Source organism: Zosterops lateralis (assembly GCF_965231275.1).
Source record: "Zosterops lateralis genome assembly, chromosome: 2".
NCBI classification, from domain to species: domain Eukaryota; kingdom Metazoa; phylum Chordata; class Aves; order Passeriformes; family Zosteropidae; genus Zosterops; species Zosterops lateralis.
In genome coordinates, this window is record NC_139763.1 from 948656 (window position 1) to 1018361 (window position 69706).

The 69706-nt window shown below is 49.7% G+C and overlaps 3 protein-coding genes across 4 annotated transcripts; 1 reads left to right on the forward strand and 2 right to left on the reverse strand.

The window, feature by feature from the left end:
* Positions 1 to 366: 366 nt before the first annotated feature.
* On the forward strand, positions 367 to 20185 carry IFNGR2 (interferon gamma receptor 2; the record flags this gene model as incomplete). The annotated part of the gene is made up of 7 exons (XM_083854458.1): positions 367 to 472; positions 8738 to 8864; positions 10364 to 10539; positions 12990 to 13138; positions 14720 to 14873; positions 15633 to 15787; positions 19846 to 20185. The coding sequence occupies 7 exons, from the start codon at positions 367 to 369 to the stop codon at positions 19969 to 19971; spliced, it is 993 nt and encodes a 330-aa protein (XP_083710584.1). The 3' UTR covers positions 19972 to 20185.
* Positions 20186 to 22491: 2306 nt separating this feature from the next.
* TMEM50B (transmembrane protein 50B) lies at positions 22492 to 34238 on the reverse strand. The gene is made up of 7 exons (XM_083854538.1): positions 34184 to 34238; positions 29365 to 29622; positions 28550 to 28662; positions 27929 to 27996; positions 27164 to 27256; positions 25422 to 25479; positions 22492 to 24082 (listed from the first exon to the last, which is right to left on the reverse strand). The coding sequence occupies exons 2-7, from the start codon at positions 29461 to 29463 to the stop codon at positions 24037 to 24039; spliced, it is 477 nt and encodes a 158-aa protein (XP_083710664.1). The 5' UTR covers positions 29464 to 29622; positions 34184 to 34238; the 3' UTR covers positions 22492 to 24036.
* A 2840-nt stretch (positions 34239 to 37078) lies between these two features.
* DNAJC28 (DnaJ heat shock protein family (Hsp40) member C28) lies at positions 37079 to 41243 on the reverse strand. Of its 2 annotated transcripts, none has more exons than XM_083854537.1 (3): positions 40912 to 41243; positions 39078 to 39235; positions 37079 to 38420 (listed from the first exon to the last, which is right to left on the reverse strand). In XM_083854537.1, exon 3 carries the CDS (start codon positions 38370 to 38372, stop codon positions 37275 to 37277), a length of 1098 nt encoding a protein of 365 aa, XP_083710663.1. In that variant the 5' UTR covers positions 38373 to 38420; positions 39078 to 39235; positions 40912 to 41243; the 3' UTR covers positions 37079 to 37274. The 2 variants fall into 2 exon arrangements, with proteins under 2 accessions (XP_083710663.1, XP_083710662.1); XM_083854536.1 differs by having other exon boundaries at positions 39078 to 39229; positions 40912 to 41242.
* Positions 41244 to 69706: the final 28463 nt, after the last annotated feature.

Genomic DNA, 69706 nt, shown 5'->3' on the forward strand with positions numbered 1-69706 from the left:
GGGGCGGTGACAGTGACAGGGGCGGTGACCGGGGCGGTGACAGTGACAGGGGCGGAGTGTCCCCGGGGGCGGTGACAGTGACAGGGGCGGTGACCGGGGCGGTGACAGTGACAGGGGCGGAGTGTCCCCGGGGGCGGTGACAGTGACAGGGGCGGTGACCGGGGCGGTGACAGTGACAGGGGCGGAGTGTCCCCGGGGGCGGTGACAGTGACAGGGGCGGAGTGGCCCCGGGGGCGGTGACAGTGACAGGGGCGGAGTGGCCCCGGGGGCGGAGAGCGGCGCTGCCCGTGCGGGTCGGAGCCCTGCGGCCGCCCCAGCCCAGCCCGGCCCGGCCTCGCTCGGGGGGAGCCGCGGCCGAGCGGGGCCATGGGGGGCCGGGCCCCGGGGCCGCTCCCGGTGCTCCCGGTGCTGCTCCTGCCCCTCCTGCTCCTCCTGCTGCTCCCGCCCGGCCCCGTGAGCGCCGCCGACACTGGTGGGTGCGGGGCTGGGCCTGCGGGCCCTGCGGGTTTGCGGGGTTTGGGGGAATGCGGGGTTTGGGGGAATGCGGGGTTTGGAGGAATGCGGGGTTTGGGGGAATGCGGGGTTTGGAGGAATGCGGGGTTTGGGGGGATGCGGGGTTTGGGGGGTTTGGGGGCTTTGGGGGCTTGGGGGGGTTTGGGGGGGTTTGGGGGAATGCGGGGCTTAGGGGCTTGGGGGGAATGCGGGGTTTGGGGGGTTTGGGGGGTTTGGGGGCTTTGGGGGCTTGGGGGGGTTTGGGGGAATGCGGGGTTTAGGGGCTTGGGGGGAATGTGGGGTTTGGGGGGATGCGGGGTTTGGGTGTTTCTGGGGTTTTGGGAGAATGGGGTTTGAGTGTTTGTAGGGTTTGGGGGGATGCAGGCTCTGGTTTGGGTATTTGGGGGATTTGGGTGTTTGGGGGTTTGGGTGTTTGTGGGGTTTGGGGGGATGTGGGGTCGGGGGTTTGTGAGGTTTGGGGGAATGCGGGGTTTGGGGAGTTTGGGGGAATGAGAGGTTTGGGGGTTTGGGTGTTTGCAGGATTTGAGTGTTTGTGGGGTTTGGGTATTTGTGGGGTTTGGGGGGATGCGGGGTTTGAGTGTCTGTAGGGTTTGGGGGGATGCAGGCTCTGGATGTTTGCCGGGTTTGGGTATTTGTGGGGTTTGGCGGAATGTGGGGTTTGGGGGAATGCAGGGTCTGAATGTTTGTGGGGTTTGGGGGGATGTGGGGTCGGGGCTTTGGGGGAATGCGAGGTCTGGGGGTTTGGGGGGTTTAGGGTGGGGGGTTTGGGTATTTGTGGGGTTTGGGGAGATGCGGGGTTTGGCTGTTTGTGGGGTTTGGGAGAATGACAGGTTTGGGGGAATGTGGGGTTTGGAAGAATGAGAGATTTGGGCGTTTGTGGGGTTTGGGGGAATGCAGGGTCTGGATGTTTATGGGGTTTGGGTGATTGTGGGGTTTGGGGGAATGCAGGGTCTGGATGTTTGCGGTGTTTGGGGGAATGAGAGGTTTGGGTGTTTGTGGGGTCTGGCTGTTTGGAGGCTTTGGATGTTTGTGGGCTTTGGGTATTTGTGGGGTTTGGGGGGATGTAGGCTTTGGGTATTTGTGGGGTTTGGGGGGATGTGGGCTTTGGGTATTTGTGGGGTTTGGGTATTTGTGGGCTTTGGGGGAATGCGGGATTTGGGGCGATACGGAGTTTGGCTGTTTGCAGGGTCTGGGTGTTTGTGGGGTCTGGATGTTTGCAGGGTTTGGCTGTTTGTGGGGTTTGGCTGTTTGTGGGGTTTGGGTATATGAAGGGTTTGAGTGTTTGTGGCGTTTAGGGGGATGTGGAATTTGGAGGATGTGGGGTCTGGGTGTTTTTAGGCTCTGAGCATTTGCAGGGCTCGGTGTTTGCGGGCTTTGTGTGTTTCCAAGCTCTGTGTGGTTTTAGGTTCTGGGTGTTTCTAGACTCTGTATTTTTAGGCTCTGCTGGCCCTGGGCACGGTGTTTTTAGGCTCTGTATTTCCAGGCTTTGGGTGTTCCCAGGCACTGTGGTGTGTTTGCAGACTCTCTGTGTGTTTCCAGGCCCTGCTGGCCCTGGGCACGGTGTTTTTAGGCTCTGTGTTCCCAGGCCCTGTGTATTCCCAGGCTCTGTATTTCCAGGCTCTATATGTTTTTAGGCTCTATGTTCCCAGGCTTTGGGTTTTCCCAGGCTCTCCATGTGTTTTTAGGCTCTCTGTGTGTTTTTAGGCCCTGCTGGCCCTGGGCACGGTGTTTTTAGGCTCTGTGTGTGTTTTTAGGCTCTGTGTTTCGAGGATCTGGGTATTTTTAGGCTCTGTGTTTTTAGGCTCTGTATTTTTTGGGCTCTCGGTGTTTCTAGGCTCTATATATTTTTAGACTCTGTATTTTTAGGCTCTGTGTGTCTCTAGGCTCTGTGTTCCCAGGCCCTGTGTGTTCCCAGGCTCTCAGTTTTTCCAGGCTCTATATGTTTTTAGGCTCTGTGTTCCCAGACTCTGGGTGTTTTTAGGCTCTCTGGGTGTTTTTAGGCTCTATGTTCCCAGACTCTGGGTGTTTTTAGGCTCTCTGTGTGTTTTTAGGCTCTATGTTCCCAGACTCTGGGTGTTTTTAGGCTCTCTGTGTGTTTTTAGGCTCTATGTTCCCAGACTCTGGGTGTTTTTAGGCTCTCTGTGTGTTTTTAGGCTCTATGTTCCCAGACTCTGGGTGTTTTTAGGCTCTCTGGGTGTTTTTAGGCTCTATGTTCCCAGACTCTGGGTGTTTTTAGGCTCTCTGGGTGTTTTTAGGCTCTGTGTTCCCAGACTCTGGGTGTTTTTAGGCTCTCTGTGTGTTTTTAGGCTCTATGTTCCCAGACTCTGGGTGTTTTTAGGCTCTCTGGGTGTTTTTAGGCTCTGTGTTCCCAGACTCTGGGTGTTTTTAGGCTCTCTGGGTGTCTCCAGGCTCTGCTGGCCCCAGGCAGGGTCTTGGTGGCCACACGGTCCTGGTGTCTCCTGTACCTTTCCCCACTGGAGTTGTAGGTCCACAACCCCTGGGGATCCGTTCCTGGGGATGCTGAAAACCCCAAAATCCCCTCAGTGGGCTGGGCTGGGGTGGAACTGGGTCAGGCTGCAGGGATCCAGCCCTGCTGTGCCTGAGATTCGTTCATTAAATGTGTGGATGGAGCCACTTTGGGGTTTAGGTTTGGTGGAAATGTTTTGCTGTTCTGCTCTCCAGGCTGGGTCTGGCTGGAGCTCAGTGATCCCAGTGTAAAACCCCTCTGGAGCCAGGCTGGGAGAGCTGGAGAGGAGAAACTCCAGGGAGAGCTCAGAGCCCCTGGCAGGGCCTAAAAAATTATGGAGACAGACTTTTTATATGAGCAGAAAGTGATAGCACAGGGAGCAGTGGCATTAAACTGCAGGAGGGCAGGATTAAATGGAATTTTGGGCAGGAATTGTTCCCTGGAAGAGAATTCCCAGATTTGCTGTGGCTGCCCCTGGATCCCTGGCAGTGCCCAAGGCCAGGCTGGACATTGGGGACAGTGGGAGGTGTCCCTGCCATGGCAGGGGTGGGATGGGATGAGATTTAAGATCCCTCCCAACAGAAACCACTCCACAATTAAATGAGCAGAACAACCCTCGAGATCTCCATGAGTTCAGCATTTCCTATTTCCTATTTCCCATGTCCCATGTCCCATTTCCCATTTCCCTGGGACAGGGTTGACCCACCTGGCACTGCTGAGCCCTGTGGGACTCTCTGGTTATTCCAGACCAGCATTTTTGGACTGAGGCAAAGCAAGGCAGGGCCTCCTGCAGCCAGCACTGCCCACATTCCTCACATCAACATCAGTGGGACTTCCCAGGGAGTTCTTGGAATCCCAGAAAGGACTGGATTGGATTGGGAAGGACAAAGATGGTCTCATTGCACCCCCTGTCCTGGATAGGAACCTTTCCCTATCCCAGGTTACACTGCAACAGCAAAAATCCACACAAAATCCCCCCAAACCACAGATTCCTGTTTTACCAATGTAGCAAAAAGGCTTTTTTTGGGGCTGCTGGAGGGGAAAAGGATCAGGAATCCCTGGGGAGCAGCAGGAGCTGGGGCACAGATGGGTCACCCCAGCCAAGCTGCTTTCACTGGCTGTGATTGTGGCTTCACACTCTGCTGTGTGAAAACTCTGACTTGTGCTGTGAGACATCAGGAAGTCCCTGCACTGCAGGGAAAAAAAAAACAATCTGAGCCTTCTGAGGCTGCTGCTCTGAAAGAACCAGCCTGGTGGAAAGGTGGAAAGGAAGAAACCAGCCTGGATTCCTGGTGGAAAATCCCTCCCAGGTGGAAAAGAAGGATGGGACATCTCTGTTTTTCCCTGCTGAGGGAGTTTGGGGTTTTTTGTGGGTGCTCAGGCCTGTGGGTGCTGTGTTTGAAATGTTTATTTTGCTATTTTAGGTCGTGCAGACTCAAGATCAGTAGGAAGTCGAGTGTGTGGTTTCAGCATTGCAGTCACTGCCCCATGAGAGAGGGATGGGACAGAAATTCAGATTTCTCTCAGCTCCTGGGCCTCGTGGCAGCCTCGTGGCAGCCTGAGCTGCAGACAGAGCACTGCTGAGCCTGCAGAGACTCTGAGAAACTCTGCACTGTTTTTGGAAGGGGAAATGACTCATTTCTGAATGCAAGATAAACACTGTGCAGTCATGGGGATCCCAAACTGGGCTGGAGGGAACTTAAATCTCACCCAGGGGCACCTCACAGTGTCCCCAATGTCCAACCTGGCCTTGGGCACTGCCAGGGATCCAGGGGCAGCCCCAGAACAATTCCCAGGGAACAATTCCTGCCCCAAATCCCACCTAACCCTGCCCTTCATTACTCTTTATTCACATTTTAGGTGTCGTGGGAGCTGCTCTGATGTTTCATCCTCAGAACAATTCCCAGGGAACAATTCCTGCCCCAAATCCCACCTAACCCTGCCTTTCACTGCTCTTTATTCACATTTTAAGTGTAGTGGGAGCTGCTCCTCTGGTGTTTCATCCTCAGGGAACAATTCCTGCCCCAAATCCCACATAACCCTGCCCTTCATTGCTCTTTATTCACATTTAAGGTGTAATGGGAGCTGCTCATCCTCAAAACAATTCCCAGGGAACAATTCCTGCCCATAAATCCCACCTAACCCTGCCTTTCATTACTCTTTATTCACATTTTAGGTGTAGTGGGAGCTGCTCATCTGGTGTTTTATCCTCAGAACAATTCCCAGGGAACAATTCCTGCCCCAAATCCCACCTAACCCTGCCTTTCATTGCTCTTTATTCACATTTTAGGTGTAGTGGGAGCTTCACCTCTGATGTTTCATCCTCCAAACCTCCTGGGATGGTGTAAAAAAGGAGAGTGTGAGGTCTGAGGGCACAGATGGTGTGAGATACCTCACCACATGTCACACCAGCAGTGAGAGTGCAAGAAAGGAATCCCTGGGGCTGGAGAGTGGAAACTTCTCACCCATTAAGAGAAAAAAAGCTCCTTCAGAACACCAGGGAGGTGAATGGTTTAGGGAGCTGTGAGTGAAGGAATTTGCAAAGCTGAACAAGCCACTTGTGGTTTAAGGCAGTGTGTGTATCCTGAGATCACTGCTCAAAATCTGAGCTTAATAATTAAATAATTAATAATTAATATCAGGCCTGATTAAAGCTTTGAGAGAAACACAGAGTGGCTGGGGTTTGGGAGGGATATTTAAGGTCACACTGTTCCACTCCCTGCCATGGACAGGGACATCTCCCACTGTCCCAGGTTGCTCCAGCCTGGTCTTGGGGACGTCCAGGGATGTTGCTTTTCATGGAAAGCTGGAATTCCACTCATTATTTGGGATTTTTGGACTTTTTGGACTCTTCCAGCCCTGGTGACTGTGGGATTTTTGGACTTTCATGGGTGGGTTTATAGTTTTGTGCTTGGTACTTTCAGCTTTATGTTCTTTATGGGATGGATAAAAAACAGGAGTTGGAATTCATGGACACAGAGAATCCCACACTGGGGGGGATTAGAAGGGACATTAAATCCCACCTTGTTCCACCCCTGCCATGGCAGGGACACCTCCCACTGTCCCAGGCTGCTCCAGCCTGGCCTTGGAAACTTCCAGGGATGAGGCAGCCACAGCTTTTTATGGAAAGCTGGAATTCCACTCATTATTTGGGGCTTTGGACCTTTTGGACTCTTCCAGCCCTGATGGTTCTGGGATTTTGGGGACCTTCATTTATGGCTGACTGGGTGGGATTTATGGTTTTGTGCTTGGTACTTTCAGCTTTATGTTCTTTATGGGATAAATAAAAAACAGGAGTTGGAAATCATGGACACTGAGAGTCCCACACTGGTTGGGGTTAGAAGGGACATTAAATCCCCTCCTGCCATGACAGGGACACCTCCCACTGTCCCCAGTGTCCAACCTGGCCTTGGACATTTCCAGGGATGAGGCAGCCACAGCTTTTCATGGAAAGCTGGAATTCCACTCATTATTTGGTATTTTGGACTTAGGGTTTAGTGCAACATGATGTAGAAATAAAAATAAAAATTTAAAAAAAAATTAAAAAAATAGACGTAGAAATCAAAAAACCTCAAACTTGATTAAGAAAAAAAAAAAAAAAAAGAAAAACAAATTTTTCAACATGACCCCAAATTCCCAGAGAAGCCTCAAGTCTTGATCTTCTGATCTCGCTGATGTAAAAATTAACAAACTGTGTCTCTGTTCTTCAGCATAAAGTATTACCTGTTGTGCTGTGGAGTGTTTTTGTCACTGTCCTTTGCCAGGCCAGGCTGGAAGGTGTCCCATGTCCCTGCCCATGGCAGGAGGTGGCACTGGGTGCTCTGTAAAGTCCCTTCCAACCCACACCATCCCCTCATTCTCCTGGTGAGAGAGAATCAGCCCAGAAAAGCACAGGGAGTGCAGAAGGAAATCTGTATCAGTGTGATTTTAGTTTTATCAGTTTTATGTATGCATTTGTTACTTGTTTTGTATTATTTTTTATAAGTTGTAATGGTTTGCCCCATTTTTTCCACCCTCATTGGTTTCACCCCAACCCCAGTTATGTGTCAGTCAGAAGTTTTCCAGCCCCTGGGCCTTGTCTGGCACTTTGGGGTCTCTCCCAAAAGTCTGGAAAGTTCCAGGAAAAACCCCAAATGACTGGACAAGACTTTGGCTGTCTCCCCACCCGAGTTATTGATTTGTTAGTTTGTGTGTCATTTATCCAGAGAGCCCCTGATTTGTCCCCAGTTAAACCCATCCCTGAGTTCCTCCCCTCAATAAAAGGTGTTACTTTGGGGGATTTCCTGCCTTTTTTCCCCACTGCTCCTGCTGAGGGGTGTCTGCTGGGGCAGATAAATAAATAAATGATGAATAAAGCCAGAGTTAACCCAGAACAGCCTCCTCTTTTCTCCTGCTGTCGTTGCTTCACCCCTTTGGGCAAGACAAGAACTCCCAGGGGTCAGTGAGGTTCATCCTGGTACCAAACCCTTCACTGTGGAGTGTCAGGGCTGGCTGAGACAGAGACAAATCTTTCAGAAAATCTTTCTCCCTGCTGGGACAGTGAGTCTGGCAGTCCCTGGAGGCTCCAGGATGTGTCTGCAGAGGTCCCTGAGCTGCCCTGGAGCCTGGGCTTTGTCCTGCAGGGGTTTTGGTTCTGCTGTTTGTTCCTCCTGTCTCCCTCCCCTCTCCTCCAGCCTTTCTTCCTCTCCACCAGCCCCGTTTCCTTCCTGGCTCTTGGGCTGTGCCTTGGCTGCTCTCCCTCCCTGCCCTGCCTGGGGCTGCCCCTTCTGGGCCCTGCTCAGGCTCCAGCAGCTTCTTCCTCTTCCTCCTGCCCAGGCTGTCCTTTCCCTGTTCTTTTTTTCCTGTCTTTTTCCTCTCCTTTTTTTTTTCTCTTCTTTTTTTTCCCTCTCCTTTTTTTCCCCTTCCTTTTTTTCCCCTTCCTTTTTTTCCCTCTCCTTTTTTTCCCTCTCCTTCTTTTTTCCTCTCATTTTCTTCCTGTCCTTTTCTTCCTGTCCTTTTCTTCCTGTCCTTTTCTTCCTGTCCTTTTCTTCCTGTCCTTTTTTTCCCTGTCCTTTTTTCCTGTCCTTTTTTCTCCTGTCCTTTTTTCCTGTCCTGTTTGTTCTCCTGTCCTTTTTTTCCCTGTCCTTTTTTTCCCTGTCCTTTTTTTCCCCTGTCCTTTTTTTCCCCTGTCTTTTTTTTCCCCTGTCCTTTTCTTCCTGTCCTTTTTTTCCCTGTCCTTTTCCTATCCTTTCCCTGTCCTTTTTTTTCCCCGTCCTTTTTTCCCCTGTCCTTTTTTCATGTCCTTTTTCTTCTGTCCTTTTTTTCTGCCTTTTTTTTCCCCTGCCCTTTTTTTCCTGCCCTTTTTTTCTTCCCCTTTTTTCCTCCCCTTTTTTCCTCCCCTTTCTTCCTCTCCTTTTTTTTTCCTCTCCTTTTTTTTTCCTCTCCTTTTCTTCCTCTCCTTTTCTTCCTCTCCTTTTTTCTCTGTCTTTTTTTTCTGCCTTTTTTCCTGCCTTTTTTTTTCCCTGTCCTTTTCTTCCTGTCCTTTTCTTCCTGTCCTTTTCTTCCCTGTCCTTTTCTTCCCTGTCCTTTTCTTGTCCTTTTCCTGTCCTTTTTTTCTATCCTTTCTCTGTCCTTTTCCTGTCCTTTTTTCCCTGCAGATGGTTTTACCTGCAAAGCAGTGAAAATTTAATATATAGTGATGGAATTTTGGAGGCTGAAATTTGGTTACGGTGCACTTGAACGTTTCAATAATTTTTTTTATCCCTCTTTTTCCTTTAGAAATTTCTTCCCTTTTACCAGCACCAACAAATGTGGAGATTTACTCCTACAACTTCCAGAGTTTGCTGAGATGGTCTCCTGTCCCAGTGGAGAATGGGACTGTGTTATACACAGCCCAGTACAGAACGTGAGTAAACAGCTCCAAAACCAGCTCATTTTATTCTGATCCAGTAAAACAACTGGTTTTAAAGACCCCAGAAAGCCTGAAAATGAACAAGCACAGAATGAAAGGATGTTTTTTATCACAGATGTTTTTATGTATCTCCAAGAGCAGTTTGTGGTGAGTGGCAGGTCCTTGGCCCAGGCTGTGTCCTCTGAGCTGAGGAGAGAATGAAGCCCCTGAGGACAAACAGAAATATTTCCCAGTTCTCTGAGCAATTTTAACCTTTCCTGATCCTCTCTGGCCAATTTAAATTTACCCAGATCCTGAAGGAACTGGAGGAGCTGGGAGGGCCCTGGGGTTGAACTGTAGAACAAAGATTTTTCAATTAGAAAATTGTAAAGCAGATGTGGTTTATTTCCAGCTGGGACACACGGGGGGATATCTCCTCCAAAGTGTGTGTACCTGGTCAGGACAAGGTCCAGGTTTAAATCCACACTGATCTCCCCAACCCCACACTTCCCAGGTTTAAATCCACATTGATCCCACAAATCCACATTGATCCCACAACCCCACACCTCCCAAATTTAAATAGACCTTGATCCCACAAACCCACACCTCCCATGTTTAAATCCACATTTATCTCACAAATACACATTGATCTCACAAACTCACACCTGCCAGATTTAAGTACACCTTGATCCCACAAACCCAGGTGTAAATCCACACTGATCCCACAAACCCAGGTGTAAATCCACATTGATTCCATAAACCCACACCTGCCAGGTTTAAATCCATATTGATCCCACTAATACACATTGATCCCACAAACCCACACCTCCCAAATTTAAATACACCTTGATCCCACAAACCCAGGTTTAAATACACATTGATCCCACAAACCCAGGTTTAAATCCACCTTGATCCCAAAAACCCACACCTCCTCACCCAACCATTCCCTGCCTTCTTTATATTCTTTATATTCTTTATATTCTTTATATTCTTTCTTTATATTCTTTCTTTATATTCTTTCTTTATATTCTTTATATTCTGATGAGCTGCTCCCCTCCTGCTGCTCATGAATTGAGCTCTTGGGAGGAAAGCTGATGTCTTCCTCAGGTTGATCTTCCCTTCTGGGCAGGCACAGGGGAGGTTTGGTTATTTTCCAAGTCACTTTGCTCTTGCCAAAGATGAGGAGCTTGATTTAAACCACAAAGTTCTGCTTTATGGATTTTTAACAAATATCTTGGTCCTGCTTTGCTGAGTTTTAACATTATACATCTGACCTATAGGACTTCTAGTTAGTGATTACCTGACAGCAAAGCTTAATAGCTACTCTTTTATGTGTTCCCAGCACAAGCTGGTTTTTTACTTTCATAAAATCACCAAAATTTGCTTCTAAATCCTGTATTTTTATATCCATAAACATCCCCCATACCAGGGTGTGAAGCCTGGACAGTGTGACATGTGAGCTGGATGGGAGGGGGGAATTTCAATGATTAATTTGTGTTTTTTGTGCTCTGCAGAGGCTTCTACAATGAGTGGAGTGGGATGGGCTGTGCCCAGACCCCCCAGACCCAGTGTGGGCTCCCCCCTGAGATGAGCAGGCGGCGCTGGACGATCCTGCTGCGCCTCAGGGCAGAGCTGGGGCCCCTCTCCTCGCCCTGGGTGCACACCCCTCCCTTTGTGGTGGACAGAAACAGTGAGTGGGGGCTCTCCTGGGGGAAAAATTTCCTTTTTTAGGTTCTGCTTTGGGAGAGGGTTCAGCTGTTGTGTTGTCTTGGTTTGGAAATAAAGGTCTGTGCCAGGGAGTTGGAATTTGTGGAAACAGAGAATCCCACAGGTCTGTGCCAGGGAATTCATGGACATAGAGAATCCCACACTGGTTGGGATTAGAAGGGACATTAAATCCCACCTTGTTCCAGCCCTGCCATGGGCAGGGACACCTCCCACTGTCCCAGGCTGCTCCAACCTGGCCTTGGAAACTTCCAGGGATGAGGCAGCCACAGATTTTCATGGAAAGCTGGAATTCCACTCATTATTTGGGATTTTGGACTTTTTGAATTCTTCCAGCCCTGGTGATTCTGGGATTTTGAGACCTTTATGAGTGGGGTTTATGGTTTTGAGCTTGGTACTTTCAGCTTTATGTTCTTTATGGGATAAATAAAAAACAAGGAGTTGGAATTAATGAGAATCCCACACTGGGGGGGATTAGAAGGGACATTAAATCCCATCCAGTGTCACCCCTGCCATGGCAGGGACACCTCCCACTGTCCCCAATGTCCAACCTGGCCTTGGGCACTGCCAGGGATCCAGGGGCAGCCACAGCAAATCTGGTGCTGCTGTTCTAAAAGCTGCTCTTTGCCTTGCTGTGCTTGATTTTAGGATTAGAAAAAAAAAAAAAAGTCAATGTTCAGAATAAAAAGTCCCTTTGAAATGGGAACTAAGCAGAGGAAGGGATTTGTGGACTCTTCAGTTCCTGATCCCCCAGACCTGCTGAGGGCCAGTCATGGTCCAGGCTCCAGAGTCTGATACATCCCCTGGTTCTAAATGTGGATTTTCTGTGGCAGCAGAGGGAGGAAATGCCTGAATCCTGCACTGAACACTGACTTACCCACATCCTGTGGTGCAGGACCTCAGTGGGATCCTCAGGAGGCTGGGACAGCACTGAGCTGGTGGGAATACGGGACAAAGCAGAGGAGGAACATTCTGGGATTGTTCTTGTGTCATTGCCCTGGAGATCAGTTCCCAAAAACCAACTCCTCCTGGAGCAGTCCCTGGATTGGAGGCACAGAGAGGAATTGGGGCATGCAGGGAGTGATTCCTGCTGTTCATGACAGCAGGAATGTTCATTTCTGACAGCACTCCTTTGGTATTTTTCATGATTTACACCTCAGAGCTCTTCACAAAAGGAGATCACCCTGCTCATCCTAATGGACACATGGAGACATCAGAGCAAGGAGGGGAAAACTCATTGTCCCTCTTCCCAAACAGGGTTTTGGGGAACATGGAAGGTGTGACAGGCTGATCAAAGGAAAAGAAAAGATGATGATTTTATGGCTATAACTGTAGATAAAATGAGACACTTCTGAGCATTAACTATTTGGTTAAGATTTACTAATTTAATATTTAAATTTAAATATTTAATAATTTCCAGGGAAAGTTAAGCAAATATTGTAACTGCAAAAAGGAGATGAGGAAATGTTTTCCCTTTCTTGAGCAAAAGTTGTGAATGTTTGAGGTGTTTGCTGAGATTGTCCAGGGCAGGGAATGGAGCTGGGGAAGGGTCTGGAGCCCCAGGAGGGGCTGAGGGAGCTGGGGAAGGGTCTGGAGCCCCAGGAGGGGCTGAGGGAGCTGGGGAAGGGTCTGGAGCCCCAGGAGGGGCTGAGGGAGCTGGGGAAGGGGCTGAGCCTGGAGAAAAGGAGGCTCAGGGGGGACCTTGTGGCTCTGCACAAGTCCCTGCCAGGAGGGGACAGCCGGGGGGGTCGGGCTCTGCTCCCAGGGAACAGGGACAGGAGGAGAGGGAACGGCCTCAGGCTGGGCCAGGGGAGGCTCAGCTTGGCCAGCAGCAGGAATTTCCCCATGGAAAGGGGGCTCAGGCCTTGGCAGGGGCTGCCCAGGGAGCTTTGGAGTGCCCATCCCTGGAGGTGTCACCTGGAGGTGGCACTCAGAGCTCTGCCCTGGGGACAAGGTGGGCACAGGGCTGGGGACAATTCCCAGGGAATCATTTGAAAGGATAAGAAATGTGAAAACCATCCTGACTCAAATCTCACCCATTTCTTCCCAAATCCTCACCATTCCCTGGTTTTGTGACAACCCCTGGATTGGGTTCTTCCCCTGACAAGCAAAGAGGGAATAGATGAAATTTCATCTTAGAAAGGGAAAAAGTCTTTTTAAAACCATCAATGAAAGATGGGATGGAATAAAATGGAGAAGTTGTGTCCAAATGAGCAGCTGAGCTGATAAGGGCTGGGTGGGATCCAGAGAGCTGATAAGGGACTGCAGCAGCACCAGCTCTGTGGGGGTCTCTGCCCTGGGGACAAGGTGGGATGTTCTGGGGGGGCTTTTCCAGCCTCAGGGATTTTGGGGATTATTTGGGCTGGATCCAGCTGTTCATCCCAGGGTTTCTCTGCTCTCTCTGTTTGTTTCCAGCCACTCTGGGCCCCCCCAAGGTGAACAGTGTCAGTGTCAGCCCTGACTCTCTGCTCATCAGCCTCAGCCCCCCCTTCACCCCCGAGCCTGGGGACCCCCTGCAGTACCTCGTGTCCTACTGGGAGAACTCCAGCAGTCCCACAGTCAAAGTAAGAATTCTCTCTGCTTTGTTCCCTGTCCTGGGGGCTGAGGGTTGGGAGGGAGTGGGGCAGGAATTGTGTGTTTTCTGTGCCCTGCAAGGGACCCCACAGGGATTGCTGCACTGCCAAACTTGGGGACTTTCCTCTGCATGGAAAGGGATTAAATTAAATCCCTCTGCACATCTGGGGAGAGAATTGGTGCCAAAAGGTGACTCTGGATTCCTGAGTTTTCTCAAGCTATTTCAAGAAATCTGGAATCTCCCTGCTTAGAATCGGTGCCAAAGGTGACTTTTGATTTTATCAAGCTTTCTCAGGGAATTTGGAGAGCTCTGGAATGTCCCTGTCCCTTGGCTGTGCTGGGAGCTGCAGGAGCAGCAGTTGGGGCTGGATGTCCCTGACCCCAGGGCAGGGAGAGGAGGAGTTGGCAGGAACACACTGGGATGAGCTGTTCATGCTGAGCATGGGGAATAAATGAGCCAGACTGTATTTCTTCTTCAGACTCAGATGTTTATTAATTCTTATCCACATTACAGTCTCACAGACTGTGAGTGCTACAGCACTTTAAGCCAATAAAGTAAGAATGAAGTCATATCTGTCTCTCTCCAAGGCCTTTTAAGGATAAATTTTCCAATTATGAAATGACACCTGAATTATTGTGACTTTTACCCCAATAACCAACCCCCCCTGGCCCGCAATGGGGACTTTTCTATCCAATCACAAAACACCCCCCAGACCATGAAGGAGGAGAAGGTGAAAAAGAAGGACTCAGGCCCTGCCCTAAATCCTCCATCCTGCTTTAGATCTCTATTCCTGTATTCTAAACCCTTCAGCTCTGAGTTTTGCCCCCTGTGATATCACACACTTCTATCCCAACTCCACAGGCACAATCCCAGGGCTGTCACTCAATTTTGGGAGCCTTTTCCAGGGCCTCAGGTCAGTGCAGGGTTTGCTGGGGGTCAGAGCCTGGCAGCACAGACAGTCTGCAATTCTCAGGGTTCCAACAGCTCAGAGCTTTTGGGATCATCCTGTTCCCCTGCCTGGGGCCTGGGAATTTTGCTTGGACAGGCCAGAGGTGCAGGGGAGGATTTAAGTCAGTCTTAAAAAGAAAAAAAAAAACACCAAAAAAACAACAAACCACAAATTAAAGAAAAGAGGAAGAAGCTCCTAAATGACGTCAATCTCCTGTCAGACGTTTAAAAAACAGAAGTGAAAAGTGTAATTTATTTAAAAGCTCCTTTTGCTTCAAAGTCCTCAGTGAATTGCCTCCACTTCCTTCCTGCCTTGCACCAAGGTGTGTTTTTCTCACACAAACACCTTCAGCTGAGAGCCAGGAAAGGAGTCACTGTGGTTGCATTTTTTACCTCTCCTTCCCTGGGTTTTACTCCCTGTAAGAAGCTGCAGCAAAACTCCCAGAAAAAACCTGAAGTATTTAATTGCTTCCGTTATTTGAGAAAGCTGAGTGAGGAAAAATAAAATGTGGGTTTCTTCAAGGAGAAACTTAAATGGGGAAGGGATATTTGTGATGAAAACCAGTCTGGTTTTTACCTTTAATACCTTTTTTTTTTTCTGTTGTGTGTGTCTTTTCAACAGAAGCTAAACCAAAGCAAGACACTATTCCAAATTGAAAATCTGAAGGAATCAACACTTTATTGCTTCAGTGTCCAAGTGCAGTTGAAAATCTACTCAGGTCACTTGTTGCAAGGAGAGCAAAGTGCTCCAGAGTGTCACAGGACTGCCCTCAGTGGTATGGGATGGGAATGGGAGTTTTGGGGGAGTGGGATGGGCTGGGACACCCCTCCTGGAGCACCTGGGCTGGTCCCAGTTTGTCAGGGATGCTGAGAGCACCGTGGGGAGTTCACACTGGGAATCAGTTGTAAAAAATCAGGAGTTTTCAGAGGTTTAGGCTCTGTGTGGTTCCTCCTCCTCCTCCTTCTCCTTCTTCTCCTTCTCCTCTTTCTCCTCCTTTTTCTCCTCCTTTTTCTCCTCCTTTTTCTCCTCCTTTTTCTCCTCCATCTCCTCCTTCTCCTCCTCCTTCTCCTTCTCCTTCTCCTCCTTCTCCTCCTCCTCCTTTTCCATCCTGCTGTAAAATGGGACCATGGAGCTGATCCCAAGGGTCAAACCCCTCTGGAGCCCCTCTGGGAGAGCTGGGGGTGCTCCCCTGGAGAGGAGAAGCTCCAGGGAGAGCTCAGAGCACCTCAAGGGGCTCCAGGAGAGCTGCAGAGGGACTGGGGACAAGGGATGGAGGGACAGGACACAGGGAATGGCTTCAGAGTAGGATGTGATGGGATCTGGGACAGGAATTGTTCCCTGGGATGGAATTCCCAGATTTGCTGTGGCTGCCCCTGGATCCCTGGCAGTGCCCAAGGCCAGGCTGGACATTGGGGACAGTGGGAGGTGTCCCTGTCCCACTGGATGGGATTTAATGTCCCTCCCACCCCAAACCATCCCATAAATACGAAGCTGCCACATAAATTTAGATTTTTTTCCCTTTTTTTTTTCTCAGAATGGACCCGAGCTGGGTACATCATCCTCCTGTGTGCCTTGGCCTTGCTCTGTGTCAATCTGGTGGCTTTTTCTTTGCTGCTCCTGTGGAAACACCACCAAAAAATCAAACACTGGGCTCAGCCAGATCTGAAAATCCCAAACCACTTCAAGGAGGTACGTGGGGACCTTTGGGGTTTTTCTCCTGTGGAAGAGAAACTCTGGGGAAACACATCACCAAAACCTCCTGGAGCTGAACAGGAATAAACAAGTGATGTCTCAAAATGTGATTTTTTTTTTTTTCTGCTTCTCATCTCCCACCTCTTTCCTGTTTTGCTGAGCTCAGGGGCCTTTCCTGTGCCCTGGAAAACCCAAACCTGCCTCAGCCTGGCCCTTGTTCCTCTTTCTTTGCTCCTCTCAAAATCTGGGGACAAAGAGATTTTGTGGAACAAGAATTGGAGCCAGGAATAGGATCTGCAAAAGCAGATTATTTTTAATTTATTAAAAAAATAAACCTGATTATTTTTAATTTATTAAAAAAAAACCTGATTATTTTTAATTTATATTAAAAAAACCCTGATTATTTTTAATTTATTAAAAAAACCTGATTATTTTTAATTTATTTTAAAAAAAACCCTGATTATTTTTAATTTATTAAAAAAATAAACAAACCTGATTATTTTTAATTTATTAAAAATTATTATTTTTAATTTATTAAAGAAAAACTGATTATTTTTAATTTATTTTAAAAAACCTGATTATTTTTAATTTAAAAAATGTTTATTTTTAATTTATTAAAAAAAACCCTGATTATTTTTAATTTATTTTAAAAAAACCCTGATTATTTTTAATTTATTAAAAAAAACCTGATTATTTTTAATTTATTTAAAAAATCCTGATTATTTTTAATTTATTAAAAAAAACTGATTATTTTTAATTTATATTAAAAAAACCCTGATTATTTTTAATTTATTAAAAAAACCCCAAACCTGATTATTTTTAATTTATTTTAAAAAAACTGATTATTTTTAATTTATTAAAAAAAAACCTGATTATTTTTAATTTATTTAAAAAACCTGATTATTTTTCATTTATTAAAAAAAAAACCTGATTATTTTTAATTTATTTTTAAAAAATAAACCTGATTATTTTTAATTTATAAAAAAACTGATTATTTTTAATTTATTAAAAAAATTAACCTGATTAATTTATTTTAAAAAATACCTGATTATTTTTAATTTATTAAAAAAAAACTGATTATTTTTAATTTATTAAAAAAAACCCTGATTATTTTTAATTTATTTAAAAAAACTGATTATTTTTAATTTATTAAAAAAATAAACCTGATTAATTTATTTAAAAAAATACCTGATTATTTTTAATTTATTAAAAAAAACCCTGATTATTTTTAATTTATTTCCAAGCTGTGATGGTTTGTTTTGACGCCTCAAGGGGATGGTTTTTGGGCATTTCCTCTTTTTTTTTGTAATTTTTTTAGCAAGACTGTGATGAAAAACTCTATTAATTTAAAAAATTAATAGAATTAATATTAATTTCCTGGAATTATATTAAATAGGAAAATATCCTTGTACAGGGTATTGAAATAGTAAAAAAAATCCTTGTGCAGGGTATTAAAATAATGAAAAAAAAATCCTTGTACAATGGTTAAAATAGTAAAAAAAATTCTCTATAACTTTGTTAAATGGGAAAATAGCCTTAATTAAAATAATTATATTTATTATTTATATTTATTATTATTAAAATAAGAACATTTTAATTATTAATATTAAAGAGTAAATATATTTATTGTTTATATTTATTATTATTTAAATAATAGTAAAAAATCCTTGTACAAGGTATTAAAATAGTAAAAAAAAATCCTTGTACAAGGAATTAAAATAATGAAAAAAAATCCTTGTACAATGATTAAAATACTGAAAAAATATCTGTAATTATATTAAATAGGAAAATATCTTTGTACAGAGTATTAAAATAGTAAAAAAAATCCTTGTGCAGGGTATTAAAATAATGAAAAAATTCCTTTTACAATGATTAAAATAGTGAAAAAATATCTGTAATTATATTAAATAGGAAAATATCTTTGTACAGAATATTAAAATAGTAAAAAAATCCTTGTGCAGGGTAATAAAATAGTAAAAAAAATCTCTGTAATTATGTTAAATGGGAAAATATCCTTAATTAAAATAATCATATTTATTATTTATATTTTATTATTAAAATAATGATATTTAAATTATTAATATTAAATAATAATTATATTTATTATTCGTATATACAATTATTAAAATAGTAAAAAAATCCCTATACAGGGTATTAAAATAATGGAGAAAAATCCTTGTGCAATGGTTAAAATAGTAAAAATAATCTCTGTAATTAAATAGGAAAATATCCTTGTGCAGGATATTAAAATAGTTAAAAAATCTGTGTATAGGAGATAATAATAATAATAATAATAATTTTAAAAATCCTTGTATGAAAATAATTAAAACATCTTTGTTCAGAGTATTATTATAGTAAAAAAAAAGCTTGTGCAAGGTATTAATAATAAAATAATCCTTGTAGAGGGTATTAAATAATAATAATAATAATTATTATTATTATTACTATTATTATTACTATTATTATTATTATTATTATTATTATTATTATTATTATTATTATTATTATTATAAACCCTTGCAGAGGGTAATAAAATAATAAGAAAATCCTTTTAAAGGCTATTAAAATAGTTAAAAAATAATTGTTCTGGGTTTTAAAATAGTTTTAAAAATAATTGTGCAGGGTCTTAATAATAAAAATAATTGTGGTGATTTCTAAAAGGATCAGCCTGGGATGGGGCAGAGCAGGGACAGGAAAAGAGAGGAAGTGGCAGAGGGTTTAAAATGTGAATTTTGATTTATTGCCATCCTTTATTTGATTTATTACCACTCTTTGATTTTTTTACCATATTTTATTTAATTTATTGCCATCTTTTATTTGATTTTTTTTACCATCCTTTGATTTTTTTACCATCCTTTATTTGATTTATTCCCATCCTTTATTTAACTTATTACCATCCTTTAACTTACTACCATCCTTCATTTGATTTTTTTACCATCCTTTATTTGATTTTTTAACTATCCTTTATTTGATTTATTCCCATCCTTTATTTGATTTTTTAATCATCCTTTATTTATTACCATCCCTTGATTTTACCATCCTTTGATTTATTACCATCCTTTATTTGATACTTTTACCATCATTTATTTGATTTTTTTACCATCCTTTATTTGATTTATTCCCATCCTTTACTTATTACCATCCCTTGATTTTTTTTACCATCCTTTATTTGATTCATTACCATCCTTTGATTTTTTTACCCTCCTTTATTTGATTTTTTTACCCTCCTTTATTTGATTTTTTTAACCATCCTTTATTTGACTTATTCCCATCCTTTGATTTTTTTTTACCATCCTTTATTTGATTTTTTTTTACCATCTTTTATTTGATTTTTTACCATCCTTTGATTCATTCCCATCCTTTATTTGGCTTTTTACCATCCTTTATTTGATTTATTCCCATCCTTTATTTGATTTTTTTAACCATATTTTATTTGATTTTTTACCATCCTTTATTTGCTTTATTACCATCCTTTATTTGATTTTTAACCATCCTTTATTTGATTTATTCCCATCCTTTATTTATTACCATCCCTTGATTTTTTTTACCATCCTTTATTTGATTTTTCTACCATCCTTTATTTGATTTTTTACCATCCTTTATGTGACCTATTACCATCCTTTGATTTTTTACCATCCTTTATGTGATTTTTTACCATATTTTGTTTGATTTTTTACCATTCTTTATTTGATTTTTAACCATCCTTTATTTGATTTATTCCCATCTTTTATTTATTACCATTCCTTGATTTTTTTTTTACCATCTTTTACTTGATTTTTTATTATCCTTTATTTGATATTTTTACCATCCTTTATTTGATATTTTTTACCACCCTTTATTTGCTGCACCTGCTTTCCCTCACTCGAAGGAATATTAAAGAGATAATTTATTTCTTTTCCCCCACAATAACAACAACAACAATTTTTTTAACATCCTCCTCGTTCAGTGCAGCTTCAAGGAAACCCAGGATGGAACATCCAGTCCTGCTCTGGACTCTGGGCTGGAGAAACTTGTTGGTTTTGGGATTTTTAAACTATTTTGTGTTTTATTTGCAGTTCCTGAGAGACCCTCGCCTGGAGGAGCCGTTCTGCCCTGCGGAGGAGGAGCCCCAGGCTCTGCTGGTGGGGGAAAGAATTTCCCTGGAGGGTGAAGAACCTGCAGCCAACCCCTGCAGGGACTGAGGGGCCAGCCAGGGAGGGTCAGCCCTGCCCAGAGTGCCCAGGCCTGCAGGAAAATCCTCAATGTGGATTTGGGATGTGCCCCAGGGCAGGAAAATCCTAAACACGGAGCCTGGAGTGTGCCCCAGGGCAGGAAAACCCTAAACATGGATCTGAGATGTGCCCCAGGGCAGGAAAACTCTAAACACTGAGCCTGGGATCACAGGGAAATCCTAAACATGGATCTGGGATGTGCCAAATCCTAAACACGGAGCCCTGGGGTCACAGGAAAATCCTGAATGTGGATTTGGGATGTGCCCCAGGGCAGGAAAACCCTAAACACTGAGCCTGGGATCACAGGGAAATCCTAAACATGGATCTGGGATGTGCCAAATCCTAAACACGGAGCCCTGGGGTCACAGGAAAATCCTGAATATGGATTTGGGATGTGCCCCAGGGCAAGAAAATCCTAAACACAGAGCCTGGGGTCACAGGAAAATCCCAAACATGGATCTGGGATGTGCCCCAGGGCAAGAAAATCCTGAACTTCGAGCCCTGGGATCACAGGAAAATCCTAAACACAGAGCCTGGGGTCACAGGAAAATCCTAAACACCTAAACACAGAGCATGGGATGTGCCCCAGGGCAGGACAATCCCGAATTTGGAGCCCTGGGGTCACAGGGCAATCCTAAATATGGATCTGGGATGTGCCCCAGGGCAGAAAAATCCTAAACACGGAGCCTGGGATGTGCCCCAGGGCAGGAAAATTTCGAATTTGGAGCCCTGGAGTTACAGGGAAATCCTAAACATGGAGCCTGGAGTCAGAGGAAAATCCTGAACATGGATCTGGGATGTGCCCCAGGGCAGGAAAATCCCGAATTTAGAGCCCTGGGGTCACAGCACAATCCTGACCATGGATTTGGGATGTCAGGACAATCCTGACCGTGGATTTGGGATGTCAGGACAATCCTGACCATGGATTTGGGATGTCAGCACAATCCTGGACATGGATTTGGGATGTCAGGACAATCCTGACCATGGATTTGGGATGTCAGCACAATCCTGGACATGGATTTGGGATGTCAGGACAATCCTGACCATGGATTTGGGATGTCAGCACAATCCTGGACATGGATTTGGGATGTTAGCACAATCCTGGACATGGATTTGGGATGTCAGCACAATCCTGGACATGGATTTGGGATCTCAAGACAATCCTGGACATGGATTTGGGATCTCAAGACAATCCTGGACATGGATTTGGGATCTCAAGACAATCCTGACCATGGATTTGGGATCTCAGCACCATCCTGACCATGGATTTGGGATCTCAGCACAGCCCTGATGCTCCAGGGGCCTCTGCCCAGCTCCTCCTGCTCCTTGCTCTGCCAAAAACACAGTGAAGAGGGAACATGGAAAGGAAAGGAACACTAAATTGCCTGAAGACTGGTGGATTCAAATTCCCAGCCCAGCCTGGAGGAATAACTGCACTTTATTGATGACCTGGCATTTTTCAGAGTGTGGATTCCATTTATCCTGGTTTTATTTCTGTCTCTGGCAATAAATACTCCCATTACACCCACCTCACTCTGCCTTCCTGAAGCATTTTAAGTGCAGGACAAACTGAAAAGGAATTTGTGAGTATTTTCTTCGGGATGAAGCTGTGCCAAGAACCCTTCCCAAGAGAGGCTCTGCCTCCTCCCACCCTCCTGGAAGCATTAATTTGCTCCTGCAGCCAGCCCAGGGCCCTGCAAACCACAAAGGAATTTTGCTCTGAGTTTTTACAACGTTTATCAGTCACTGTCAGACACTAAAAGCTCTTGTTGACCACCAGCAGAAGAGAATTTGACTGAGAGTTCTGAATTTAGTGCCTTAAAGCAGAAAGAACCCAAATTAACCCCCCCCCCGTGGAGTCTGGAGTGTCCAATAAAGCACAAAGAACAAGAGAACCTCTTCTGTACTAAAAAAAATGGGGTTATTTGATTTTTTTTTCTGGGTTTGATACAAATTGTCTAAAAAAAACCAATAAGGAATGTGGGGTTTTTCTGAGCTGAGGTGTCTCAGCCTTTCCAGGAACAGCCCAGGCCAGCAGCTGCCAAAAGCTTCATCAGGTTCCTCCTAGACCAGATTTAATCCCTTGGGATTAGTGAGGCTGCTGACACAGGGAGCTTCAGGAAAGTCTGACTCATGTGGGAATTGTCATCTCAGCACCAGCTTTGCTTTAGTCACCACACTCTGAGGTTGGGCTGGGCACAGAGGGGGAACCACAGCTCACAAAACAACCAAATTGTTTGTTTGGAGCAACCCAACTCACCCAGAGGACAGAAATAAGGTTAAACCCCCCTGGGAACATGTGCCTGTATTCCTGAATAAACCCTGCACTGGACTTGTGTTGTTAAAATATTTTTACACAATTAAAAAGGATTTACTGGGAACAACTCCAGCGTTGTTGTCACTGAGTCCTCCCTGTCCCTGTCCCCTCCTTGTCCCCTTGGCTTCTGCTGGAGCTGCCAGAGGTGTAAAAGTGCCATTCCCTGTGTCCTGTCCCTCCATCCCTTGTCCCCAGTCCCTCTGCAGCTCTCCTGGAGCCCCTTTAGGTGCTCTGAGCTCTCCCTGGAGTTTTTCCTCTCCAGGTGAGCACCCCCAGCTCTCCCAGCCTGGTTTGCATGTTCAAGTTCCAAGTCCAGGTACAAGATCCTGGCACTGGGGTTAATTCCAGTCCTTCCTGAGCTCCCAAAGAATCCAAGAAACATTCCCAAGCTCCTGGGCAAGAAACCTGACAGGCCTGAAGGCAAAGCCTGGCTTTGTGTGGTTCAAGCCTTGTGTAAAGGTGAGTTCCTGTGTGAATTCACTACTTTGAGCACCTAAATTCACTTTTAGTGCAGCTTTCTGGAATTCCAGGCAGTCGAGCTCCTGTGGGATGGGGTTACTCCAGCCAGGGCAGCTCCAGAACTGGCAGCAGTTCCCACCTGGAGCTGGTGACAATCAGTTTCCAGTCCCCAGCACAGCATTTCTCAGCTCTCTGACACCACTGAGGCAGCAGCTTTGATGTGGGGAGGTTGTAAAAGCCTTGGGAGGCAGGGGAGAGGCAAATGCTGTAAAAAAACCCCAGAAAACTGGTGAGAAGGACTCACCCCCAGCAAATGGATCTGCAGGAGCACTCCAGGGATATCAAAACATCCTCAGCCTCACTTTCTGTTTCACTCCACTCAAATGAAACTGGATTTCAGTAAGTCATTAATGGAAACAGCCATAAAATGTAAGAGAGAAATAAATACATTTTAGTGCAGTAGCAGCCATAAAACGGGGTGTGAGTCACTCCTAGAATTTACTGAAGCTTGGAATCACTGCCAGGTTGGACTGTGAGCAATAAATCCAGTTCCTTTTGAGCAGAGGAAAATTCCTTTGTCAGCAAAAGGCTTCCCCTGCAGACAATGACATTGCTCTGACTCACTGATTCTTTATATCAAGCACAACTGGTATCAGTTTGTTGGAGTTGTTTTTTTTTTTTATTCTAATATCAGGAAATACAGTAAATACCAACTGGTATCTCTTACACTGAGCAGCATGAAATTAATTCCAAGGACTTTGTGGTGCCAGCAAATTGTCCTTTTGTGCCAGAGCCATCACAAGTCAGGAATAGTTTTGCTTTGCCATGCACAACCTGCTGAGTGTAGGGACTTGCTTAAAAACCCAGAACTTTTTACCAAAAGAAGAAGAAGAAAAAAAAGCTACTTTATATTTACCTGAACAATAATATAAAATTCTTAAAATCAGCTCTTTTCCCAGCAGGGATGGGCTCTGTCCTGTCCTGCTCACTAATTGTTCACTGAAACTCGGACACAGGTGGAGCTTTGGAAGTGATGGAAAGCCATGGATGTGGAGATTCCTGGTTTCATTCCCTTTGAAATGCTAAATTACAGTCCTATGTACATATTCACAAGTGTCCTGGGAATAGAGGAGCTTCAGACAGAGCCTGGAATTGTCTCAGTCCCACCAGTTTGGGAAGCAAGCCAAGGACAAAGGACTGTGAATTATCTACAGACAAGAACCACGGGGCAGCTGTGGAGAGCAGGGCCAGCACAGAGCTCAGCCCCACAGCTCTTCTGTTCTCCCAAACTTGTAGATCAGAGTGCTGAGGGGGAAAGAAAAAAATATAAGAAATAAAAATCAGGTCACACATTAAGGTAATTCTAACAGCATCATTAAATCTTATCCTTAAATCTCATCTCATCAAATCAACAGCCCAGCCCTGGACTTTTAGACAGATCAGGATTTGGGTTTGGTGTTTGTATTTGGTTATATTTGCATGGCTGGAACTGTGGGAAGCTCAAACAGAAAACCACCAAGTTTCACAGCTCTTCTGGAGGAAAAATCTGGGATTTATGAAATTCAAGGAGTCCAGAGCAGCAAGTCTCACTCTGGAACCAGGGATTCAGCTCAACATGACAGGATGTGCTGGGATAAAACCCAAACAATTCCATTTTTATGAACAAATCAGAAAGAATATTAAGGCTGTAGAATCAGATGCAGATTACAATTTGATTTCCAAAATTCCACATGTTGTGGCTGCCCCTGGATCCCTGGCAGTGTCCCAGGCCAGGCTGGACATTGGGAGGTGTCCCTGGATGGGATTTAAGGTCTCTTCCAACCCAAACCGTCCTGGGATTTTAAATAAAGACTAAAAATTTCAGGCACAAATTTCCCTTTTCAATCCCAGAGGGGATTTAGGAGCTGCTGTTCTGCAGGAATGTCCCTCATTTCCCAGATCCAGATCACTGCAAAGCACCTGGTGAGGGGCTGGAAGGAAAAGGATCAGCCGGGAATTGAAAGGAGAAAGGAGGTGAGAGGAAACTCTCAGTGCCTGATCTTGGAACTGACACTGCTGAACACTTTCAGTGCCTTTTATTAATAAAATCCATGGATTGCAAAATGCATTCCACACCTAAAGGGAGTTATTAGAGACTCCAAATGGATTTTCAACTGTTACACGATGGATTTAATAATATTATTTGAAATGAATCCAGTGTGCTGGTACAGAACACAGCAGCAGGCTCTTACAAAAAGGACTTATCACTCTTTCTGAGTGCAGTGAAATGAAATCCAGGGAATATCAAGGAGCAGAAAATTGAGCCATTGGTGTGAAACACTCTGGGAAAGGGGGATTGAATCCCCCAGCTGGGAGAGAAGCCAAGGAATTGCAGGACAGAGGTGAATAATTGTCATTTTCCCTCCTCCAGAACACTCTGTGCATCCCTGGGCACCCACATTCCAGAGTTCTGCATCCTGGGGGAGCAGAGAGCTGGACAAACAGGAGTGTGAGGGAGCAAAGAGCCTGGACAGGGGCAAATCAAACCTCATTTCTAAACTCTGCAGCAAAGGGAGCAGAAAACAGAGCTGCTTTTCCAGGAGGATCAAGGTATTGAGGCAGGAAAGTCCCTTTGGAAAGAGGGGAATTTGCCCAGGTGACTTACCTGAAAAATATTAATGCATTCTGGAAAAACACTGCTAATCCAGGGTACACATTAGTGTCTGCAGAGGAGGAACAGAGAAAACACTCAGTTCTTTAATTCTGACAGGTGGGTTTAACAGAACATTCCAGTTACTGGGAGCTGGATTTACCAGGATATTCCAGTTTAATAAATAAGTAATAAAATATTTATTTAACAAGATATTCCAGTTACTGGGAGTTGGATTTACCATGATATTCCAGTTACTTAGAGCTGGATTTAACAGGGTATTCCAGTTTAATAAATAAGTAATAAAATATTTATTTAACAAGATATTCCAGTTACTGGGAGCTGGATTTAGCAGGATATTCCAGCTACTGGGAAGGGGTTTAACAGGACATTCCAGTTACTGGGAGGGGATTTGACAGGATATTCCAGCTACTGGAAGGTGGATTTAACAGGATATTCCAGATTAATAAATAAATAAATAATAACATATTTATTTAACAGAATATTCCAGTTACTGGGAGCTGGATTTACCAGGATATTCCAGTTTAATAAATAAGTAATAAAATATTTATTTAACAAGATATTCCAGTTACTGGGAGTTGGATTTACCATGATATTCCAGTTACTGAGAGCTGGGTTTAACAGAATATTCCAGTTATTGGGAGCTGGATTTAATGGGATATTCCAGTTACTGGGAGCTGGATTTAACAGGGTATTCCAGTTTAATAAATAAGTAATAAAATATTTATTTAACAAGATATTCCAGTTACTGGGAGCTGGATTTACCAGGATATTCCAGTTTAATAAATAAGTAATAAAATATTTATTTAACAAGATATTCCAGTTACTGGGAGCTGGATTTAACAGGGTATTCCAGCTACTGGAAGGGATTTAACAGGATATTCCAGCTACTGGAAGGTGGATTTAACAGGATATTCCAGTCGAATAAATAAATAATAAAATATTTATTTAACAAGATATTCCAGTTACTGGGAGCTGGATTTAACAGGATATTCCAGTTTAATAAATAAATAATAAATATTTATTTAACAAGATATTCCAGTTACTGGGAGCTGGGTTTAACACAATATTCCAGCTACTGGGAGCTGGATTTCACTGGATATTCCAGTTACTGGGAGCTGGATTTACCATGTATATTCCAGGCACTGGAAGGTGGATTTAACAGGATATTCCAGTTTAATAAATAAGTAATAAAATATTTATTTAGAGGATATTTCAGTTACTGGGAGTTGGATTTACCAGGATAGTCCAGTTTAATAAAGAAATAAAATAAATAATAACATATTTATTTACAAGGATATTCCAGTTACTGGAAGCTGGATCTAACAGGATATATTCCAGTTTAATAAAGAAATAATATAATATTTATTTAACAAGATATTCCAGTTACTGGGACCTCGGTTGACCATGTATATTCCAGCTACTGGAAGGTGGATTTAACAAGATATTCCAGTTTAATTAATAAATAAATAATAACATATTTATTTACCAGGATATTCCAGTTACTGGGAGCTGGATTTAACAGGATATTCCAATTTAATAAATAAATAATAAAATATTTATTTACCAGGATATTCCAGTTACTGGGAGCTGGATTTCACAGGATATTCCAGTACCAATCTCAGTCTAAAACCTGAATGCCGTGGCTTGGATTATCCAGACACCACAGGCTTCCATCCCTGTGGATTCCCTGGCCAGAAAAGCACTTTCCTAGAGGAGGAAATGTCCAAACTCACTCTGTGTAACATATGCTCCAAAGAGAATCCACATGGAAGCAATGAGGGATCCAAACATCAACATGAAGCCGATGAAGAGCCAGATCCGAGCCCCTGCAGGGGAGAGAGAAATGCGGATTTTTTTTTATCCAGAGGGTCAGGAAATCCAGCTGCTCCTCTGGGAGGATGGAATACACCATCTCACTAAAGGCACAAAAGGTTAAACACAAGGATCAAGGACAAAATCCACCTGCTCAGTTCTTATTGGGAAAGAAAAAAGACTCCAGGTTCTCTGGAGGTGGGTCATGAATGACACACACAAAAAAAGCACCACAGGCCACTTGAAATAGCATCAAATCCCTCCAGATTTACAAATCCCAGAGAAAACGCTGCTGAAATCCACGTGGGAAATAGAATTATGAATGGAAGCAGAGAGGACAGCAGGTCCAGGGACACCCACAGCAGGGACACAGAGGAAATGGAAATGTTTGTGCCACATCCCTGGGGAATGTTGAATGTCCAGAGCCACCCCCAGGCAGGAACTGAATTCTCCCAGCAACTATCCAGGGTTTGCAGGGAAAGTTTAGACAGCCAGAAATTGAATTTCGCCAAGTTCCCTTTTAAACAAAGCCAGCACTTATCTCCGAGGGTTAACTCAGTAAAGAAATTAATTCACAGAAATTCTCTCCTACTCCTTATCTTCTGATTGTTTCTTTCACCACCACTTGGAAAAAAAACCCAGCAAGTAAATGCTTCATCTGAGCAGGATTTGTAGAGTTAATTTACCTGTTCTTCCTAAGCATCCATCACTGTAGCTGTCTCCTCTCACCTGTGCATTTGATACAGCATTTATCCTGGGGACAAAAAAACCAAGATTTATTTCAGATTACAGAAATTCAGTGGAGAGTTACAAGTTAAACCCCAGGGGTTTTTTGTTGGGTTTTTTTTAAGATGTGACAAATTCTGGGAAAATTCCCTGGCAATCTGTACAGTCACAAATCCCAAATCATGCTTTTTTTCTTGCCAATATTGGATGATTCAATAAGAGTTGTTACTTTTATTTTTATCTCCATGACAAAAGCCAGGTTATTATTACCCATCCTGTTTGAGGAAGTTTTGGGCAAGGAAGAGCTCTAAAAATTTTAAAAACAGAGGGAAATGCAGTCAAATTGTTTAATATTGAGGTAAATATTGGATTCTCCATCCCTGGCAGTGCCCAAGGCCAGGCCTGGAGCAGCCTGGGGCAGTGGAAGGTGTCCCTGCCATGACTCTGGATGGGATTTAAGGTCCCTCCCAACCCAACCCAACCCACTCCCTGATTGTGTGATTTATCCATGCTGGATGCCCTGTCAGCAGAGTCTGGATGAGTTTGGTGTGTGCTGAGGGCCCCCAGTGCCCAGCACTCACATGAAGAAGGCCAGGGTGGAGAAGACCCCACAGGTGTGGAAGGCGTGGTTCAGCTGCTCCGGCTTGGGGTAAACCACGGCGGCGTCGATCATGATCCACCAGCCTGTGAAAAACTGGGCACAGGCACAGGGGGTGAGGCTGGGGAACACAGCACAGCCAGGGGAAACCAGGACACTGCTCTGGGCAACACTGACTCCTAACTGGCTCCTAACAAACATCAATTCTTCTGGGAAAGTGGTTTAAGTGTGTCCCGTGGGCTGCGCAAATCTCGGCGTTCCCGTTCTCAGAGGAGTGTTTGGGAATCAGCCACACCTTCTGTTCAAATTAAGGAGTGGGGTGTGGATATATTTATGGCCAGAGAAGCTGTGGCTGCCCCTGGATCCCTGGCAGTGCCCACTGGGGCTTGGAGCAGCCTGGGACAGTGGGAGGTGTCCCTGTCACAGCACTGGGTGGGATTTAAGGTCCCTTCCAACCCAAACCCTTCTGGGGTTCTATGAAATTCCCTGTGTGATTTCTGTGAGTTTCCCTGTTCCTTGTTCCCCTTCAGAACAAAGAATCCAGACTCTGAACACACATGAGAGGGAGATGATGCAGAACAGAGCAGTTCTAACAGCTCCAACCCCTACAGGAAACCCACAAGGAATTTCTTTTCAAGAAGAGAAATGATTCAGCAATGTCACAGGATTGGTGACAATGCTGCTGACAACCCCACCACAGTGACCGCTAGAAGGAAGAGGCTGGATTTGGGGGAGTTAAGAGGAAGAAGTGACAGAACCTGAGGAACAAGGGTGTCTGTCTGTGCCCAGGTCACTCACCAGCACCCCGGCCACGATGGAGGCGATGGCGTTGCGGCGCTCGCTCCAGTCGATGCACTCGCACTCCGGCCAGCGGAAATTGTCCAGGAAGCCCGCCATGGCCACAGCTCACACTGCCCTGGACACAGGTCACTGCTCAGGACACGGCTCACAGTGCCCAGGACACAGCTGAGGGAACAGTTCTCAGTGCCCTGGGCACGGCTCAAGCTGCCCCACACTCCCTCCTGGGCTCTTCCATCAGCAGCCGCTCCTGAGTGCCTGAAACACAGCCAAGGGTGAGGTCAGGATTGGTGCCTTAAGGTTTAGATTTCATATTTTCTATCATTTCTATATTTACTAAATTCTGGTACAGAATTCTGAGCTTCATATGAAGTGTTAGCCAGTTCTCCTCACAGCTCAGTCAGACACAACAATCTTTTTCCAGTCCCAGAACCAAGGGCACCATTGCAGCTTCAGGTGTAAATAAAAAAGTGCAAACAGCAAATTGAGGGGAGCAAACTGAGAGGATGGAACTTCATAACCTGAAACTATAATTAGACAATTAACCCCAATGTGTAAATGGACCAAAACTTATAAAAATGGGAAAACTCATGCCCATTTTGGGTGTAGCCAAAGCCAGGCTCTTGCTCTGCCCAAGGTGCATCCTTTGAAGGCCTTTAATAAATCCCCATTTTATTCCTTTAACTCCGTCCAGCCTGTTCCAGGGAGCCTCTCGAGGCACCAGGATCAATCAGGAACATCTCAAGATGTGGGACTGTAACTCTTGTGAGTCACAGTCTGAGGGTTTTTACCGAATTCAGGTTTTTATAGAGAACCTTCCAGTGGAATTTGCACTGCCCATGGCAGGAGAGGGAACAAAGTTGTTATAAAACCCTCCCAATCCAAACCATTCCATGATAAACTCTATTGATGCTGTATTGAGCTGAACCTCTCTTACACAGAACCACAAAAGAAAATCACTCACAACCCAACAGCTGATGGCAGAACTCAATCTTTAATTCATGTCAAGGAGTCTCAATTAAATACTAATATTTCCAGTCTCCAATCTAACAGATAATATGATTTAGTGCCTTTTTTAACACAGAGCAAAAGAGCCCAACTCAGCTGATTCCAAGGGTAAAGAAGGTCTCACTGCACAGACAGAAGGAACTTCAAATATGGGAAGAGGAAAGCAAAGTTAATTAAGTGACTCGCAACTGCTCTTAGCACCATTCTAATTCAGTTTAGTATTGTCAACTTCTGCATTTCCCAACCTGCCATAATTCATTTCCAGCCATTTGTAAAGACTAACAAAAATGTCCTTCATAACTGTGTGACAGCACAGACTGATGGAGAACAGTTTCAGGTTGATAACAGCAGTGAGAAGTGGAATAAAAATCGATCAATAAACAGTTTGTGCTACAAACACAGGTCACCTCCTGGGAACAAGATCCAAAAGTCTGTCCTCCAGAATCCAGTCCCAGAAAGCCACACTTGTGATGCCACTTCAAACATTAAAATCAATCACTCAATTCCAAAGCTATTTTAATTTTACAGCATCTGGGCTCAGCCATCTGGTGATTCTCCTCAATGACACCTTTCCCTGGCAAATGGACAGATGCCACAGCTCTCACAGGGAAGTGCAGTGCTCTGCTCCTACACAATTCCAGGATCATCAGGGTGGGAAAAGCTCTTTAAGCTCATCCAGTCCCACCCAGCAGTGCCCCTAAACTGTGTCCCCAAGGGCCACATCCACCTCCTGAGCACTCCCTGGAACAGGAGCTCCACCAAAGCTCTGGGCAACTCATCCCCAGGCCTGAGCCCCCTTTCCATGGGGAAATTCCTGCTGCTGGCCAAGCTGAGCCTCCCCTGGCCCAGCCTGAGGCCGTTCCCTCTCCTCCTGTCCCTGTTCCCTGGGAGCAGAGCCCGACCCCCCCGGCTGTCCCCTCCTGGCAGGGACTTGTGCAGAGCCACAAGGTCCCCCCTGAGCCTCCTTTTCTCCAGGCTCAGCCCCTTCCCAGCTCCCTCAGCCCCTCCTGGGGCTCCAGACCCTTCCCAGCTCCCTCAGCCCCTCCTGGGGCTCCAGACCCTTCCCCAGCTCCCTGGGCTGAATTACAACTGCTCCTAAAGCCCTTCCTCCTTTTCCACTCATAAATGGCTCCAGCCGGAGTTTCTTTGTTCCTCTTCAGACCAGAGTTGTGCCTGTCCCTCTCCTGCAGCAATTCCTGCTTTCCTCTCCCAGTTCCTCAGCCACCCACAGTGGAACCTGCTCTCCCCACTATGGAGAGTGGGAGTGGCTGGAGGCAAAAAGGGAATCATGGAATGGTTTGGGTTGGGTGGGACTTTAAATCCCACCCAGTGCCACCCCAGCCATGGCAGGGACACCTCCCACTGTCCCCAATGTCCAACCTGGCCTTGGGCACTGCCAGGGATCCAGGGGCAGCCACAGCAAATCTGGGCACCCTGAACACAGTGCAGGGACAACCCAAAAGAGATGGGCCACTCCTCACAAGGTGTTCAAGAAATCCAGCTGAAAAATCCAGGGTTTAATATGCCAAAGAAAAGGAATGTATTGATAGAGGGGAGGGAAGAGACTCTCCCAAGGGACCTCAGCAGAACATCCCTGTGGGAACAAAGGACCATGAGGTGACAATGGGCACAGGCACCCAAGAGAGCCAGAGGAGTCTTGGGGCTGGGGAACAAGAAATAGGAAAGGATTGGGGTCAGGAAAGGGTTTAGGATTGTGCCCCTGTGCCCCCCCAGGTGAGGCCCCACCTGCAGAGCTGCCCCAGCCCTGGGGCCCAGCACAGGGAGGACGTGGAGCTCAAGGAGAGAGCCCAGAGGAGGCTCCAGGATGAGCAGAGGGATGGAGCAGCTCTGCTGGGAGGAAAGGCTGGCACAGCTGGGATTGTTCAGCCTGGACAGGAGAAGCTTTGGGCTGAGCTCAGGGTGGCCTTGCAGGGCCTGAAGGAGCCCCAGGAAACCTGGAGAGAGACAATTCCCAAGGGCCAAAGGGACAGGACACAGGGAATGGCTTCACACTGAGAAATGACAAGTTTAGGTGGGATGTTGGGAAAAAATCCTTCCCTGGGCTGGAATTCCCAGATTTGCTGTGGCTGCCCCTGGATCCCTGGCAGTGCCCAAGGCCAGGTTGGACATTGGGGACAGTGGGAGGTGTCCCTGCCATGGCAGGGCTGGCATTGGGTGGGATTTAAGGTCCCTCCCAACCCAAACACTCCATGATCCATAATTCTCAACATCCTCAGAAAAAAAGGAAGAAAACAACAAACTCCATTTTAAAATAAACAGCCCCAGTGTGAGGCTGAGGCTCCACAGAGAGCACAGGAGCCAGGCTGGAGTTTGTCCCCACAGGGATTTACAGGGACAGCTCTGTGCACACACAGCTCTGCTGGAGGAGCTGGAATTCCCCACCTGGATGAAGGTGCAGAACTCCCTCTCTGGTTTCAGCCCTTCCACCCACACACCTCCCAGGGAGGAAACAAGGAAATCCCTTGAATTTCCCGTCCTTCAATGCCCTTCCCAGCATCAGCCTCCTCCCCTTTCTCCCCTTTCCCAAGGGCAGACAGGAATGTTCCTCACTCCTCACAAAAACACATCTGCAGGAACAAAGTGGAGACTCTGAACAAAGTGAGCACCACTGGAGGTGTAAAAACCACCCAGCATTGAGACTAAACCCACTGGTCTGTTATCCACTCAGAAAACACAACATTTTCATCTGAAAATCAGATTTTCTCTCCCAAAATGAGCTGATTTCACTTTGACAAAATATTGAAAGCAAAATACAAAAAGTCTGCAGAAAGAAAAACGCCTTAATGTGGAATATCATTGGGTTAGTAAAGAACAGAACTGCCTGTTTCCAAAGGAGACAGGAAAAGACAGAAGGAGAAATGGAAGAAACGTAAAGTCATGAAGGATATTCAAGTTTTCCTTGAAGAAGATGCACCTTCCACAATCAACTCATAAAAATAACCTTTAGGTCACACATTTCCCCACATGCACAGAGGATGAAAAGCATATCAGGAGCTTCTGTGACCATTCCTGTTACACCCACCGTCATTTTCCCCCTTATTTCAGTATTTCCCTGCAGTTTCACTTTCAGTTCTCCTCATTCCACAGCACTGGGCTCTGCTGTCTAATTTTTAAGTGTTACAGAAAGGCAAGAGCAAAGAAAGGAAGTCTTAAATTTATACAAAAACGAGGCTGTGTGGCAAACTTATTAAAAAATTATATTAATTATATTTAAATTCCTTATGAGGCCCCATCCCTGGCAGTGCCCAAGGCCAGGCTGGACATTGGGGACAGTGGGAGGTGTCCCTGCCATGGCAGGGGTGGCTCTGGGTGGGATTTAAGGTCCCTTCCCAACCCAAACCATGACTTATCCCTTCACAGGAATGTGCTGAACTGCCCGCAGAGGGGGTTCTTTAAGACCCAATTAAAGTTTGAAGACTTGAGGAGGCAGAGAACAAAATCTCTATTTGGCAATTCTCTCTGCGATAGAATCGGGGCATGACAGGGCAGGACGAGCCACGACCCCACTCCGCAGTTAAAGCCCCGCCAGTAATTCCTACGGCCCCACAAAACACGAAATTATTTCCTTTTAACTTCACTTCCAGACCCCAACTCCCCGCGGTGCGTCCTCAGGGCCGGACAAGCCGTGACACACGGGGACGTGCCGGTGTCTCAGGGGACCGGCCCGGGGGTCTGGCCCACTCCAGCTCCCGCTCTCGCTCTCGCTCCCCATCCCGCTCCCCGTCCCCGCTCCCTGTCCCTGTCCCGGTGTCAGTCCCGGTGCCGCCCGGCCCGGCGCGGCCGCACGTACCCGCTCCTGGGCGAGCCGCTTCCGCCTGCGGGCACTGAGCTCCCTGACTGACGCGCCTTCTGGCCAATCAGATCCCAGCGCGGCGCGTCAGCCGAGGGCTGGGTGAGCACAGCGCGCTGTGATTGGTCAATGCGGCGCCACAAGGCACAAGGCCCGCCCTATTCCGCTGGGGCGGGAAGGGAAGGGGCGTGGCCAGGGCGCTCCCGCCTTTTCTCGCAGGCCACGCCCCGTTCCCCTCAGAGCCCGGAGCCGCTCCCGCCATGGCCGCCCCCTCACATCCCCTCATGGCCCCCTCAGAGCCCGGAGCCGCCTCACACACGGCCCTAAACGACCCCCGGCCTCCTCCGCTGCCCCACGGGAACAGCACAATATTGTCCGGCTGGTCCCATAGGGGAATAGATAAACTTCACCCGTAAATGCTCTTAAACCGCAGTCCGGCGTCTGGTTTAATGAAACTAAACGGAATTAATAAACATGGATAAAGTCTAATTTATAGCATCAATCACGAAATGGTCTGGGTTGGAAGGGAACCTGCTGGACAAGAAATGTGGGGGTAACAAACGTGTCAATAATCTGGAATATATCCTGTCAAAACCAGAAAAATAAGTGAACAAAAACCAGATGTTGAATAAAAGCACTGGGCAAAGAAAAGAACTGGATTCAAGTCAGCATTTTGAGGATTAGAGGGCACCTCTCACAGACGTGGAATTGAAAGTCAAGTTGTCCTCAAAGTCCTCTCTTCCTTTTTTTAACCTGTGTTCCATCAAAATCAGAGACACCACACACCCTGTTCCCTCAGAGGGGCATCTTCTCCCACTAAGAATAAAGATTTATCACTTATGTATTTCTTTTTCAAGATGCCTTGCTCTTGTTTCTCCTTTATTGCTTCTCCTCAGAGCCTTCTCTGTATCTCCACATTCATTCTGAGATGTTACTGCTCTGAAACAGAGAACCCTCAGCAGGACTTGATGTTCACAGTGCCTAGAGAAGGGAAGAATTTCTTCTCAATAACTAGTTTAAATCTCTCATTTTCAAGCCATTCCCACTTGTCCTGTTGGGCAAGAAACAGATTCCTCACCCTGAGAAAAGCTGATACCTCAAATACTGTGTCTTCATAAGACATTAAATTATATATGTATATAATCTTTTGTGTTCATATTAAGACATCATTAAGCCTTTTAAGTGGTTCATTAGACAATAGGAATTCTAGAAATAAACAACGTGAGTTTGGATCTGGGGTCAGCAATGATTGCACCCTTTTTCAGAGTTATAAAATAACATTTATCAAATTCAAATTAAGTCCAGTATCAGCCAGAAAAATCCCTTCTGAAGGCCATTCTCCCCTGGGTTTTCTGCGTGCAGTAGCTGATACTCCTTAGTATTGACTAAACACTGCTTTTAAAGGGTTCTGTGAGCTCAGAGCAACAAAATTATAGACAAGCTCTAAAACACTGAACTCCTCTATACACTTGGGAGAGATAAAAGTGGAAATTATGTTTTCCATGGCCCTGAAACGCTGAACTCCTCTGCACACTTGGGGGAAATAAAAGTGGAAATTATGTTTTCCATGGTCACTGTAAATGTTGCAGAAGTGGATTTTTGTGCCCGGCAGTTTTTGATGACATCAGTGCAAGGCTGATTGAAAGTGCCTCGGTCAGGTCACACTTGCCCCATTTAAACCCAAGGGGTTTTAGTAAGAACATTAAAATCCCTCAGTCTGCTGATTCACCCTTTGTGGCACCTCTGGTATTGAAAGTGCTGATGGTTCTTTGTGAGCCAAAGTGGGTCCTATTTCCTGCAGCCTGGTTTCTATTGACCATCACTGTGCCATCAATTCGATTTGCTCTTGAAATCCCTCACTGGATTTGTCTGAACAGCAACTCTGATCCAATTCCTGCAGAGTCATCAATGAGAATCAAAATGTGGGGTTTTTATGTCAAAGGACCTTCAGAAAAGTACCTTTAATTAACAGTTTTCATTACAAACAAGAATAAATGATGGAAATAAACATTCATACACAGAGATGTTTGAGCCAGGCTGGGAGAGCTGGGGGTGCTCACCTGGAGAGGAGAAGCCCCAGGGAGAGCTCAGAGCACCTCAAGGGGCTCCAGGAGAGCTGCAGAGGGACTGGGGACAAGGGATGGAGGGACAGGACACAGGGAATGGCTTCAGAGTAGGATTTGATGGGATCCTGGGCAGGAATTGTTTCCTGGCAGGGTGGGCAGGCCCTGGGATAGAATTCCCAGATTTGCTGTGGCTGCCCCTGGATCCCTGGCAGTGCCCAAGGCCAGGCTGGACACTGGGGACAGTGGGAGGTGTCCTTGCCATGGCAGGGGGTGTTCACCAATAAATAAATTTCCAAGACCTCTTTTCTGTGTTAAAGATGAAAAAAATGGATTTGTGCATGTGTACAGCACGAGCCATCCAGAACCCTCCCTTCACAGCCACTGTATTTAACCTTTAACAGGTGAATGTACTTTCTAAAAATATGCAGGGAACCTGCCAAAAATTCATGAACTGTAAGTATTGAAATAAGAGTGCAAAGGTCAAACAGGGTACAGCAAGACTTTGCCTTCACTTTAATGTGCTTTCTTTATGCCTGCATTTCCCCTTTGAAATGATAAGAGACTGTAAAATTGATTACTGTCTGTGCTGAAGTGAAGCATTAATTTGGATTTTAGCAGAAGGAAAATGACCTGCAAGTGATTTGTTTCTGCTGTGGTTTAACCCAGCCAGCAGCTGCTCAGGGGTGGGAGGTGTGAAGGGCACAAAAAGGTGCTGTGCAAGCCCTGCCCAGCAATAAAAACACCCTGGAATGGTCACCTCTACCTCCAGCCCAAACCCAACACACAGCCCCAGACCAATGATGAGAAAAATTAACTCTACCACAACCCAAACTGGCGCATTTCATTTAATAGCATTTAAAAATAATTCATCTATTAGTCATGCAAATGCTCATCACACAACCAAATTTCCTTCAAGTAAAGTGACAGTGTGGATTTCACATTTTCAGCGACCCTGAAATTTCTCTAGTGCTATATTTCATTAATAAAGTGCATTCAAAACCTTGACAAGAGGAATTAGTAGGAAATTATTTCGGTGCAAGTTTTAACCACTTCATGAGAGAAGACTTCCACCCAAACCATTTGCCCTCCTCCCCCTCGTTCTCCTTCATGTCTGAAGCAGAAACCTTTTCCAGGACGGTCTCGTAAGTCTTTCGCGCTCGCAGGATTTCCTTGTCCGTGCTGAAATGCACCATTTGCCTGCTCAGAATGGGCACCACCAGGTTGAAGTTGTCGACCCTCTTGTTCAGCTTCCTGATGTCTTCTGCGAACTGCTCGCAGATCCGAGCCCACTGTTTCTGCTTCGACAGCGTCATGGGCTCCCCCAGCTTCCTCCTGGAGGCCACGATGCTCTTCCTGAGGCGCTCGATGGTCTCCCGGATCTCCTTCTGCAGCAGGATCCACTCGGGCTGGTAACCGTTATCGATGAGGATCCTGTTCAGGTTGTGGGTCATGGGGTCGATGTGGGGGCTGTGCGAGAACTTCTGCAGCGGCTTCCCCTTCCCGCTGAGGTTGTCAAAGTCTCCCTTGGCCATGGACTCCTGGATGAGATCCTCCACCAGCCGCTCCACCGCCTGGGTGATCTTCACCTTCTTGCTCTGGCGCACGTCCTTGGCCCTGCTGAGGTCGCTGCCGGCGTAGCGGCTCTCGAGCCGCTGCTGCCGGTACTCCAGCACCTGCTCGGTGGCGCGGTCCACGCGGAACTGCATGTACTGCTTCTCCCGCTGGCTCGGCGTGCCGATGCCCACGCCCTCAAAGCTCAGGTAGTGCCTGTGCTGCAGGGACTTAGATTTGAACTGGTCTTCCTCCTCCTCGCCAGGGTCTGATTTTTGTTTGGCTGAGAGGTCGCTGAGCACAACCCTGTAGGCCTCCTCCACCCTGATGAAGGCTTTGGAGTCGGCCACGCCGGAGCTGCTGTCAGGGTGGTATTTTTTGGCAAGGTTGTGGTAAGAGTTTCTGACGTCATCGAGGGAACATCCTTCCTCGAGATCCAGGATCTTGTAAGAGTCCTGGACGTTGTTTTTGGGTTTGTAATCTGACAACATCCTGCAGAGAAATGGCTTCAGCTTCCTTGGGATCATGGCTCCCCGTCCCACGAAACAGTGTCCCATGTTGTTGGTCAGCATGTCTCAAAGCCACTGGGGATTTCTTCAGATGCAGCTACATTAAAGAACCTACAGACACATTTGTGCAAAAATTGTGTTAAATATCTTCTTTTCTAAAGAACTTCCAGTGCACAAATTTTATCTTTAGCCTCATATATTAAAGAAATCGCCATTAAAATTCATCAGTATTTTTTTCTTTTACAGACTAATATTGAAATCCCAGAATCCCAGACTGGTTTGGGTTGGAGGGACATTAAATCCCATCCAGTGCCACCCCTGCCATGGGCAGGGACACCTCCCACTGTCCCCAATGTCCAACCTGCCAGGGATCCAGGGGCAGCCACAGCATATCTGGACACCTTGTCCAGGGAACATTCCTGCCCAAGATCCCATATGACCTTGCCCTCCTTAAGCTTAAAGTCATTGATTAACATTTCTAATTAATTACCATTGAAGTAGTAGCATTACAATGTAAATTAAAGTGAAGTCGCAATTTACTTTTTTCCTGGTATGAAAACAGGAACACAAGTTTGTTTTACATTACAGAATTCCCAGGAAACATTTTTCCATTACCTTAATTGCCTTTCAGCAAAATCATGCCAGTGTAAACTGGAAATAATGTTGAGCAATAATTGCTGAAACAAATCCCTCCCTTCTCCTCTCTACCTATATTTAGCAAGAGCTCAATTTCCTACCCCCTTGGATCAATTCCTCAAGATCTACAACCTGGTACTTTCACAAAGGAGATCATCACTGCACGTCTTTGGTATCTCACAGCAACATCTGGATCAGCACTCAGGTTACAGGTCCACTTAGTTCAGCCTTTTTATCCCAGCAGTGGCCAAACTTCTTCCCTGGTACCAGGCAGAGGAGTAAATCTGGAACTCAGAACAGATCAATAGCAGTCAGTATGTCCCTCTGTCAGCAATTCCAGTGAATCTGGGTTAAATGTCAGCAGTTCCAGTGAATCTGGGTTAGCTGGGGACACAGCCAGGGCAGTACCTCAGCAGGTAACCAAATCAGTCCTTACATAAATCAGAGTGGAGGAACACAGCACTAACTGGACATACCAGTTACACATCAGCCAACTCCTCTTTATTCATGGAAATCCTTAGGGAAATGCTGGATCGGTGGAGCTAAAGACAACATCTCCTTTGCTCGCTCCATTTCCAAACAAAAAACTAGGTCAAATCAACTCCTCAAGGTAAATTAAAGAATAAACAGCATTTATGTCTCCTGCCCTTGTGCCCTAACCCAGAGAAAGAAAAGGACAAGTACTTGGGACTGGAGCAATCCTCAATGTTTTCATCTGGCTTTGAAACACCTAAAGTATTAAATCATCAGCTTATGTAATGGAGCTCATTAACACCCTGTATTTATGATCCAGTGATTTCATCCCGCCCAGGAGGCGAACAAAGATAACAAGTGATTTTCACACGGCCATAAAAGCCCGTGTCGCTACTGCTTAAACAAAATGACCAATAAACACACTTTTATAATTCAATTATTGCTCCGAAAGTGATCTTCTCATAACTCGGTAGCCCCGACTGCAATAAACTTGTTCTTAAAGAACCGTATGTAGAACTATCATCCCCCCGAGGTAAATTAAAGAATAAACAGCATTTATGTCTCCTGCACAGACCAAACTGCCCTTGTGCCCTAACCCAGAGAAAGAAAAGGACAAGTACTTGGGACTGGAGCAATCCTCAATGTTTTCATCTGGCTTTGAAATACCTAAAGTATTAAATCATCAGCTTATGTAATGGAGCTCATTAACACCCTGTATTTATGATCCAGTGATTTCATTCCTCTGGGTGGTGGACAAAGATAACAACTGATTTTCACACGGCCATAAAAGCCCGTGTCGCTACTGCTTAAATAGATTGACCAATAAATACACCTTATAAATGCAATTATTGCTCCGAAAGTGATCTTCTCATAACTCGGTAGCCCCGAGTGCAATAAACTTGTTCTTAAAGAACCGTATGTAGAACTATCATCCCCCCGAGGTAAATTAAAGAATAAACAGCATTTATGTCTCCTGCACAAACCAAACTGCCCTTGTGCCCTAACCCAGAGAAAGAAAAGGACAAGTACTTGGGACTGGATCAGTCCTCAATGTTTTCAGCTGGCTTTGAAACACCTAAAGTATTAAATCATCAGCTTATGATAATGGAGCTCATTAACACCCTGTATTTATGATCCAGTGATTTCATTCCTCTGGGTGGTGGACAATGATAACAACTGATTTTCACACGGCCATAAAAGCCCGTGTCGCTACTGCTTAAATAGAATGACCAATAAATACACCTTATAAATGCAATTATTGCTCCGAAAGTGACTTTCTCATAACTCGGTAGCCCCGAGTGCAATAAACTTGTTCTTAAAGAACCGTATGTAGAAGCCTCATCCCCCCGAGGGGGCCGGCTGGGAAAGGGGGGGATTACTCCCTGGCAGTGTGAAGTGAGCCATCCCCGCTGGGATTTGGGAAGGGGGACGGACTGGCCCCCCAGGCTGCCGCCCCCTCTGCTCCCCAGGGCCCCGCACGCCCCCGCCTCACCTGGTACCGCCGCCCGGGCCGCGGGAACCGGCCGGGAACGGCCCCGGCAGGAAGAGGCGGGACCGGCAGGAAGAGGAGGGGACGGGCCGTGGCTGTGACCCCGCGCTCAGGGACGGAGGGAGGGAGGGAGAGACGGGGGAAGAAACGGGGATGGACGGAGAGGGGAGCGGGGGGAACCAAGGGGGCAAGACGGGACGCTGGGGGGAACGAGGAATGAGGGGGATAGAGAAGTAGGGCGGGGAGAGAGAGGGAGAGGGGAAAAGGAAGGAAGGAGAGTGAGCGTCCCGCTTGTCCTCGTTTGTCCGCGCTTGTTCCCGTTTGTCCTCGCTTGTCCTTGGTTGTCCCCGCTTGTTCCCGTTTGTCCTCGCTTGTCCTTGGTTGCCCCGCTTGTCCTCGTTTGTCCCCGTCTGTCCCTGCTTGTCCTCACTTGTCCCCGCTTGTTCCCGCCCTTCGCCGGGGGGCGCCCGAGCGCCGCCGCAGCCGTGAGGGGAGGGAAGGGGCTGTGAGGAGAGGAGCCCATCCATGGAGGGGCTGTGAGGAGAGGAGCCCATGGTGGGGCTGTGAGGAGAGGAGCCCATGGCTCTATCCCAAAGGGAGGCAAACAGTGTCCAGGCAGCTGCTGCCTGTCAGGAGGAAGCAGCTCTCTGCATCCATCTGTATTAGAGGATGATGGAAATTATTGAGAAGATGGACAAGGAGAAGGGGACAACGAATTCTCCTTTCTTTTTTTTCCCACTGCAAAGGAGACTCCAGCAATGGGAAAAGGAATTGTTCAAGGTGGAGCTGCCCTGCGGGGCTCCTGCCCAGAGGAGAGGCCTGGGGGACGTCAGGTGTGCTCCCACCCACAGCCTGGCACTTCAAAGCTGTGTCAGGAGTGGGGGAATTTGAGGGAAAACAGATTATCCAGAACCACACTTGATCTGGGTCTTCTCACTGCCGGGGCTTGCAGCAGGTTGTGGATAAATGCTGCACGGCAAGCCTGTGAAATGAGGAGGACTCTGCTTTGACTCCTTGGTGCTGCCGTGCAGCCTGGCAAAGGAGAGGTGCTTTTGTGCCCGTCTGAGGCGTGTGAGTCCTGCGGGAGTTCCAGAGCGCTCTGAAGCCTTGGACCAGCTGCTGGGGTTTGCCCTGATGTTGCTCAGTTTTGCTTCAATGTTTGCAAGATACAGCCAATGAAATAAGTAATTAACAAGTTTAAAAAACGAAGCACAAGGAGTGACAATACTGCAGATGAAAGGTCTTTTAGAAGTATAGGTTTTCGTTTATTAGGTCTTTTGTCAGTAGAGAAGCTGCTAACTACCCCCCTTTATGCCTTTTGAGCCACATGTATTTATAATTATACCTTTCTAGTATTTGTTATGGCTTTTGAATTCCATGTACCACAGCCGAGTGCCATCAAAAGTCGTTTTGTCTCCCAAAGAGGCGGAAACTCTCATTTCTTTCTCCCAAGGAGGCCGAACCCCGCGTGTTCCGTGTCCCCTGGCACAGCCCCGGCCCCGGGACGTGCACGGGGCATTTGGCGCTGGGGCGGCCGTGTGGCGATGGTGCCGCAGGCGAGCCCAGCCCTTGTGGCCGCTGTCCCGGTGCGGGATTTGGAAGGGCAGGGACACAATGTGGAGCGGCGCGTGTCTTTGTGCTCCGTGTTTGTGCCGCGTGTGCGGGCGGAGCGGGGCCGGCGGGAGCCGCGCTCCCCTCAGAGCCCCTGAGGGCGGCAGCGATGGCGGCGCCGCTCCCTCAGCAATGGCCCGGCCCCGGCCCCGGCCCCGGCGGGCGGGGAGCCCTCGGCAGCGCCCTGGGGGCGGCGGGGCCCGAGCCCCGGGCCCGGGCTCTGTGCCCGTGGCGCCGCAGAGGCGAGGGGAGAGCTGCGAGAGTCGGTGCCTGGGGCAGTGCCCCGAGCCGGGGGCAGCAGCCGGGCCCGGCCTTGTGGAAGCGCACGAGGCTCTGGGGGTGCCGCTTGTGCGGCTTGTGCAGGTGCCTGTGGATGGCCCCGGCCTTGCGGGCTGGCCCTGCCCCGCTCAGCTCCCCGGCCCCGGCAAAGGCGCCCGGGCTGCGCTCGGCGGCCCTGGGTGTCATTGCTGAAGGTGGCCGGAGAGCCTTGTGCCATCAGGGAGCCCCGCCCTGGCTCTGAGGGTATCCAAGGGACACAGAGCCCTGGGGTGCCCAGTCCCAGGAGAGCCACTGTCAGAGGAGGAAGGAGCTCCCGGGATCCGTCTGTGCTAGAGGAAGACGGAAATTAGTGACAAGATGAACAACAAGGAGGAGAACCCCAACTCCCAGCCCACCCAAGGGCCAGTGCTGAGCCTGGAGAGGAGGCGAAGAGGGAGCGATGAGGCAGAAAACAGAGGCCAGTGGACGGACAGGGCCAGGACCTTTGCCCTGCCAAGGCAGCCCTTTCCATCCCACACCTCCTCCTCCTCCTCCTGCTCCTCTGTGATGCCCCTCAGACTCCCACCACTGCAGCTCGGGCAGCCGCAGGGCAGCGCCGCAGGGCAGCGGCAGCCAGGCCCTGTCCCTCCGTGGGGACAGACTGCCACGGCTGCCACGGCTGCCAGCACTGCCCTGCCTGCTGAGCCCCAGGGACACTGAGAGCCGGGGCACAGAGCTGGGCAGCGCAGGGGAGAAGGGGCCGCAGCCCTGCAGCCCCTGTCCTGGGCAGCCATACAGCCCCGTGCCCAGGGTGTTCCTGCCCCCGCTCAGGGTGGCCCAGGAGGGCACAGCCCGTGTGTCCCCGAGCTGGCAGCTGCTGCCTGTGCCGCCCATCCCCTCGGGGGCTCGTGCTGTGGAGCGCAGCCTCAGGGATGTGGCGGTGGAGAAAAAGGATGATGACATCGAGCTGTTCCAGGGGGACAGCAGGAGTGATCAGGGGCTGTCCGCACTAGAAGAGAACATCGTGATCATTTCAGGGGACAGCCCAAGTGATAAGGAGCTGTCCCCAATGGAAGATAACGATGAGCTCTCCCAAGGGGACAGGAGTTCCAAGGAGGTGTCCTGGGAAGATCAGCAGGAAAAAGAGCCATCCCAAGGTGAGAGTGCAAGTGACATAGAGCTGTCCCAAGGGGAGACCGAAAGTGGCAACGAGCTGTCCCAAGGGGAGACCGAAAGTGGCAAAGAGCTGTCTCAAGGGGATAGCAACAAGGACGAGAAGCTTTCCCCAGAAGACAGCAAACATGATACAGATCTGCAGTTTGGGGAAGACGGTGGTGTTGAAGAGCTCTCCCATTGGAAAAAAGATGAGGATGGCATAGAGGTGACAAGGAGGAACCTGCTCGGTGGCATGGAGAGTGGTTCCCGCTCGTCACCCGAAATGCCAGATCTGGAGCACATACCAGAACATCAGAAGGTGCTGGTATGGCTGAAAGCCCATTTCCCCAACAATTATGGGGCTGAGGAGGAAGAGAAGAAAGCTGTCAGACTCCGACGGCTGTTCTGACTGAAACGGCGCCAGCGCAAGGTGGAGACCCAGTGGCAGGAGCAGTGGGATGCCTTGCCATCCCGTGCCTACAGTGAACATGACAAGGTCACAACTTCCAAAAGGAAGCGCCGCAGAGCTCCAAAGGTGTCCCAAGGGGAATTTGCCGTCCAGGACATCGACAATAAATCCTTGGGCCTGGTGGGTGACGAGGAGCCCCTGGAGGGACCCAGCTGTTCTGGGCATGTGGGCACAGAGGTGAGAGTGCCGTCAGTTTGTGCCCTGCCCAGAGCCTCTCCCGTGGGCACCGAGCTGGCAGCTGCCACCCCGAGCAGAGCTACTGAGGAGGAGGCAGCATCTTCCTCTCTCCTCACTGAGAAGGGGACATCACGAGGGACACCGAGCCAGCTGACTGTGCTGGTCAATACTCCGGCCAGCAGCCAGGCTCCGCTGTACATCAACCCCAGTGTGACCAGTGGGACCCTGAGCAAGGCTGCACGGGAGCTCCAGGCACTGCAGCAGCATCAGGAGGCACGGGATGTCCCAGAACACCGATTTGTTTATCCTAAACAGCCTAAAACACTCATTTATTTCTCCCAAGGAGCCCTAAGCCCGCTGCTGTCTGTGCCCGCCCATCCCCTCGGGGGCTCGTGCTGTGGAGCGCAGCCTCAGCGATGTGGCAGTGCATAAACGGGATAATGACAACGAGCTCTTCCAGGGGGACAGCAGGAGTGACCAGGAGCTGTCCCCAGTGGAAAAAGCCATCGAGGTCATTCCAGGGGACAGCTTGAGTTACGATGAGCTGTCTTCAGTGGAAGAGGCCATCGTGGTTAATGCAGGGCACAGCCCAACACTTGAAGAGCTGTCCTCAGTGGAAGAGGATGTTGAGGTTGTTGCAGGGGAGAGCCCGAGTGACCAGGAGCTGTCCCCAGTGGCAGAGGCCCTCGAGGTCATTCCAGGGGACAGCCCAACTCATGAAGATATCTCTGATATGGAAGATGACATCAATGTCACTTCAGAGGACAGCCCTAATGACAAGGAGCTGTCCTCAGTGGAAGAGGCCACCGTGGTTAATGCAGGGCACAGCCCAACAATTGAGGAGCTGTCCAAAGTGGAAGAGGCCATCGAGGTTGGTGCAGAGGACACCACCAGTGACTGGGAGCTGTCTGAATCGGGAGAGGCCATCAAGCTCTTCCCAAGGGTAAACAGCAGTGACAAGGAGCTGTCCCCAAGGGAAGATGACAATCAGCTCTCCCAGTGGGAAGAAGAGGAGGACGAAAAGCTCTCCCAGTGGGAAGAAGATAAGAATGAAGAGCTGACAAAGACAGCCTTGCTCAGTGGCATGGACAGCATTTCCAGCTCGTCCAGCTCGTCACTTGAGCTGCCATATCTGCCTCAAGTGTCGAGACATCAGAAGGTGCTGGAATGCCTGAAACGCTGCTGCCTGTGCCGCCCATCCCCTCGGGGGCTCGTGCTGTGGAGTGCAGCCTCAGCGATGTGGTGGTGGAGAAAAAGGTCGATGACATCGAGCTCTACCAGAGGGACAGCAGGAGTGACCAGGGGCTGTCCCCACTAGAAGAGAACCTCGTGATCATTTCAGGGGACAGCCCAAGTGATAAGGAGCTGTCCCCAATGGAAGATAACGATGAGCTCTCCCAAGGGGACAGGAGTTCCAAGGAGGTGTCCTGGGAAGATCAACAGGAAAAAGAGCCATCCCAAGGGGAGAGTGCAAGTGACAAAGAGCTGTCCCAATGGGGTAGCAACAAGGACGAGACGCTTTCCCCAGAAGACAGCAAACATGATACAGAGCTGGGGTTTGGGGAAGACGGTGGTGTTGAAGAGCTCTCCCACTGGAAAAAAGATGAAAAAGATGAGGACAAAGAGCTCTCCCTTTGGGAAGAAGACGAGGATGGCATAGAGCTGACAAGGAGGACCCTGCTCGGTGGCATGGAGAGTGGTTCCAGCTCATCACCTGAAATGCCAGATCTGAAGCAGATACCAGAACATCAGAAAGTGCTGGTATGGCTAAAAGCCCATTTCCCCAACAATTATGGGGCTGAGGAGGAGGAAGAAGAGAAGAAAGCTGTCAGACTCCGACGACTGTTCCGACTGAAACGGCGCCAGCGCAAGGTGGAGACCCAGTGGCAGGAGCTGTGGGATGCCTTGCCATCCCGTGCCTACAGTGAACATGACAAGGCCACAACTTCCAAAAGGAAGCGCCGCAGAGCTCCAAAGGTGTCCCAAGGGGAAGTTGCCGTCCAGGACATCGACAATAAATCCTTGGGCCTGGTGGGTGACGAGGAGCCCCTGGAGGGACCCAGCTGTTCTGGGCATGTGGGCGCAGAGGTGAGAGCGCCGTCAGTTTGTGCCCTGCCCAGAGCCTCTCCCGTGGGCACCGAGCTGGCAGCTGCCAGCCCGAGCAGAGCTGCTGAGGAGGAGGAGCCGCAAAAGGCAGCATCTTCCTCTCTCCTCACTGAGAAGGGGACATCACGAGGGACACCGAGCCAGCTGACTGTGCTGGTCAATACTCCGGCCAGCAGCCAGACTCTGCTGTACATCAACCCCAGTGTGACCAGTGGGACCCTGAGCAAGGATGCACGGGAGTTCCAGGCATGCGCTCGGTGGCCCTGGGTGTCATTGCTGAAGGTGGCCAGAGAGCCTTGTGCCATCAGGGAGCCCTGCCCTGGCTCTGAGGGTATCCAAGGGACACAGAGCCCTGGGGTGCCCAGTCCCAGGAGAGCCACACACAGAGGAGGAAACAGCTCCTGGAACCCATCTGTGGTTGTAGAGGACAAGTATTACTGACAAGATGAGTAATGAGAAGGAGAACCCCAACTGCCAGCCCGCCCTAGGGCCACTACTGAGCCTGCGGAGGAGGCCAAGAGGGAGCGATGAGGAAGGAAGGAGAGGCCAGTGGACGGACAGGGCCAGGATCTTTGCCCTGCCAAGGCAGCCGTCTCTGTCCCACGCCTCCTCCTCATCATCATCCTGCTCTTCACCGATTCCCATCAAGCTCCCACCATTGTACCTTGGGCAGCCAAAGGTGGGACCCAAAATCCTTACAGATCTCAGTCTCTCTCCGGTGCAGCTCGGGCAGTCGCAGGCAGCGCTGCAGGGCAGCCGCAGCCAGGCCCTGTCCCTCCGTGGGGACAGGCTGCCACGGCTGCCACGGCTGCCAGCACTGCCCTGCCTGCTGAGCCCCAGGGACACTGAGAGCCGGGCCACAGGGCTGGGCAGCGCAGGGGAGAAGGGGCCGCAGCCCTGCAGCCCCTGTCCTGGGCAGCCATACAGCCCCGTGCCCAGGGTGTTCCTGCCCCCGCTCAGGGTGGCCCAGGAGGGCACAGCCCGTGTGTCCCCGAGCTGGCAGCTGCTGCCTGTGCCGCCCATCCCCTCGGGGGCTCGTGCTGTGGAGCGCAGCCTCAGGGATGTAGCAGTGGATAAACGGGGTGACGAAAACGAGCTCTTCCAAGGGGACAGCAGGAGTGATCAGATGCTGTCCCCACTAGAAGAGAACCTCGTGATCATTTCAGGGGACAGCCCAAATGATAAGGAGCTGTCCCCAATGGAAGATAACGATGAGCTCTCCCAAGGGGACAGGAGTTCCAAGGAGGTGTCCTGGGAAGATCAACAGGAAAAAGAGCCATCCCAAGGGGAGAGTGAAAGTGGCAAGGAGCTGTCCCAAGGGGATAGCAACAAGGACGAGAAGCTTTCCCCAGAAGACAGCAAACTTGATACAGAGCTGTGGTTTGGGGAAGACTGTGGTGTTGAAGAGCTCTCGCATTGGGGAGAAGACGAGGATGGCATAGAGGTGACAAGGAGGAACCTGCTCGGTGGCATGGAGAGTGATTCCAGCTCGTCACCCGAAATGCCAGATCTGGAGCACATACCAGGACATCAGAAGGTGCTGGTATGGCTGAAAGCCCATTTCCCCAACAGTTATGGGGCTGAGGAGGAGGAGGAAGAGAAGAAAGCTGTCAGACTCCGACGGCTGTTCCGACTGAAACGGCGCCAGCGCAAGGTGGAGACCCAGTGGCAGGAGCTGTGGGATGCCTTGCCATCCCGTGCCTACAGTGAACATGACAAGGTCACAACTTCCAAAAGGAAGCGCCGCAGAGCTCCAAAGGTGTCCCAAGGGGAATTTGCCGTCCAGGACATCAATAATAAACCCGTGGGTGACGAGGAGCCCCTGGAGGGACCCAGCTGTTCTGGGCATGTGGGCACAGAGGTGAGAGTGCCGTCAGTTTGTGCCCTGCCCAGAGCCTCTCCCGTGGGCACCGAGCTGGCAGCTGCCAGCCCGAGCAGAGCTACTGAGGAGGAGGAGCCCCAAAAGGCAGCATCTTCCTCTCTCCTCACTGAGAAGGGGACATCACGAGGGACACCGAGCCAGCTGACTGTGCTGGTCAATACTCCGGCCAGCAGCCAGGCTCCGCTGTACATCAACCCCAGTGTGACCAGTGGGACCCTGAGCAAGGCTGCACGGGAGCTCCAGGCATGCGCTCGGTGGCCCTGGGTGTCATTGCTGAAGGTGGCCAGAGAGCCTTGTGCCATCAGGGAGCCCCGCCCTGGCTCTGAGGGTATCCAAGGGTCACAGAGCCCTGGGGTGCCCAGTCCCAGGAGAGCCACTGTCAGAGAAGAAAGGAGATCCGGGGATCCGTCTGTGGAAGACGGAGATTCGCAACAAGATGAACAAGGAGAAGAACCCCAACTGCCAACCCGCCCAAGGGCCAGTGCTGAGCCTGCGGACGAGGCCAAGACGGAGTGATGAGGCAGAAAGCAGAGGCCAGTGGACGGACAGGGCCAGGACCTTTGCCCTGCCAAGGCAGCCCTTTCCATCCCACACCTCCTCCTCATCCTGCTCCTCCTGCTCCTCTCTGATGCCCCTCAGACTCCCACCAGTGCAGCTCAGGCAGCCGCAGGCAGCGCCGCAGGGGAGCCACAGCCAGGCCCTGTCCCTCCGTGGGGACAGACTGCCACGGCTGCCACGGCTGCCAGCACTGCCCTGCCTGCTGAGCCCCAGGGACACTGAGAGCCAGGGCACAGAGCTGGGCAGCGCAGGGGAGAAGGGGCCGCAGCCCTGCAGCCCCTGTCCTGGGCAGCCATACAGCCCCGTGCCCAGGGTGTTCCTGCCCCCGCTCAGGGTGGCCCAGGAGGGCACAGCCCGTGTGTCCCCGAGCTGGCAGCTGCTGCCTGTGCCGCCCATCCCCTCGGGGGCTTGTGGTGTTGAGCGCAGCCTCAGGGATGTGGCGGTGGAGAAAAACGTCGATGACATCGAGCTCTACCAGGGGGACAGCAGGAGTGATCAGGGGCTGTCCCCACTAGAAGAGAACCTCGTGATCATTTCAGGGGACAGCCCAAGTGATAAGGAGCTGTCCCCAATGGAAGATAACGATGAGCTCTCCCAAGGGGACAGGAGTTCCAAGGAGGTGTCCTGGGAAGAGAAGCAGGAAAAAGAGCCATCCCAAGGGGAGAGTGAAAGTGACAAAGAGCTGTCCCAAGGGGAGTCCGAAAGCGACACAGACCTGTCTCAAGGGGAGACCGAAAGTGGCAATGAGCCTTCCCAAGGGGAGACCGAAAGTGACAAAGAGCTGTCCCAAGGGGGTAGCAACAAGGACGAGAAGCTTCCCCCAGAAGACAGCAAATGTGATACAGATCTCCAGTTTGGGGAAGACTGTGGTGTTGAAGAGCTCTCGCATTGGGGAAAAGACGAGGATGGCATAGAGGTGACAAGGAGGAACCTGCTCGGTGGCATGGAGAGTGATTCCAGCTCGTCACCTGAAATGCCAGATCTGGAGCAGATACCAGGACATCAGAAGATGCTGGTATGGCTGAAAGCCCATTTCCCCAACAATTATGGGGCTGAGGAGGAGGAGGAAGAGAAGAAAGCTGTCAGACTCCAACAACTGTTCCGACTGAAACGGCGCCAGCGCAAGGTGGAGACCCAGTGGCAGGAGCTGTGGGATGCCTTGCCATCCCGTGCCTACAGTGAACATGACAAGGTCACAACTTCCAAAAGGAAGCGCCGCAGAGCTCCAAAGGTGTCCCAAGGGGAAGTTGCCATCCAGGACGTCCACAATAAATCCTTGGGCCTGGTGGGTGACGAGGAGCCCCTGGAGGGACCCAGCTGTTCTGGGCATGTGGGCACAGAGGTGACAGTGCCGTCAGTTTGTGTCCTGCCCAGAGCCTCTCCTGTGGGCACCGAGCTGGCAGCTGCCACCCTGAGCAGAGCTACTGAGGAGGAGGAGCCCCAAAAGGCAGCATCTTCCTCTCTCCTCACTGAGAAGGGGACATCACGAGGGACACCGAGCCAGCTGACTGTGCTGGTCAATACTCCAGCCAGCAGCCAGGCTCTGCTGTACATCAACCCCAGTGTGACCAGTGGGACCCTGAGCAAGGCTGCACGGGAGCTCCAGGCACTGCGGCAGCATCAGGAGGCACAGGCTGACCTGGAACAATGGATTGCTTATCCTAAAGAGCCTAAAGCACTCGTTTGTTTCTCCCAAGGAGGCCGAACCCCGCTGCTGTCTCTGCCCGCCCATCCCCTCGGGAGCTCGTGTTGTGGAGCGCATCCTCAGTGATGTGGCAGTGCATAAACAGGATAATGAAAATGAGCTGTTCCAGGGGGACAGCAGGAGTGACCAGGAGCTGTCCCAAGTGCAAAAGGACATCGAGGTCACTCCAGGGGACAGCCTGAGTTACGATGAGCTGTCCTCAGTGGAAGAGGATGTTGAGGTTGTTGCAGGAGACAGCCCGAGTGACCGGGGGCTGTCCTCAGTGGAAGAGGCCATCGTGGTCATTGCAGGGCACAGCCCAACAGTTGAGGAGCTGTCCGAAGTGGAAGAGGCCATCGAGGTTGGTGCAGAGGACAACACCAGTGATTGGGAGCTGTCTGAATTGGGAGAGGCCATCAAGCTCTTCCCAGGGGTAAACAGCAGTGACAAGGAGCTGTCCCCAAGGGAAGATGACAATCAGCTCTCCCAGTGGGAAGAAGAGGAGGACGAAAAGCTCTCCCAATGGGAAGATGAAAATGAAGAGCTGACAAGGAGAGCCCTGCTCGGTGGCATGGACACCTATTCCAGCTCGTCCAGCTCGTCACTTGAGCTGCCCTATCTGCCTCAAGTGTCGAGACATCAGAAGGTGCTGGAATGGCTGCAACGCCATTTCCCTGACAGTGATGACGAGGAGAGCACAGGTGCCAGACGCCTCAGGGCATGGCAAAGGAAAGCGCCCCAGCTCAAGTTGGATGCCCAAATATAAAAGCTGGTGCAGGCCATGTCCTCCCCTTCATCCAGTGGGAAAGGCAAGGTGCTTTCCTTGTCAGGGAAGCCCCGCAGAGGCCGAGAGGTGTCCCAAAGGGAAGCCGCCATCCAGGCCAAAAACATCTGGCACAGACCCTTGGGCCGGGAGGATGACGAGGAGCCCTTGGAGGGACTCAGCAGTTCTTACTTAGCTCGTGTCTGGCCCAGAGCCTCTCGTGCCCTGAGGAGTCCAGTGGGCACAGACCTGGCAGCTTCCACCCCGACCAGAGCTGCTGAGGAGGAGGAGCCCTTCGAGCCTCTCGCTCTGCAGGACAAAATGGCAGCAGCTCCTTCTGTCCTCAGTGAGGAGAGGACATCACGAGGGCCACTGAGCCCACTGACCAGGCTGTTCAATACTCCAGCCAGCAGCCAGCCTCAGCTGTACGTGACCAGTGGGACCCTGAGCAAGGCTGCACGGGAGCTCCAGGCACTGCAGCAGCAGCAGGAGGCACAGGTTGCCCTGGAACCATGGATTGCTTATCCTAAAGAGCCTAAAACACTCGTTTGTTTCTCCCAAGGAGGCCGAACCCCGCGTGTTCCGTGTCCCCTGGCACAGCCCCGGCCCCGGGACGTGCACGGGGCATTTGGCGCTGGGGCGGCCGTGTGGCGATGGTGCCGCAGGCGAGCCCAGCCCTTGTGGCCGCTGTCCCGGTGCGGGATTTGGAAGGGCAGGGACACAATGTGGAGCGGCGCGTGTCTTTGTGCTCCGTGTTTGTGCCGCGTGTGCGGGCGGAGCGGGGCCGGCGGGAGCCGCGCTCCCCTCAGAGCCCCTGAGGGCGGCAGCGATGGCGGCGCCGCTCCCTCAGCAATGGCCCGGCCCCGGCCCCGGCCCCGGCGGGCGGGGAGCCCTCGGCAGCGCCCTGGGGGCGGCGGGGCCCGAGCCCCGGGCCCGGGCTCTGTGCCCGTGGCGCCGCAGAGGCGAGGGGAGAGCTGCGAGAGTCGGTGCCTGGGGCAGTGCCCCGAGCCGGGGGCAGCAGCCGGGCCCGGCCTTGTGGAAGCGCACGAGGCTCTGGGGGTGCCGCTTGTGCGGCTTGTGCAGGTGCCTGTGGATGGCCCCGGCCTTGCGGGCTGGCCCTGCCCCGCTCAGCTCCCCGGCCCCGGCAAAGGCGCCCGGGCTGCGCTCGGTGGCCCTGGGTGTCATTGCTGAAGGTGGCCGGAGAGCCTTGTGCCATCAGGGAGCCCCGCCCTGGCTCTGAGGGTATCCAAGGGTCACAGAGCCCTGGGGTGCCCAGTCCCAGGAGAGCCACTGTCAGAGGAGGAAGGAGCTCCTGGGACCCATCTCTGATAGTGGAAGATGGACATTAGTGATGAGATGAATAAGGAAAAGGAGAACCCCAACTGCCAGCCCGCCCCAGGGCCACTGCTGAGCCTGCAAAAGAGGCCAAGAGGGAGCGATGAGGAAGGAAGGAGCGGCCAGTGGACGGACAGGGCCAGGATCTTTGCCCTGCCAAGGGAGCCGTCTCTGTCCCATGCCTCCTCCTCCTCCTCTTCCTGCTCTTCACCGATGCCCATCAAGCTCCCACCATTGTGAGGCATAGATTTAGAAGAATTAAAGACTGTAGTCAAAATAGATAGTGCTGAGATAATGTAGCTAGGACTTCCCTTTTGCTAACAGAAGCCAGACTGAAAGAACTGATAATCCTTGGAAGGAACCGATCAATCAGAGGAGCTGTCAAACTAGGGCTTCTGCATCCTGAATAATCAATAGACCCCATGAATACAATACAATCATAAATCAAACAGTCCTGGGAAAAACAGGATTTAGCTGTCACAAACACTAAAGGTTAAAAAGTCAGAGCTGAGGAAGACAATCTTACTTCATCATTTTGGGACCCCACCCCATTAAAAAGACCACCGACCCATTTCAAAGAACAAACTACGCATGCTTGGTGGCTTTTTGGGCTAATTACCATACGAAGCGGGGAATGGGAGGTATCAGAGCTATGAATATGCATTTGTAGTTTGTGTATTCAATACTTCTGTAGATAAAAGGCCCTGTGATGATCTGTAAATTGCGCGTGTGTTTCTGGGAGCTATCCCGCACGCTGCCCGGCGTCGTAATAAACATACACTTTCTAACTTTAAACTGTTAGAGAGTCTTTGTCCGTCATAGTTGGATATTGGTATTAGATCAATGTCCATAGTTTTTTAATAAATCATTTTGGCGAGCCAGGTAGGAGAACTGCTCTTTCTGGCCGTGGGGCCGGTGGGGTCTAGGACCCCTCAGGGCGCCCACCCGGAAGTTTTCGGGGTGAGGGCTCCTCAGACCTTACCGTCCACCCGGGGAAAGACCTGAACCTCCTGGAGCTACGGACAAAAGGTATGTTTAAAAAATGTATTGAATGAAGGTACCTTTGAATAGAGGCGGCTTATAAGTCATAAGAGACGTCTTATGCAAAGCAGAGGCCTGGGTTTTGGAATCTCCGAGGAGTATTGTTGTTGTGTTGTTGTGTTCCAGGTAGAGCTGGTCACTTGTTGGCTGCATTCCAGGAAGGGAAAGCAGCAGCAGCATAGAGATGCTGTATTGGGGGCGTAGTGGCCCCATCTTTGGTTTGTCCAGGTAAAGCTGGTCACTTGTTGGCTGCATTCCAGGGAGGGAAAGCAGCAGCAGCATAGAGATGCTGGTATTGGGGCGTAGTGGCTCCATGTTTGGTTTGTCCAGGTAAAGCTGGTCACTGTGGGCTGCATTCAAGGAGGAAAGCAGCGGCAGCACAGAGCTATTGATATCGGGAGCGTAGTGGCTCCATCCATGGTTTAAAGGTGCACTTTGGTAATTCATAATCTGAGAGGCTAGCCTGAATTTTTGAGGTGAACAGGGTCCCGTTTTGAGTTGCGGTCGCGAACGCTGGATGTGTGTGTATTCGTGTCTGTTTGGGTTTTCTTTAGTGCTTAATTTGTGTACCGTATGTGTATGAATTGTGAAAGTTTGTGTTGTAAGTGTTTTTGTTTTTAATTGTGATTGTTTGGGTTTTCTACCGTATGTGTGTGAATTGTGAAAGTTTGTGTTGTGTTTTTGTTTTTAAGAGATTTTAAAACCCCCGCCGATCCGCGGAAGGATATCCCTGCTGAAAAGGAGAGGAATTCGGGGGGGGGATGTGCTTGGGCCGTGACTGGAGGGTGTCACGGAGAGCGCTGTAATTTCTGACCGCATAACTGATAGTGTGATTTTAATCAGTGTGCTGTTCAATAGAAAAACATCTGTGGGTGAATAAACTGTTTATTGTTTATTAAGGAAAAAAAAAAGTTTTAGGTGGTTTTTTTTGTGTGCTCTTTGCAAGCATTCTCCTGAGATATCGCAGTGATCAGGCAGGCATCTGGGTTGTCCCGGTAACCAGCAGGGAGCCAGGATTTGTCACCTCCGGCTGTATCTTTGAAATTCTGAAAAGCCTGATGTGTTTGTTTTAACTATTGTTTGTTTGTAGAATACAGTTTTAATTGTAAAAAGAGCCAAAACTGCCTGACCGAGAAACCCCCCCGCTTTTTCCTCAGTGCAAAAATTTGTGGAGTGTTTTTGAACCCATTGTTTTGTGAGCCTAAAAAAATTGCTATCCCATAAACAGGTTTTGGTGAAGGGGGACAGTGTATAAGAAGTTGATTGCAAATTTTCTTCAATTGTTAACTTTTTGTTTTAAGCACAAGAATTGGAAAGCTGGTTCAAAGAGTTCCCCTGCCCAGAGATGGAATTTCAGAAACCCTAAAAATTAATAACCAGTAATTTGAATTATGTGTCTGGGTAATCGCGTGGGTTTTTCTTTTAAATAAAAAAAAAATTTTTCCTTTTTTATGTAAACACAAATTCTTTCTTCAACAGCTGGTGCTTCGAGCCTTGTTTTAAAGAATACATATTGCTAACTTTTTGTTTTAAGAATAGAAGGAACAAGAATTGAAAAGCTGGTTCAAAAAGTTCCCCTGCCCAGAAACGGAATTTCAGAAACCCTAAAAATTAATAACCAGTAATTTGGATTAAGTGTCTAGGCAATTGTATGGGGTTTTTCTTTTAAGTACCTCTGATGGAGAGTGATTTAGAGATTTGGGAAAAGGGTTGCTAAGAAAATGAAGTTTGTAATCAAGCAGCATTTACCAGATCCCAATTGTTGCTTGATGCCATAACAGAAAAAAAAAAAAAAAAAAAAAAGAAATAAAATTCTTGATAAGACACCGGGGCAATAAAACCCTAACACCTGTAACCAGTAACTATGTAATAATAAAAGAAGCGGCTGGCCAACCTAAAAAGGCTTACATTTACAAACCATTGAAGTTTAAATTGAGGAAACAATAGAGAATCCATCGATTTTTATATGCCTAATGCTCCATCTGCACTTTTGGGCAGAAATCTGCTAAAGCAGCTGGAGGCAAAAGTAATATTTAAAAATAGAAAAATTATTTTGGAGGTAAAGAATGTAAAACTGTTAAGTTTAATGTAAAAAAAAAAAAAAAAAAAAAAAAAAAAAGAAAAAAATAATAATAAAAAAAGAAAATAAATTAGGTGTTTCCTGGAGTGTAGGCTCCTGACATGCTGGCAGGGCAAAGAAAACTTTTTAAAGATACTGAAGGAGTGTCAGTTTAATTTCAACACTCCTATCGTGCCAGTAAAGAAGCCTGACAAGTCATAACTTAGCTGTTGACAAGATAACTGAAGGCTTGTATTCAGTAGTTGCTAACCCTTATATCTTAACTCATTTACTGTTTTAGATGTGCAGATGCTTTCTTTTGCCTCCCTCTCCATAAAGCCAGCCAGAAAATCTTTTCATTTGAGTCCTTTGAAGTGGTCCTTGCACAAGAGAACCTCAAAGTGGATAGAAGATATTTGGGGAGCAGCTTGCAAACAATTGCTCCAGTATGCAGAAGACCTCCTAATAACTACCCAGATCCAGAGAACATGAGTGGACCGGACGGTAAGCCTCCTAAACTTTTTGGGCTTGCAGATCCCAGAAGAAAGCCCAGCTGATGAGGCAAACAGTCATTTACCTGGGTTAAGAAAGCTATTCAGGCCTTTGACCAGCTAAAGAAGGCTGTCATGTCAGCTCCAGCCCTGAGACTTCCAGACGTGAGTACACAGCTCCTAAAGGATAGCCAGAGTGCCTCAGAATTCACTCTAGGCCAGAAGATGCCTGTGCTAGTGTCTGTCCCATACAATGTCTGCAGTCCTTGAAAAAAAGGAGGACATTAGATCTCCCCACAGAGATTCCTAATGTACCAAGCTGTACTGGTAGAACAAGACGATGTTAAGATTGGTAACTAACATTGTGAACCCAGCTTCCTTCCTCAGCGAGAGTGTAGGAGAACCAGTGATCCACGACCATCGAAACCACCTACTCCAGTCACCTGGATCTGAAGGACACTCCGGTTGAGAATGCTGAAACCTGGTTTACTGACAGAAGCAGCTACGTTGTCAGTGGAAAGAGGCATGCTGGGTATGCAGTTACCATCAGCAGAGAGGTAATAGAGTCTGGACCATTGCCCACCAACACCTCTGCACAGAAGGCTGGACATTTACTCAAGGTATGCCTTTGAGGTAGTCCTTGCACACGGAGCCATTTGGAAAAAAATCCTAAAGCTGCTAGATGCTGTGCAGCTACTTGAGAGGATGGCACAGATCGCGAGCTCTAATTGGAAGAATATGCTGGCGGACAGAGAGGCAAAAGACGCAGCTAAAGGTGAGGTACCCGATGAGACAATTGAGGCAGCACTTCTAAATAGATAGTGCTGAAAGGTAAGCCAGTATATAATATAAAGGGTAAGAAACTTATTAAAGCAGAAAAAGCAAATTATAATCAGGAAGGGTGGGCCATGACAGAGAAAAAGAAGCTTGTAGTACCATCCTATTTGTTATGGCCATTAGTGTAAAGAGAACATGGGAAAACACACTGGGGAATAGACATCTTGTATAATTATTTGAAAGAAAGAATTGTGGCCAGAAAGTTACAAAGTACAGTGATACAGGTAACCCGTTAGTGTAGTCTTTGCCTCCAAATTAATTCCAAAAATACACCAAAGCCTAAAATGAGACAAATTGGGAAAGGCTGTGGACCTGGGCAACAATAACAAATTGATTTTACAGAGCTGCCCAGGAAGGGAGGATACCGTTACCTATTGGTGTTAACTGATACCTTTTCAGGATGGCCAGAAGCCTTGCCTACTAGAATGGCTAAAGCCTGAGAAGTAACCAAAGCACGGTTGCAAAAGTACTGGGGGTAGAGTTCCAGCCACCATATCCCCAGATAAAAGACCACAAGTATATGGTGGCCCTAAATAGAGAAATTAAGAAATATGTGGCTGGAGCTCAAAACAAAAATTAGACAACCTAGAAATGAAGTCTTTTGCAGAAAAGTTCTTGGAACCACAGTAAGAAGGAGCATTCCAGATCCTTCTTACTACTTTCACTGCAATCAAGATCAAAGAACAGAAGGCCTGGATCCATCACTCCCGAGTGAAGAAAGCTCCAAAAGGAATCTGGAAGATCACACCAGGCGAAGATGAACTAAAAGACCACCGTGAAACTCACTCGGAACCACAAATAGATGGACTAATAGTTATTATAGACACTATGTGGAAAGTTGTAATTATTGCAGTAATAAGCTTAACCATAACAAGAGTCAACGCAATACTGCATAGGTACAATGTGACTGAGATAAACAGGTGCCAAAGAAAAGCTTATGATGCTTACTCTCGTAAGGCTTTAAATAAGATGCTAAGGGTTATGGGAAGGAAATGTCCTCCATTTAGACTCAAAATAGAGGGGTGTGCAATAAAAGAGTACCTGTAATAGAAAGGCTGTGATCCCCAGGTGTCATCTGGAGATCTCTCACTGGGGTGCTAGAAACAGGGTTAGGAGTATTCCACCTATAATCCTGTGACTAGTACAGTGACAGCCTTTGTTTTAACTATACATGCCAATAGTCCCCTAAAGATTAAATCATGAGGGAACTGTATTGTACCCTTCTGAACACCGAATGTGAGCACAAAAAATTGAAAAAAAAAAAAATAGCAAACTGTTAATCCAGAGCCCTGTACTGCAAGAAGAAACTTCACTGGTGTATACAGAGCAAGGTTGTGTCTGTCCAAAGACAGCATGCTGCATTACCCAATTCAATTTGTGTGTTTGCAATTTTGTTAGAATTAAGGAATGTAATTTTTCCTATCAGGCTCCTGTAAAATACTGCCTGTACCCATAGAAACATCTCAGATTGAAAGAAAACCATGACACAGAAACCATCAAAGGAGTATTTAAGAGGCTTGAGGAACATTTGTCTCATCACTGGTGGGATGTGCTTTTTGGGTGGTCTCCAACAGCAACTGGTATACTAAATGTCTTACTCCACCCTATAGTTGTGTTGCTTATTCTAGTTAGTATAAGTCTAGTTTTATCTGTTGCGATGCTTGTTTGGAATTGGAAGATGCTACGACGAATAGCAGCCTTAACCTCATTATCAAAAGCGTATGGCTTGATCTTAAGAGACACTAGCTGTACAGATTGGATTGATGAGGAAAACACTTTTGAGTAAAAGAATTTACTCACTTTAAAAGGAGAAGTGGGGAAAATGAGGCATAGATTTAGAAGAATTAAAGACTGTAGTCAAAATAGATAGTGCTGAGATAATGTAGCTAGGACTTCCCTTTTGCTAACAGAAGCCAGACTGAAAGAACTGATAATCCTTGGAAGGAACCGATCAATCAGAGGAGCTGTCAAACTAGGGCTTCTGCATCCTGAATAATCAATAGACCCCATGAATACAATACAATCATAAATCAAACAGTCCTGGGAAAAACAGGATTTAGCTGTCACAAACACTAAAGGTTAAAAAGTCAGAGCTGAGGAAGACAATCTTACTTCATCATTTTGGGACCCCACCCCATTAAAAAGACCACCGACCCATTTCAAAGAACAAACTACGCATGCTTGGTGGCTTTTTGGGCTAATTACCATACGAAGCGGGGAATGGGAGGTATCAGAGCTATGAATATGCATTTGTAGTTTGTGTATTCAATACTTCTGTAGATAAAAGGCCCTGTGATGATCTGTAAATTGCGCGTGTGTTTCTGGGAGCTATCCCGCACGCTGCCCGGCGTCGTAATAAACATACACTTTCTAACTTTAAACTGTTAGAGAGTCTTTGTCCGTCATAGTTGGATATTGGTATTAGATCAATGTCCATAGTTTTTTAATAAATCAATTGCACCTCAGGCAGCCAAAGGTGGGACCCAAAATTCTTAGAGACCTCAAGGTCCCATCGGTGCAGCTCGGGCAGCCAAAGGTGGGACCCAAAATCCTTACAGAGCTTAGTCTCTCTCTGGTGCAGCTTGGGCAGCCGCAGGCAGCGCCGCAGGGCAGCCGCAGCCAGGCCCTGTCCCTCCGTGGGGACAGGCTGCCACGGCTGCCACGGCTGCCAGCACTGCCCTGCCTGCTGAGCCCCAGGGACACTGAGAGCCGGGGCACAGAGCTGGGCAGCGCAGGGGAGAAGGGGCCGCAGCCCTGCAGCCCCTGTCCTGGGCAGCCATACAGCCCCGTGCCCAGGGTGTTCCTGCCCCCGCTCAGGGTGGCCCAGGAGGGCACAGCCCGTGTGTCCCCGAGCTGGCAGCTGCTGCCTGTGCCGCCCATCCCCTCGGGGGCTCGTGCTGTGGAGCGCAGCCTCAGGGATGTGGCGGTGGAGAAAAAGGTCGATGACATTGAGCTGTTCCAGGGGGACAGCAGGAGTGATCAGAGGCTGTCCCCACTAGAAGAGAACCTCGTGATCATTTCAGGGGACAGCCCAAGTGATAAGGAGCTGTCCCCAATGGAAGATAACGATGAGCTCTCCCAAGGGGACAGGAGTTCCAAGGAGGTGTCCTGGGAAGAGAAGAAGGAAAAAGAGCCATCCCAAGGGGAGAGTGAAAGTGACATAGAGCTGTCTCAAGGGGAGACCGAAAGTGACATAGAGCTGTCCCAATGGGAGAGGGGAAGTGACAACGAGCTGTCCCAAGGGGGTAGCAACAAGGACTAGAAGCTTTCCCCAGAAGACAGCAAAAGTGATACAGAGCTGGGGTTTGGGGAAGACGGTGGTGTTGAAGAGCTCTTCCATTGGGAAGAAGACGAAGATGACATAGAGCTGACAAGGAGGAACCTGCTCGGTGGCATGGAGAGTGATTCCAGCTCAGCACCTGAAATGCCAGATCTGGAGCACATACCAGGACATCAGAAGGTGCTGGTATGGCTGAAAGCCCATTTCCCCAACAATTATGGGGCTGAGGAGGAGGAGGCAGAGAAGAAAGCTGTCAGACTCCGACGGCTGTTCCGACTGAAACGGCACCAGCGCAAGGTGGAGACCCAGTGGCAGGAGCTGTGGGATGCCTTGCCATCCCGTGCCTACAGTGAACATGACAAGGCCACAACTTCCAAAAGGAAGCGCCGCAGAGCTCCAAAGGTGTCCCAAGGGGAAATTGCCGTCCAGGACATCGACAATAAATCCTTGGGCCTGGTGGATGACGAGGAGCCCTTGGAGGGACTCAGCTGTTCTGGGCATGTGGGCACAGAGGTGAGAGTGCCGTCAGTTTGTGTCCTGCCCAGAGCCTCTCCCGTGGGCACCGAGCTGGCAGCTGCCACCCCGAGCAGAGCTACTGAGGAGGAGGAGCCCCAAAAGGCAGCATCTTCCTCTCTCCTCACTGAGGAGGGGACATCACGAGGGACACCGAGCCAGCTGACCAGGCTGTTCAATACTCCAGCCAGCAGCCAGGCTCTGCTGTACATCAACCCCAGTGTGACCAGTGGGACCCTGAGCAAGGCTGCACGGGAGCTCCAGGCACTGCAGCAGCATCAGGAGGCACAGGTTGCCCTGGAACAATGGATCGCTTATCCTAAACAGCCTAAAACACTCATTTGTTTCTCCCAAGGAGCCCGAACCCCGCTGCTGTCTCTGCCCGCCCATCCCCTCGGGAGCTCGTGTTGTGGAGCGCATCCTCAGTGATGTGGCAGTGCATAAACAGGATAATGACAACGAGCTGTTCCAGGGGGAGAGCAGGAGTTACCAGAAGCTCTCCCCAGTGCAAAAGGACATCGAGGTCATTCCAGGGGACAGCTTGAGTTACGATGAACTGTCCTCACTGGAAGAGGCCATCGTGGTTAATACAGGGCACAGCCCAACAGTTGAAGAGCTGTCCTCAGTGGAAGAGGATGTTGAGGTTGTTGCAGGGGAGAGCCCGAGTGACCAGGAGCTGTCCCCAGTGGCAGAGGCCATCGAGGTCATTCCCGCGGACAGCACATGTGAAGAGGAGCTGTCCCCAATGCCAGAGGCCATCGAGGTCATTCCAGGGCACAGCCCAACAGTTGAGGAGATGTCCAAAGTGGAAGAGGCCATCGAGGTTGGTGCAGAGGACACCACCAGTGACTGGGAGCTGTCTGAATCGGGAGAGGCCATCAAGCTCTTCCCAAGGGTAAACAGCAGTGACAAGGAGCTGTCCCCAAGGGAAGATGACAATCAGCTCTCCCAGTGGGAAGAAGAGGAGGACGAAAAGCTCTCCCAGTGGGAAGAAGATAAGAATTAAGAGCTGAAAAAGACAGCCTTGCTCACTGGCATGGACAGCAGTTCCAGCTTGTCCTGCTAGTCACTTGAGCTGCCATATCTGCCTCAAGTGTCAAGGCATCAGAAGGAAGCACCACAGAGCTCCAAAGGTGTCCCAAGGGGAAGTTGCCGTCCAGGACGTCCACAATAAATCCTTGGGCCTGGTGGGTGACGAGGAGCCCCGGGAGGGACCCAGCTGTTCCGGGCATGTGGGCACAGAGGTGACAGTGCCGTCAGTTTGTGCCCTGCCCAGAGCCCCTCCCGTGGGCACCGAGCTGGCAGCTGCCAGCCCGAGCAGAGCTACTGAGGAGGAGGAGCCCCAAAAGGCAGCATCTTCCTCTCTCCTCACTGAGAAGGGGACATCACGAGGGACACCGAGCCAGCTGACTGTGCTGGTCAATACTCCGGCCAGCAGCCAGACTCTGCTGTACATCAACCCCAGTGTGACCAGTGGGACCCTGAGCAAGGATGCACGGGAGCTCCAGGCATGCGCTCGGTGGCCCTGGGTGTCATTGCTGAAGGTGGCCAGAGAGCCTTGTGCCATCAGGGAGCCCCGCCCTGGCTCTGAGGGTATCCAAGGGTCACAGAGCCCTGGGGTGCCCAGTCCCAGGATCCATCTGAGATTGTGGAAGTTGGAGATTCGTAACGAGATGAGTAATGAGAAGGAGAACTCCAACTGCCAGCCTGCCCAAGGGCCACTGCTGATCCTGCGGAGGAGGCCAAGAGGGAGCGATGAGGATGGAAGGAGCGGCCAGTGGACAGACAGGGCCAGGATCTTTGCCCTGCCAAGGCAGCCGTCGCTGTCCCACGCCTCCTCCTCCTCCTCTTCCTGCTCTTCACCGATGCCCAAAAAGCTCCCACGGGTGCAGCTCCGGCAGCCAAAGGTGGGACCCAAAATCCTTACAGACCTCAAGGTCCCACCGGTGCAGCTCGGGCAGTCGCAGGCAGCGCTGCAGGGCAGCCGCAGCCAGGCCCTGTCCCTCCGTGGGGACAGGCTGCCACGGCTGCCACGGCTGCCAGCACTGCCCTGCCTGCTGAGCCCCAGGGACACTGAGAGCCGGGGCACAGAGCTGGGCAGCGCAGGGGAGAAGGGGCCGCAGCCCTGCAGCCCCTGTCCTGGGCAGCCATACAGCCCCGTGCCCAGGGTGTTCCTGCCCCCGCTCAGGGTGGCCCAGGAGGGCACAGCCCGTGTGTCCCCGAGCTGGCAGCTGCTGCCTGTGCCGCCCATCCCCTCGGGGGCTCGTGCTGTGGAGCGCAGCCTCAGGGATGTAGCAGTGGATAAACGGGGTGACGAAAACGAGCTCTTCCAAGGGGACAGCAGGAGTGATCAGATGCTGTCCCCACTAGAAGAGAACATCGTGATCATTTCAGGGGACAGCCCAAGTGATAAGGAGCTGTCCCCAATGGAAGATAACGATGAGCTCTCCCAAGGGGACAGGAGTTCCAAGGAGGTGTCCTGGGAAGAGAAGCAGGAAAAAGAGCCATCCCAAGGGGAGAGTGAAAGTGACAAGGAGCTGTCCCAAGGGGAGACCGAAAGTGACAAAGAGCTGTCCCAAGGGGGTAGCAACAAGGACGAGAAGCTTTCCCGAAAAGACAGCAAACGTGATACAGAGCTGCAGTTTGGGGAAGACGGTGATGTTGAAGAGCTCTCCCATTGGGGAAAAGATGAGGATGGCATAGAGGTGACAAGGAGGAACCTGCTCGGTGGCATGGAGAGTGATTCCTGCTCGTCACCTGAAATGCCAGATCTGGAGCACATACCAGGACATCAGAAGGTGCTGGTATGGCTAAAAGCCCATTTCCCCAACAATTATGGGGCTGAGGAGGAGGAAGAGAAGAAAGCGGTCAGACTCCGACGGCTGTTCCGACTGAAACGGCGCCAGCGCAAGGTGGAGACCCAGTGGCGGGAGCTGTGGGATGCCTTGCCATCCCGTGCCTACAGTGAACATGACAAGGTCACAACTTCCAAAAGGAAGCGCCGCAGAGCTCCAAAGGTGTCCCAAGGGGAAGTTGCCGTCCAGGACATCGACAATAAATCCTTGGGCCTGGTGGATGACGAGGAGCCCCTGGAGGGACCCAGCTGTTCCGGGCATGTGGGCACAGAGGTGAGAGTGCCGTCAGTTTGTGTCCTGCCCAGAGCCTCTCCCGTGGGCACCGAGCTGGCAGCTGCCACCCCGAGCAGAGCTGCTGAGGAGGAGGAGCCCCAAAAGGCAGCATCTTCCTCTCTCCTCACTGAGAAGGGGACATCACGAGGGACACCGAGCCAGCTGACTGTGCTGGTCAATACTCCGGCCAGCAGCCAGGCTCCGCTGTACATCAACCCCAGTGTGACCAGTGGGACCCTGAGCAAGGCTGCACGGGAGTTCCAGGCATGCGCTCGGTGGCCCTGGGTGTCATTGCTGAAGGTGGCCAGAGAGCCTTGTGCCATCAGGGAGCCCTGCCCTGGCTCTGAGGGTATCCAAGGGTCACAGAGCCCTGGGGTGCCCAGTCCCAGGAGAGTCACTGTCAGAGGAGGAAGCAGCTCCCGGAAACCATCTGTGATAGTGAATGATGGACGTTAGTGACGAGATCAACAAGGAAAAGGAGAACCCCAACTCCCAGCCGACCCAAGGGCCACTGCTGAGCCTGCGGAGGAGGCCTAGACAGAGTGATGAGGACGGAAGGAGCGGCCAGTGGACGGACAGGGCCAGGACCTTTGCCCTGCCAAGGGAGCCGTCTCTGTCCCACGCCTCCTCCTCCTCCTCCTCCTGCTCCTCTGCGATGCCCCTCAGACTCCCACCACTGCAGCCGCAGGCAGTCGCAGGGCAGCCGCAGCCAGGCCCTGTCCCTCCGTGGGGACAGGCTGCCACGGCTGCCACGGCTGCCAGCACTGCCCTGCCTGCTGAGCCCCAGGGACACTGAGAGCCAGGGCACAGAGCTGGGCAGCGCAGGGGAGAAGGGGCCGCAGCCCTGCAGCCCCTGTCCTGGGCAGCCATACAGCCCCGTGCCCAGGGTGTTCCTGCCCCCGCTCAGGGGGGCCCAGGAGGGCACAGCCCGTGTGTCCCTGAGCTGGCACCTGCTGCCTTTGCCGCCCATCCCCTCGGGGGCTCGCAGCCTCAGGGATGTAGCGGTGGAGAAAAAGGATCATGACATCGAGCTGTTCCAGGGGGACAGCAGGAGTGATCAGGGGCTGTCCCCACTAGAAGAGAACCTCGTGATCATTTCAGGGGACAGCCCAAGTGATAAGGAGCTGTCCCCAATGGAAGATAACGATGAGCTCTCCCAAGGGGACAGGAGTTACAAGGAGGTGTCCTGGGAAGATCAGCAGGAAAAAGAGCCATCCCAAGGGGATAGTGGAAGTGACAAAGAGCTGTCCCAAAGGGATAGCAACAAGGACGAGACGCTTTCCCCAGAAGACAGCAAACGTGATACAGAGCTGGGGTTTGGGGAAGACGGTGGTGTTGAAGAGCTCTCCCATTGGAAAAAAGATGAAAAAGATGAGGACAAAGAGCTCTCCCTTTGGGAAGAAGACGAGGATGGCATAGAGCTGACAAGGAGGACCCTGCTCGGTGGCATGGAGAGTGGTTCCCGCTCGTCACCTGAAATGCCAGATCTGGAGCAGATACCAGAACATCAGAAGGTGCTGGTATGGCTAAAAGCCCATTTCCCCAACAATTATGGGGCTGAGGAGGAGGAGGAAGAGAAGAAAGCGGTCAGACTCCGACGGCTGTTCCGACTGAAACGGCGCCAGCGCAAGGTGGAGACCCAGTGGCAGGAGCTGTGGGATGCCTTGCCATCCCGTGCCTACAGTGAACATGACAAGGTCACAACTTCCAAAAGGAAGCGCCGCAGAGCTCCAAAGGTGTCCCAAGGGGAAGTTGCCGTCCAGGACATCGACAATAAATCCTTGGGCCTGGTGGGTGACGAGGAGCCCCTGGAGGGACCCAGCTGTTCTGGGCATGTGGGCACAGAGGTGAGAGTGCCGTCAGTTTGTGCCCTGCCCAGAGCCTCTCCCGTGGGCACCGAGCTGGCAGCTGCCAGCCCGAGCAGAGCTGCTGAGGAGGAGGAGCCCCAAAAGGCAGCATCTTCCTCTCTCCTCACTGAGAAGGGGACATCACGAGGGACACCGAGCCAGCTGACTGTGCTGGTCAATACTCCGGCCAGCAGCCAGGCTCCGCTGTACATCAACCCCAGTGTGACCAGTGGGACCCTGAGCAAGGCTGCACGGGAGTTCCAGGCATGCGCTCGGTGGCCCTGGGTGTCATTGCTGAAGGTGGCCAGAGAGCCTTGTGCCATCAGGGAGCCCTGCCCTGGCTCTGAGGGTACCCAAGGGACACAGAGCTCTGGGGTGCCCAGTCCCAGGAGAGCCACACACAGAGGAGGAAACAGCTCCTGGAACCCATCTGTGGTTGTAGAGGACAAGTATTACTGACAAGATGAGTAATGAGAAGGAGAACCCCAACTGCCAGCCCGCCCCAGGGCCACTGCTGAGCCTGCAGAGGAGGCCAAGAGGGAGCGATGAGGAAGGAAGGAGAGGCCAGTGGACGGACAGGGCCAGGATCTTTGCTCTGCCAAGGCAGCCATCTCTGTCCCACGCCTCCTCCTCCTCATCATCCTGCTCTTCACTGATGCCCATCAAGCTCCCACCATTGCACCTTGGGCAGCCAAAGGTGGGACCCAAAATCCTTACAGATCTCAGTCTCTCTCCAGTGCAGCTCGGGCAGCCGCAGGCAGCGCCGCAGGGCAGCCGCGGCCAGGCCCTGTCCCTCCGTGGGGACAGGCTGCCACGGCTGCCACGGCTGCCAGCACTGCCCTGCCTGCTGAGCCCCAGGGACACTGAGAGCCGGGGCACAGAGCTGGGCAGCGCAGGGGAGAAGGGGCCGCAGCCCTGCAGCCCCTGTCCTGGGCAGCCATACAGCCCCGTGCCCAGGGTGTTCCTGCCCCCGCTCAGGGTGGCCCAGGAGGGCACAGCCCGTGTGTCCCCGAGCTGGCAGCTGCTGCCTGTGCCGCCCATCCCCTCGGGGGCTTGTGGTGTTGAGCGCAGCCTCAGGGATGTGGCGGTGGAGAAAAAGGATCATGACATCGAGCTCATCCAGGGGGACAGCAGGAGTGATCAGGGGCTGTCCGCACTAGAAGAGAACATCGTGATCATTTCAGGGGACAGCCCAAGTGATAAGGAGCTGTCCCCAATGGAAGATAACGATGAGCTCTCCCAAGGGGACAGGAGTTCCAAGGAGGTGTCCTGGGAAGAGAAGCAGGAAAAAGAGCCATCCCAAGGGGAGAGTGAAAGTGGCAACGCGCTGTCCCAAGGGGAGTCCGAAAGCGACACAGACCTGTCTCAAGGGGAGACCGAAAGTGGCAACGAGCCTTCCCAAGGGGAGACCGAAAGTGACAAAGAGCTGTCCCAAGGGGGTAGCAACGAGGACAAGAAGCTTCCCCCAGAAGACAGCAAATGTGATACAGATCTCCAGTTTGGGGAAGACGGTGGTGTTGAAGAGCTCTCGCATTGGGGAAAAGATGAGGATGGCATAGAGGTGACAAGGAGGAACCTGCTCGGTGGCATGGAGAGTGATTCCTGCTCGTCACCCGAAATGCCAGATCTGGAGCAGATACCAGGACATCAGAAGGTGCTGGTATGGCTGAAAGCCCATTTCCCCAACAATTATGGGACTGAGGAGGAGGAGGAAGAGAAGAAAGCTGTCAGACTCCAAAACTGTTCCGACTGAAACGGCGCCAGCGCAAGGTGGAGACCCAGTGGCAGGAGCTGTGGGATGCCTTGCCATCCCGTGCCTACAGTGAACACGTCAAGGTCACAACTTCCAAAAGGAAGCGCTGCAGAGCTCCAAAGGTGTCCCAAGGGGAAGTTGCCGTCCAGGACATCGACAATAAATCCTTGGGCCTGGTGGGTGACGAGGAGCCCCTGGAGGGACCCAGCTGTTCTGGGCATGTGGGCACAGAGGTGAGAGTGCCGTCAGTTTGTGCCCTGCCCAGAGCCTCTCCCGTGGGCACCGAGCTGGCAGCTGCCACCCCGAGCAGAGCTACTGAGGAGGAGGAGCCCCAAAAGGCAGCATCTTCCTCTCTCCTCACTGAGAAGGGGACATCACGAGGGACACCGAGCCAGCTGACGGTGCTGGTCAATACTCCGGCCAGCAGCCAGGCTCCGCTGTACATCAACCCCAGTGTGACCAGTGGGACCCTGAGCAAGGCTGCACGGGAGCTCCAGGCACTGCGGCAGCATCAGGAGGCACAGGTTGCCCTGGAACAATGGATTGCTTATCCTCAAGAGCCTAAAACACTCATTTGTTTCTCCCAAGGAGCCCGAACCCCGCTGCTGTCTCTGCCCGCCCATCCCCTCGGGGGCTCGTGCTGTGGAGCGCAGCCTCAGCGATGTGGCAGTGCATAAACAGGATAATGAAAATGAGCTGTTCCAGGGGGACAGCAGGAGTGACCAGGAGCTGTCCCAAGTGCAAAAGGACATCGAGGTCATTCCAGGGGACAGCCTGAGTTACGATGAGCTGTCCTCAGTGGAAGAGGATGTTGAGGTTGTTGCAGGAGACAGCCCGAGTGACCGGGGGCTGTCCTCAGTGGAAGAGGCCATCGAGGTTGGTGCAGAGGACAACACGAGTTCCTGGGAGCTGTCTGAACTGGGAGAGGCCATCAAGCTCTTCCCAGGGTTAGACAGCAGTGACAAGGAGCTGTCCCCAAGGGAAGATGACAACAAACAGCTCTCCCAGTGGGAAGATTAGAGGGATGAAGAGCTCTCCCAATGGGAAGATGAAAATGAAGAGCTGACAAGGAGAGCCCTGCTCGGTGGCATGGACACCTATTCCAGCTCGTCCAGCTCGTCACTTGAGCTGCCATATCTGCCTCAAGTGTCGAGACATCAGAAGGTGCTGGAATGGCTGCAACGCCATTTCCCTGACAGTGATGACGAGGAGAACACAGGTGCCAGACGCCTAAGGGCATGGCAAAGGAAAGCGCCCCAGCTCAAGTTGGATGCCCAAATACAAAAGCTGGTGCAGGCCATGTCCTCCCCTTCATCCAGTGGGAAAGGCAAGGTGCTTTCCTTGTCACGGAAGCCCCGCAGAGGCCGAGAGGTGTCCCAAAGGGAAGCTGCCATCCAGGACAAAAACATCTGGCACAGACCCTTGGGCCGGGAGGATGACGAGGAGCCCTCAGAGGAACTCAGCAGTTCTGACTTAGCTCGTGTCTGGCCCAGAGCCTCTCGTCCCCTGAGGAGACCAGTGGGCACCGACCTGGCAACTTCCACCCCAACCAGAGCTGCTGAGGAGGAGGAGCCCTTCGAGCCTCTCGCTCTGCAGGACAAAATGGCAGCAGCTCCTTCTGTCCTCCGTGAGGAGAGGACATCAGGAGGACCACTGAGCCCACTGACCAGGCTGTTCAATACTCCAGCCAGCAGCCAGGCTCAGCTGTACGTGACCAGCAGCCAGACTCAGCTGTACGTGACCAGTGGGACCCTGAGCAAGGCTGCACGGGAGCTCCAGGCAGTGCAGCAGCATCAGGAGGCACAGGTTGCCCTGGAACAATGGATTGCTTATCCTAAAGAGCCTAAAACA

What these genes read in the sequence shown, in the direction of transcription:
- TMEM50B (XM_083854538.1), bottom strand. Translation starts at nt 29,463, where the DNA reads ATGGCGGGCTTCCTGGACAATTTCCGCTGGCCGGAGTGCGAGTGCATC. An exon ending in CCATCGTGGCCGGGGTGCTG is followed by an intron (nt 28,663 to 29,364) that starts GTGAGTGACCTG and finishes GCCTGTGCCCAG; the next exon opens with TTTTTCACAGGCTGGTGGAT. An exon ending in AATGCATTAATATTTTTCAG is followed by an intron (nt 24,083 to 25,421) that starts GTAAGTCACCTG and finishes TTTCCCCCTCAG; the next exon opens with CACTCTGATCTACAAGTTTG.
- DNAJC28 (XM_083854537.1), bottom strand. Translation starts at nt 38,372, where the DNA reads ATGCTGACCAACAACATGGGACACTGTTTCGTGGGACGGGGAGCCATG.